At 34.7% G+C, this 70,009-nt stretch overlaps 8 protein-coding genes across 16 annotated transcripts in view; 1 reads left to right on the forward strand and 7 right to left on the reverse strand.

Annotated features, from left to right (window-relative positions):
- Positions 1–3,614: 3,614 nt before the first annotated feature.
- LOC117907022 (BTB/POZ domain-containing protein At5g41330) lies at positions 3,615–5,322 on the reverse strand. The gene has a single exon (XM_034820349.1). The coding sequence runs from the start codon at positions 5,213–5,215 to the stop codon at positions 3,821–3,823; it is 1,395 nt and encodes a 464-aa protein (XP_034676240.1). The 5' UTR covers positions 5,216–5,322; the 3' UTR covers positions 3,615–3,820.
- An 881-nt stretch (positions 5,323–6,203) lies between these two features.
- Positions 6,204–9,814, reverse strand: LOC117904179. The gene is made up of 2 exons (XM_034816693.1): positions 9,411–9,814; positions 6,204–7,928 (listed from the first exon to the last, which is right to left on the reverse strand). Exons 1-2 carry the CDS (start codon positions 9,522–9,524, stop codon positions 6,603–6,605), a joined length of 1,440 nt encoding a protein of 479 aa, XP_034672584.1. The 5' UTR covers positions 9,525–9,814; the 3' UTR covers positions 6,204–6,602.
- Positions 9,815–12,028: 2,214 nt separating this feature from the next.
- LOC117933186 (puromycin-sensitive aminopeptidase-like) lies at positions 12,029–35,666 on the reverse strand. 4 transcript variants are annotated; one of them, XM_034854586.1, is made up of 34 exons: positions 21,707–21,783; positions 21,305–21,406; positions 20,689–20,769; positions 20,521–20,565; positions 20,218–20,358; positions 20,053–20,128; positions 19,856–19,932; positions 19,300–19,413; positions 19,135–19,209; positions 18,930–19,037; positions 18,631–18,843; positions 18,461–18,522; positions 18,369–18,396; positions 18,194–18,280; positions 18,049–18,074; positions 17,709–17,772; positions 16,430–16,510; positions 16,031–16,078; positions 15,890–15,908; positions 15,735–15,739; positions 15,618–15,629; positions 15,459–15,515; positions 15,250–15,359; positions 15,089–15,169; positions 14,806–14,989; positions 14,398–14,546; positions 14,143–14,281; positions 13,893–14,039; positions 13,719–13,800; positions 13,458–13,633; positions 13,038–13,148; positions 12,826–12,942; positions 12,671–12,742; positions 12,029–12,453 (listed from the first exon to the last, which is right to left on the reverse strand). In XM_034854586.1, the coding sequence occupies exons 2-34, from the start codon at positions 21,380–21,382 to the stop codon at positions 12,373–12,375; spliced, it is 2,946 nt and encodes a 981-aa protein (XP_034710477.1). In that variant the 5' UTR covers positions 21,383–21,406; positions 21,707–21,783; the 3' UTR covers positions 12,029–12,372. The 4 variants fall into 4 exon arrangements, with proteins under 4 accessions (XP_034710477.1, XP_034710482.1, XP_034710472.1 ...); XM_034854591.1 differs by lacking the exon at positions 21,305–21,406 and having other exon boundaries at positions 21,707–21,816; XM_034854581.1 differs by lacking the exon at positions 21,707–21,783 and having other exon boundaries at positions 21,305–21,573.
- On the reverse strand, positions 24,286–26,376 carry LOC117930776 (probable aquaporin NIP5-1). The gene is given in 5 exon segments (XM_034851498.1): positions 24,286–24,800; positions 25,490–25,551; positions 25,711–25,952; positions 25,955–26,129; positions 26,365–26,376. Coding segments are annotated over 5 exon segments (675 nt in total). The 3' UTR covers positions 24,286–24,616.
- LOC117933210 (puromycin-sensitive aminopeptidase-like) lies at positions 26,041–36,522 on the reverse strand. Of its 2 annotated transcripts, XM_034854609.1 has the most exons (33): positions 36,245–36,522; positions 35,631–35,702; positions 35,459–35,503; positions 35,154–35,294; positions 34,959–35,034; positions 34,761–34,837; positions 34,204–34,317; positions 34,039–34,113; positions 33,834–33,941; positions 33,535–33,747; positions 33,365–33,426; positions 33,225–33,252; positions 33,050–33,136; positions 32,905–32,930; positions 32,566–32,629; positions 31,283–31,363; positions 31,064–31,111; positions 30,925–30,943; positions 30,770–30,774; positions 30,653–30,664; positions 30,483–30,539; positions 30,273–30,382; positions 30,112–30,192; positions 29,829–30,012; positions 29,420–29,568; positions 29,165–29,303; positions 28,913–29,059; positions 28,739–28,820; positions 28,479–28,654; positions 28,059–28,169; positions 27,847–27,963; positions 27,692–27,763; positions 27,161–27,475 (listed from the first exon to the last, which is right to left on the reverse strand). In XM_034854609.1, the coding sequence occupies exons 1-33, from the start codon at positions 36,320–36,322 to the stop codon at positions 27,395–27,397; spliced, it is 2,937 nt and encodes a 978-aa protein (XP_034710500.1). In that variant the 5' UTR covers positions 36,323–36,522; the 3' UTR covers positions 27,161–27,394. The 2 variants fall into 2 exon arrangements, with proteins under 2 accessions (XP_034710495.1, XP_034710500.1); XM_034854604.1 differs by lacking the exons at positions 35,631–35,702; positions 36,245–36,522 and adding an exon at positions 26,041–26,129 and having other exon boundaries at positions 27,393–27,475; positions 35,459–35,497.
- Positions 36,523–39,306: 2,784 nt separating this feature from the next.
- On the reverse strand, positions 39,307–42,924 carry LOC117933226 (probable aquaporin NIP5-1). The gene is made up of 4 exons (XM_034854615.1): positions 41,856–42,924; positions 40,674–41,093; positions 40,453–40,514; positions 39,307–39,834 (listed from the first exon to the last, which is right to left on the reverse strand). The coding sequence occupies exons 1-4, from the start codon at positions 42,072–42,074 to the stop codon at positions 39,639–39,641; spliced, it is 897 nt and encodes a 298-aa protein (XP_034710506.1). The 5' UTR covers positions 42,075–42,924; the 3' UTR covers positions 39,307–39,638.
- Positions 42,925–47,904: 4,980 nt separating this feature from the next.
- On the reverse strand, positions 47,905–58,728 carry LOC117930780 (probable LRR receptor-like serine/threonine-protein kinase PAM74). The gene is made up of 6 exons (XM_034851512.1): positions 57,920–58,728; positions 57,130–57,817; positions 51,013–51,341; positions 50,864–50,928; positions 48,385–48,472; positions 47,905–48,240 (listed from the first exon to the last, which is right to left on the reverse strand). The coding sequence occupies exons 1-6, from the start codon at positions 58,719–58,721 to the stop codon at positions 48,113–48,115; spliced, it is 2,100 nt and encodes a 699-aa protein (XP_034707403.1). The 5' UTR covers positions 58,722–58,728; the 3' UTR covers positions 47,905–48,112.
- Positions 58,729–64,250: 5,522 nt separating this feature from the next.
- LOC117907035 overlaps positions 64,251–70,009 on the forward strand; it is a 7,605-nt gene continuing 1,846 nt past the window's right edge. For 2 of the 5 annotated variants that reach the window (XM_034820383.1, XM_034820373.1), the window contains exons 1-4: positions 64,251–65,434; positions 65,550–66,101; positions 66,232–66,629; positions 69,474–70,009. The exon at positions 69,474–70,009 is cut by the window's right edge. In XM_034820383.1, coding sequence (XP_034676274.1) covers positions 64,487–65,434; positions 65,550–66,101; positions 66,232–66,333 — 1,602 coding nt within the window. In that variant the 5' untranslated portion in view covers positions 64,251–64,486 and the 3' untranslated portion in view covers positions 66,334–66,629; positions 69,474–70,009. The remainder of the gene's footprint in view (positions 65,435–65,549; positions 66,102–66,231; positions 66,630–69,473) is intronic. The other 3 variants (XM_034820400.1, XM_034820390.1, XM_034820408.1) reach the window with 3 other exon arrangements.

Below are 70,009 nucleotides of genomic sequence, written 5' to 3' on the forward strand. Positions count from 1 at the left end.
TTTCGGTTCAATATTTGGTCCAATTCTGAAAACATAATGTATTCTATCCACTTTTTTCTCCTTTTGTTTACTTTTTCTATAAATAATTTTTTTATTTATATAAAATAAAAACTATTTTTAGATAATCATTTTTTAATTATTTTTTTTAACTATTGTAAATGATTATAAAATTATATTAAAATTTCAATTTTTTTTTCTCTCAGAATTAGAATTGTTTCAAATTGGAAAAGTGAAAAATATAGAAATTGTAGAGCATAAAATAATTACACTTATTTAAATAAAATAATGTATTTTTGAAAAAGGAAAATCTCAATCACATCCTTTTTATTTTTATTTTTAATTAAAATAAAAAAATATTCATTATAGAGTCATAGACAAATAATAATGATGACGAAATTAATATTTACCAAATTTTAATTTTAATTTTTTAATTTAAAATATACTTATTTTCTAATTATAACTTATGTCACAACATTAAAACATATTTTTCTTTTTTATCAATATTTATAAATATCCCCACTTTCATACCTATATCAAACCATGAATAAAGGAAGATAGGAGAGAAAAACATATTTTTTTTAGTTTTATAAGAGTTATAAATTTTATTTGAATAAGATTGTAATTTTAGTTTTTAAAATTCAATAAATAATGAAATATGTTTGTTTATTAAAATAAAATAAAATAAATTAATTATAATTTATTTATTATAATTGATTAATCTAATAAAGAAATAATTAATTAATTTTATTCAATATTGAATTTTTATTAAAAATAATAAAAATATAGAAAATAAATAAAGAATTTATTAATTTATTATAAAACTTATTTCCAATTTTAATTTTAATATAAATAGTACATCATTGAATTACAATTTGAAATATTTTTTTAAAAAATAGATATAATTTAACCTATTAATATAATTATTTAATAAATATAAATGTTTTAAAATAAAAGATATTCAAATACAATCATAAAATAGATGAATATTAATTTTTTAAAACCATTAATTAAATAACTAAATTTAAATTTAAATATATAAAAAAATACGCTATTGGTGGAACAAGCCTAGTCTTTTGTAAAAGTAGCAAAATGGCTAGTCGAAGAGACTTGATTAATATTTCACAAAATGATCTTAGCCTGAACAAATTAGAAGAAAGAATAGTAGAACGATATGTCCTTATAACCACTTGTCATATCCCACTCGGCAAAAGGGAAAAGTTTTTTACACTTCATAGGTATTGGAATCTCCGTATATCTATAAACATGTTTTAAAATCGTATGAGTTAATTGACTTAAAATCGTATGAGTTAATTGACTTAGTGAGAACAATGTCTAAAGAATTGAGAGCGATTCGTTACAAATAGTATTAGAGTTGATCATGTACTTTGGTATGAGTGTTTATTTAGCTCCACAGTGGCAAAGGATGTCTGTTTTTTCAGTCTTATAATTCTGTAGGATGTAATGAGAACATTTTGCCTAAGGATAACCATGATATCTATCGTATAAGAGAAATAGTTTTTGATGTTGTATATATAAGAACTCCTTTTAATCAGGGATAACAATGAGATTGTTTTTTCGGATACCTTCCCCCTATAGGATGAGTTTGGAATTTAAATAAATAGATTATGAATGGATTTGAGATTTTTTTTTATTTTATTTAATTTTAAGATTGGTTTGGTTTGCACCTTGCCACAATTATATAAAATTAATTTTAAATTTTAATTTAATTTAATTTTTATTTACCTATATTTTAATATATAATAATAATAATAATACTTTTCAATAATTAAAATGATAAAAAAATAATAATATTTTAATTATTTATACAATATATCTATTTTAATATAATTAAAAATATATTTTTTTTAAATTAAATTTTTTAAAAAGAAGTTAAAACAGGATGAGAATGGGAATTATTAAGCAAATGAGACGAGGTGACCTGTTTGAACCTACCCTATTGGCATCCCTACTTTTTTAATCACATATACGTGTGGTACAGTCGTGAGAATTCATTGAATCCAGAAAATGTACACAATTGGGAATGGGTTGTTATCACCAATTAAGTATTCCAAAGTCTGTTTGCATACAATAAAGAACTTCAAAAAGATCACAATCTCCTCATCAAAGTCTGCCAATACCTGTTGAATATTTATCCTTATTGCTCTCCTTTATATCATAGTTCTAAGCTCTATTAACACTGACGTCCACCCCAATGGAGGTGGAGTTGATCCAGACTCCAGATTCCAGCTTCCAGCTTCCAGCAATCATTCCTGTCATAAACAAGTTACTTCCTCCAATACCAAAATAGGATATCCTGCTAACTCTTGTACCTCATGTTCAATGTTTATTGAGGAACCCATTAGACATTCTGAACAAGCAGTGCTCCACAAGAAGTGAAAAACCAAAAAAAATTAAAATTAAAACATTTTCCATGGCTTTCAATTCATTACCTCCTATTGGAATCCGTGCAACGATTAATGGTGAAAAATAGAAAAAAATGAGAAAGAAAAACACAAAGATTTAACGTGGTTCGGCTAATCGCCTACGTCCACGGCAACAAGGAAAAGAGGATTTTCACTATGTATCAAATTAGGGTTATATAAAAGGTATTTATATTAACCCTTAAGAATGAAAATCCCAAAAATACTCTTGAACCATACCACAGGGGCAACCACCAACCTATCGTTCGCCCCACAACAAAAGAAGTACAAGCCTGAATGGCAAATGTCGTCACTCCGCTTCGCTCAAATATGAGCCACATACTACAACACCTCCCATGGAGAAACTGTGTTTGATGTACCCCTAACAAAGATGAGGAGAAGCACAAAATTGTTTATGTAGGCTAGACTCCAACTAACATACTATAATTTCGCAGTTGCAATATGAATGTGTAAAATTTCAGCTTGATAATAAAACAAGATTGTCCTGTTATCTAGCAATTTAGTTTGGAAATTTTTTTGGCCCTGAAACAACTCCTCTGTTTAAATGCATCACATGTATTAATCAATAATAATCATGCTTGTGTATCATGCCTTGAGTAGAAATCTTGTGATAATCAGACCCTAATGAAAAAGATTTTAATTTGGGTTTTCAATTCATGCATGAAGTCATTGATAAAGTCAGAGAACCCAGGTATAAAACCCTCAGTGAATATCCATAGGCATCATATTAACATCAGACACTTCACAGCTGAAAACCTACAAAAATGGTCCTGTGGACTGAGAACTTACAAAAGCAAGGTGAAATATATTCTTTCCACATGTTCAAAACTCCAAAAAAGCAAGCAAATTATGAAAAGGAACCTACTAAAGCATGGAAAGGAATATAGAACCCTACACGAGAAAAGGCAACCAACTGAGTAAGGACACAAACAGAAACAGGATATCTTTTCCATATGGTCTTTGAAAGCACAAGTGCTTGCTCTTATGGTAAGTAACCCGAAGAAACAATGGACGCGAATCAAATTATAGTATCAGATAGATTACAACAAGTAGTCATTCTTCCAAATGCTATGCAAAGGATGACACATTCATCTCTTTTCAACAGACAATAACAAATTATAAGGAAGTTAGGAACAAATCAGTGATATCTCCTCACTAATGATTTCACAAGAATTAACCTCAAATAATTGCCTTTCGATTTCATGAAACCCAATTCTTATAAATTGATAACAATTGATAATTGTCTATAAATCTCATAGAACCCCATATGAACAATTAAGGGCTTGACAGAATACCAATATAATTTACAAATGAATCAAACTAACAGCTAGTTTTCAATATTAATAAATCCCAAGATTTCAAGTGTACTTGTTTCAAGATCAAAATCCCCTTACTGAACTCTGCCAAACCTCGACAGACTGCTGGTCTTTCCTTGTCACAAACATTTTGTTCCCCCCAAAGCTCAAGTGGGTTATCCTTGATCCTCCCATGTCCTTTGCTCTACCCATCAAGTTCCTCCTATATACCCTCTCCTGCAACCCATCTTCACTCTTTATCGTAGAACCCATGAAAACCTCAGACCATAACTCCAAATTCCCTCCCTTACTACAAAAAACTTGATTCCCATGGCTTTCAATCTTACACCCGACACCTTCTTTTTTCCCATTAACCGCCCTTCTCGTCTCCCCGGTGGGAACCCATGTATTCATAGCACCGAGATTTCTTAAATCCATGAGGAACACCTCCCCTGAATTCACACCAACTTTGAAAATTGCAGACAAGTTTTCTGAAACCGTGACATCTGAAAAGCAATCTACTTTCTCCTTCAATTCCCATACTAAATTTCCAGACCTCACATCCCATAATTTGATGTTGCCGCATACTCCTGAAGGCCCACTATGAGATCCAGATGCCATTAACAGATTATAATCCGAAATCCAACTCAATTTCGTTGCGGGAATGCCTGAATCGAGATCAGCACCATAAATTTCATTCGTACCAATTTCAGAAATCGGCTTCAAGTTTTCGATGTCAAAAACAACGATCGAATTTGAATTTCGCCTGCCCGATTCAAAACTAGTGAACAAGAATTTAGAGGAGGACCCAATTGCTTGAACTGTTGAACTAGACCTGGTCACGTTTTCCCAATTCAAGGTCTCTTTCACATACCCGTTTTCGAGATCGAGAATCTGCAAACCCGAAAAGTCCGTGGCCCCGGCAGCCACCACTGACGGCGATAAAGCGAGGAGAGAGTCGACGGCGGAGAACCGCGTCAAAATTGTGGATTTCCTCTGCAGAGACCAATCAAAAGACGTGATCTTAGAGCCATGGGCGACATGCACTGACCCGAACATCGTGGTCGATATCGCCGACGGCGAATCCCTGCCGTTCAACGGCAAAATCAGCGATTTCTCAAGATTGAAGGCGTCGAACTGAGATGGGTTAGATAGAGAAGAGACGAGAAGGCTCTCAATACCATAGAATTTGGCTTCCGAAAAGAGGTCTTGGAGATCAACAGCTTTGGCCTTTGACGGAAGATTACCAGTACGAAGCAAAGACAGAAGGATTGAAAACAAGTCCGGGTCTCGGTCGATGAAGGGAAATCCGATCTGGGCCGACTTCGGCAAGTCTAAAATCTTGGAGAACAGAGATTTGGGGCCGGCTAGGGTTAGGGTTTGTTTGGTAGTCTGAAAAATCTGGCCGCCAACGTCGATGGTGACGATGTTGGATTCCTTTCTGCCGCTTGGAGGCATCATCGGTGCATAAGGTGGCATTATTCGAAATTCCCAATATGCACTTCAAGTCCCAGAACCGGAAAAAGCTTCAAAAAATGGTGGTAGTGGTGGTGGTAGCGGTGGTTGGGCTGGCGATAGTGGCTGCGGTGGTGCAGGAGGAGGGATATATAAGGATAGAGGAAAGGAAAACATTGGAGGGTCTCTAGAAGGTCAAAGGATTCGATGGTCAACAATAGGGGTCGCTGAATTTCCGTTTTTTTTTTTTTCATTAATTCAAGGACACCCTTGCTTTCAAGCATTCCAGTTTGGACTAGAGATTTGGTGGGTTTCACCCTTGCTTCCTGGAATGGAATGGGGATTATTTTTTTAATTTTTGTCTTTAAATTTAATTTTTCTTCCTCGTGTCATTTGAAATTATTTATAATTTTAATTTTTAATGGGTTGAATTGGGTCTTCGAAAGTATCAACAAATTTTACTTCTAGAAAATATTAAAATTAAGTAAGTTCGATTAACATGTTTTTTTGTTTATAATAATGATTTTTTTTTTCTGGAAGAATCGCCAATAAATGGTATTTTAGGAATCATTTTAAATGTTTTTTAAATTTGTAAAAATTTGTCAAGTATTAAGTTCTTTCTAGAAGGGCTCTACGGTGCCTTATGAAGAAACGAGTCAACCAAAATAGAAATGCAGCACCAGTGTCGAGAGATGCATGCATGCGAAAAATGAACAACAGCAAATGACAAATGTGAATGTGGAAAAGAAAAAGAAAAGAAAATTTTCAGCTATCAGACCCTATTCATTGAAACGAGATAATCAATCAAACACGTGTATTCTATTCACAAACAAGTTTAAAGTTGGGAAAGTGTTGGGAAAGTGGGAGATGCCTGCTTGGTCGCTGACAGCTGAATTGCCTGTTTTCTCCTCCATGGGGCAGCAGCCACTCCATATGGGCGGCGGTTCGAGCTGGCGTGGACAGTTAAGACACAATAATAGCATCAATGCATTGAAAGAAATTTTGGTCTAACGAGTTAAAAAGTATCAGTATAATCATTAATCATGATCAACATCACTGTTACAACTGTTCTGTCATATTATTTATATTACATTACAAATGCGAAGGAAAACGACTAAACATACAAAATGTCTGAAGAGTGCTGTTAGTTTGTGTTTCTGCGTGAGAGGAAAATATTGCACTATTCATACTAAGCCCTAACAAAACATTTCCATCTGCTACCCATTTTTCAGGTCAAGAAGTCCTTCAAAAACAGCCTTCGTTTATGGGTCAGTCCTGCTATGCGTTCTTGCTTCCAATTCAAAACCCAAAATTTTTCTACAATTTGATTTATCAATTATTCTGTTTAGTACACAACCCCCACTAGCGATGCCTCCAGGAGAATGGGAGGTGCCTCGGGGATAAGCTGTAGTTAGCTCACACTTGGCTGCATCATATGGAAGATGGACCAATTCTTACTGGCGCCAACCTCCTTCCCTACAACCTTCTCATTGGCCCACCAGTCGGAGCTAATATTGGGCTTATCTGAATGTCCTCCATCAGCATTGTCAAAATTGAATTCTTTAGCAGACCCAAGAGTGATGGAGCGTTGCTTATGATGAGGTTGTCCCTCCTCCCCATTTGCATCTTCTGGAGCTTTCTCTGGTGGGTTATTGGCTGTTTCCCCAACACGACCTTCAGAATCAACAACCACTTCCCTTGAATTTTCATCTATTTCAGCTCTTGCTGGATTTTGCAGAGAAGCCGATACAGCTTTAACTAGAGCTGCTGAGTCCTTTTCAACACATCTGACGACGTCTTCTGCAGTCAACTCAAATGAGACTCTATGATCAACCATAATTTCATTGTTGGGGCATCCACCGTCTGAAAGTGAATGCGAAGCAACATCAGAAATCTGGCGATCCAGAACAGAATCATCACGAGATGGTGGATGTATCACATCAGAAACCTGACGATCCAGAACAGAACCATCACGAGATGGTGGACCCAGCGCATCCGGGGTGATTGAACCAGAACCTATCCGTGATCCCCACTCATGGTTGGACAGTTTATCAAGGGTCAGGAGCTTGGGAGGTCCACCTGCTCGGAATTCAAGGAATTGGGAACTACCGCTACAAACAAACTCACGGTCAGGAAAGGGAGAGGAGGTGCCAGAACCTGAGATCCCTGAGCTCGGTGAGATAAGGTGGCCAACTGGGCTTCCAGGGTAAAGTTGATAGGACTGAAATTCATATTGAGATAATAGAAATCTATGGCCAGCCTCACCATTGCGGTTGTTTGGATCAAAGAGTTGAGCAAATGGCACTTCAGGGGAAGAGGGTGTGGTCAAGTGGACTGACTCAGGGGGAGGAGTGAAGGGAGCAGTTGATGGTTCAGTGGTGAAGGTTGAGAACACAGGGGGTGAGACTAGCTGGGTCTCGTGGGCATAAGGTCCAATGGCAAAAATGGAGGCAGGCCCACCTGGAGAATATATATTGGCATTAATGGAGGTGAGGGACAATAACCCAGATGGTGATTGAGTTGCAGAAGGAGGTTCCGATTGAAGGAAAGATGCCGGAGATGAGGGAGGAGCAACAAAGGGTAGCACTATGGTGGGTGCCTGTGTCAGATTTTCAGCTGCAGGGACATCACTTCCAGGAGCTCTCGATTCAGGAGCAAGGACTGCATGCCCAATACGTTTGTCTTTAGGAGATCTAAAACACCAATATTCACCCCAGCAGCTCCCCCATCTTCTTTTCTGCATGTGATAAAAAATGATAACAGATTATTAGCTTTTTTAACAGGAGATGGTAATCTTCATCAGCTATCAAGAAAAGAACCAAATAACTAAAGAAAATGACAGTTCAATTCCCATCCATGGAGAATATACACTAAACTCCTGAATAAAACCTGTAATTCTAGACTTCCCATAAAGAATGATGCTAGATTATAGCAAATGGCTGATAAAAAGGGGCTCCTTTTCAACTATTGAACTATGCAACTCAAGGTTATCAGATCAAGAAATGCCATGTTAGTTGTTTTACCTGCCTGAGAGCCATCACAAGCATTGAAAAGAGCTAACTAGGTTATAAAATGATGGCAACAAATGCAATCAGAATACAAATTTTCTCCCCTAGCATCAAAGGGTTTGAAAGACATCACCACTTGTTTAAATGCCTAGCTTAACAGAGAACAGGTCCAACTCAATGATCATCAAACATGCATGAAGTGCCAAACTTAAATATTCTATACTCTTCCTTCTGTTCCATGCCCAAGAAGGCAAACCTTTTGAAATTATAAAGAGATGCAAGCTCCTACAACCAGAGTTATATCTTACATCATCTAAGATCATCTGACATGACAGAGGCCTAGGAATTGATGAAATGGAATTTAATTAAAAACAAAAAAGGAGAAAAAGAAAGGAGAGAACTAGGAATGGAGTAACGGCAATAAAAAAAATTGTAAAAAATGGTGCAGGAAGCATATGACAGCCTGAGGAGGATGTTGCCTGATCATATTTGCCTGGGACAAAAGTAAAAACAGTACTGGAAACATGACAGCCTGGAATCTGCCTTAACCGATCTATATGATATAGAATAGATCAGACAGCTTATCTTAAAAATTTGGTCATCCAACCTTCAACCACCAGTAAACCAAATGACAGAAAACAATTATTACATCAATAAGTTCTGAATTTCAAGCAAATTTCTCATCTAACTCACACTTCAAAAATTAAATTATACAACAGAGATGCTCTGCCTAATTGTGATCCACTGCCTTCTAATGCTTAAACATAGTAAAAAACAATCAGAAAACTAGGATACAAACTCGTCGACAGAGTGATTCAAGACCACCTTCACTCCCTAATTCACGATGGTGGAAAGCGTCCTACATATGACAGCTCTTAACCAATCTTGAAGTAAACAAGCACGGTGCTTTGCAAATTTGACACCTCCATATGTCGGTGTTGCAAAAATCTCCAATCAATTTTTTCACGAACCAAAATTTCTAAGACTACAACAAAATTATTAATTTTCCAGGAGCTCAAGAAAACATTCAAGACAATAGATAACAATCCAAGCACAGTCAAACAACAAATCAACGCCACCAAATAACCAAAGAAAAAGAAACCGATATCGATCAACAGATCTTGAATCACACAATCGGATCTTAGACAACCTACCATCCTAAACTCAATCAATCCAATTAACAACACCAAAGAACAAATCAGATGAATTACCTGAACGGTAGGTTGAGGCACACGATTCTCAGCTGAGGCGATCGCAGTTGCAGCAGCGTTTATAGTCTCCAAAGCGCTGTTCATACTTCTCGTATCTCCATTCACGCTTCTCATCTCCGCTCCTCGAACTTAATTCTCCCGAGAAACGTCTCGTTTCATCCGCGAATCCGGCCTTCCTCAAATTTTCTCGCGAAAATGCGAAATTTTCCCGAGAAAATTCAATACGGAATCCGAATTCGATTGAGAAACAGAAAATGAAAAGAAAAAATTCAGAGGAACCAAACAGAGATTTTGGAGAAGAAACCAAGAATTCAGATTTATGAAGCCACCTTCAAATCTCTCCCTCTCCCTCTCTCTCTCTCTCTCTCTCAAATTTTGTTTGTTAATAACAATCGCTTTTAAGGTCAAACACGGCAATGACTTCATTTCTATGTGATAATTGAAGACCCGAACTACATCCTGAGATGGATCCCTGGTGTTAAGTGGTGACATGAAATTTACTCTTTTACCCCTGATATTAGCCTTGAATTTCTCCTCTACCATATTTATGGGTGCACCTGATATCTACTTGCACATTAAATGTGGCATATCCTCTTCATTTCAAACGTGTGCACCATTTTACTCTCAATTAAAAAAATTCACTTTCGAGATAAAAATTCACTTTATGTACACGTCGCATACAAAGTAAAAATCTAAAAATTTAATAATTTATGATGATATTAGGGTCTAATCGAGGGTAAATAAATCGACTCTTTCTTTGTTTCAAATTGATATTAACGATGTTTTTTTTTTTCTTGCTAAACGGTTTTATTATCGAAAATGGTAGGTAACTTATGAGATGGTGCTAGCTCAATTAGCTCTAAAATTAGTAGAGTTGAAGTTGGTGAATGCACCCAAGCTTCATAAAGGCTTTTTATAGACTTGAAAAATAGGTGCAATTTCATGGGGTTGCAAAGGGTAAATGTGTAACATAAAGGGGACCATTAAAATTATGCCAAAATTAAACTATAGTTTCTTGTTAGTTTAGTTACACTTTTGATTAATATAGTTCTGCTTGGCTTTTGTCAAAGTGTGCACGTGTGCCCATCCACTTCTTGATGTCCTTGGTGAGTAAGCCCCGGGTCCCACCCCTAAAGCTCTCTACCTTTAGTCGCCGCCTAAAGGTTAAAACCAACTTCACCACTCAATTGCCCCACTTTTTAATCTCTCTGAAATTGATGCCCTATCTTTTTGGGGCACCCTCCTAAGATTTTTACCTTTTCTCACTTCATGGGTACTCCTCAACTTTATGGTTCACCTACATATAGGAAAAGGCTAAATTTCTAAGGTTTGGGTCTTGGGTCCACCACAAGGGGCCTATGGGACTTATGGGTTGGTGGGTTTGGTTTGGTTTGGCCATGGTCCCACCCACCAAGATTCATGGTCTTCTATTTGGGTTTTGTGTTGCTCCATTTTGTTCATAATGAACTCCTTTATAATTTGATCTTGCAAATAATTCCTACAACAATGTACTTAGCACTTTTCTTCCTATTTTTTGGTCACATTTTTAATTTTTATTTTTTAATAAATGTGGCATATGATCATTTAAAATATAATATAGGAAAAATTCAATATAATAATATTTTTCTTTGTCCTTAAACCCTAATTACTTATATTGGATTTTGATTGATTTTGGCCACCAAGTGGGGTCTTTGCTTGAGGTGGGGTTAGGAATACTCATTATTTTTGACTTCACAAGCTCATGATGGAATTCCCATTCTCATTCCTAATTAAACTTTACTTTGGTATCTTAATATCAAAAGTAGTAAGAAAAAAAAAATAAAAATAAAATCAAAATCTCATGTTTCATTTATCATGAAAATATTAAAAAATAAAATAAAATAGAAATTAATTAAAAGTTAATGAATTTTCAAATTCTTCATCTTTTATGTAGGTGAGAAATTAATATAATAGATAAAAGAACAAGTACAAAAATAATTTATTAATTTTAAATATAATTTTTTTTATTACTTTTTATTTTTATTTTTATTTTTTTCATTTTTTCTTTATATTTTCTTCCTTCCCATTTATCCCCTCATATTTATAATACCCAAATTGATCCCTATCCCCTAATCCTCTCTTTTTATTTTTTCATTCATGATTGAATATTCTTCTCCTTCTCGGATATAAATCCATCAAACAATCAAATTTAGGGACAAAAGTCTCACCATCAACTTATATTTTGAGACCTTGTTTTCATGGCAAAACAAAAAAGGGTTGAATGGTAGTCGAAGAAATATTTAAGAAGCATCCCACATTGGTGAGGAAGATAGGCACTTAAACCTAATTTTAGGCAAGAGATAAAGACTTAAGTCAATTTAATTCATTTAGAAAAATTAAATTTCAACATGGCCTACATGGTGGTGCGATTCAATCATGATTAGTGGGGAACCCCACTTTTTGTTTAAGACATATCCATTGTGCACATTAAGATCACAACATCCCCTTGGAAAGCCCCCCATTATTTTTCACCATTAATTAAAGCCAAGGTGTGAATCAGTCAAATATGTATGGCCATGGGATGATTTTTCTTCCCTCATCTAATATTAAACAGAGAAACATATCCTTATGATGAGATATTTTTTTCCTCAACTTGTAATGAATATTTATATTATCGAAGGTAGGTTCGTTCCCTTGACAAAACAAACCACTATGAACCAAGAACAGTTCTGAAACAGGGCCAAAGTAATTGAAGTCCAAAACACAAAAAGATCTCCATGATGAAAATAGTTTCTATAACACAAGGCACTTCCACCAGCATGTGAAGTGTGAGGGGGATATCATATTTTATTAAAGATCCCACCAACCACAACACATCCTGGTCATATTATTTATATTTTCTATATGGGAAACCAGCTTTCCACAACACAGTTTGACCGATTCATAGCCTGATAAAAAAGAGTGGAGGTAAAATAATAGATTCTTAAGCAGCTAAGGATTTGGAGGCAATTTCATACACATTTTCAGACAGTCCATTGCAGGCTACTATCATCTCCAACTGTGCCTGTAAAACACCAGAATTTAAACATCACTATGATAATCAGGTGGGCTCTTTTTTAAAAAATAAAATAAGAAATTGTATGTATCTGTGTATATATATCAGTGTTTGTATGTTGATGTGAGGTCAGATAATAGTTATATGTATGGTGTGACGAACAAATTTAAAAAGAACATGAACTGGATCGCACATATGAGGCGATGATGGGAAGGGCTTTTCTTACCTTCGCAAGGCTTTTCCGAGTATCATCATAACGCTTCCATCTTGAGAAGGCAGACACCATGCGAGAGGCCACCTGCAGATGGCGAACGGGAAAAAGTATGTAATACAAAAACATTAAATAATGAGAAGCCATGATGGGAAATACTCCCAACAAACCTGGGGGTTGATCTTATCCAGTTGCACCACCATTTCTCCCAAGAACTTATAGCCTGACCCGTCCTTTGCATGGAAATTCACAGGAGATCCACAGAATCCTCCAATCAGCGAGTATACCTGTTTTATGGGGATATCCCAAGTTCAATAATCTGATGTGCACTTGTCTGTACGTGCATGGAGGTGCGCATATACAAGAGAGGGAGGTCACTCACCTTGTTTGGATTACGTAAGTCAAAAGCTGGATGGTTTAAGAGGTTACGAACATTCTCAACATTCTGAGGAATGTCTGCCATGGCTTGAAGGGCAAACCATTTATTGACAACCTGGAAGAAAATGAAACCAATTTAAAAACTTTACTAGGAGATCAGTAGACCAAATTTGCAAGCCTGGGTGATGACTAGTCACTACTGTGGATTGTGTCTTCTTATGATTTAAAAAAAAAATGATAGGACGTCAATGAACTGAATCAGAAAAACTAGTTGTCCAGGACATAAAGCAAATTAATTACATATTCTTGCTATAATAAAGAATTTTTTTACATATCTTGTAAGCTACTGAGCATTTCAACTACAAATTTTTACAGATTATTTAGCTATACAGGTCAACCAAGAGTTACTGAGCTAGAGGCTTACCAAAAAGTCTTGCTGCCACTTGCTGTAGAAGTCAGCCAATACATCATCACGGGTCTTACCAGGGATCTGGGCTATGGCAGCCAGAGCTGCAAACTGTTCAGTCATATTTGCAGCAGTTCTATATTCGTGCAATGCAAGCTCGGTGAGTTCTGGATCATCCAATAATGCAAGATATCCTATATAAATGCAAAAGAAAGATACAATTAGTACTGAAGTTTGATTAAATCTCTCTTATGAAAAATCATTCTGAATAACACAGACCAAGGGCAACATTCTTCAGTGCACGTCTAGCCATATTAGGATGGTTAAACACATAATCCTCCGAGCTCCTATTCTTTTCAACCTGTTTAATATATAAAGGCAAAGTTAATTTCTAGACAAAGGTTAATATAGAAGTGGAAATAAAAAATAGTTACTCCTTGGAAGATAGCATACTGTGCTAAGGAGCTCTGCTCTCAGTTCAGACGCCAGCTGCTTCCTGATGAAAGATCGAACAGCATGCACTGCATCAGGATCGGCAACTTCCATAATGTCCATGATCTCCCCTTCACCCGGCAGTGTTATTGCCTTTGCAATGAATTCCTGGATATAGAACAATTCAAGTTGGTGTAGTGCATATAAACCAAAAAGAGGGAAAAAAAGTCCAAAATTCTATTTAAGAAAAGAAACACTGCTTCATAAATACTTTATCCAAGCTTGAGTCAAGAAGTATGCTTTTGAGCCCATGCACGAACTTTGGATTCAGAACCAATGGTCTATTTTGTTGGAAATCAGCCACTAAACCGAGCATCAGCTTCCTTGCCAACACCTGCCCAGCCTCCCAACTAGAGAGACACAAGGAACAAGAGAAGAAAAAGGAAAAGAAGAAACCGATAAGAAACTTACATTAATTGCTTAACCATACTGTAAAAATAAGGAATAAGACATGGCAAAGATGTACCGGTTGAACTCATCTGAATCATGAGCAAGAAGGAAAAACAAATCGCTGTCCGTGAGATCAGTGTCCAGACGAATAGGAGCACTGTAGCCCCGCAAAAGAGATGCAATTGGCTTCTCAGATATATCAGAGAACAAAAATTCTTCTTCTTTCTGCATAATACCAATATAAAAGTTGTTATAGGAAAAACAATTGATACACACAAATTCTTCTTCTGTTCACTGGTTTTCTTTTTCAGGCTTAATTCCTAATCTTCCATGTTCCTGAAGGTTGCCCTTCAGATTCAAGGATTAAGAAAGACATCAAAAGTCATGCCTGCACCTGATGTGGGCAACAGTCACATCCAGACGTGACAACATAAAGAGATGCAGATCTTGCAACCATAGTCTTACATGTGATTTCAGAACTGACCTTTGTTACTCGAAGAACTGTAGTGTAAGTTGGCTGATCATTGCTCACAACAGACTGCAAAGTCCCATCATGATACACAGATGAGAGAGGCATCTCCTTGCCAGTTGAGTCCAGGAAACCTACTGCAACAGGAATGAACATTGGTTCTTTCACTGGCTGTCCTGGAGTTGGTGGAACCTCTTGACTGAGAGGATGCCCCATCAAAAACAAGTTATCAATGATGTAATAACTCAAAAAACAGGAAAGTTGATACTCTTGTAAGAAGATTCCTAGGCATCCATACCTAAACTTCAAAGAGTAACTACGGGCTTCAGCATTGTAGGAAGAAGTAACCTTCACGAGAGGCGTACCAGCTTGGGAGTACCTGCAGTTTTATCCCATTCCAAAGCGTAAGCATCAATGCAATTTGATGAATATTAACAACAGAAGAGGACAAGCTCATACCACAACAAGAAATTAGCAAAATCTGCATCATTTGCATCTCTCATGGCAGCAAAGAAATCTTCGCAGGTTACAGCTTGCCCATCATGCCTCTTAAAATAAAGATCCATGCCCTGAAATGTGGAGAAAGTAAAGATTAACTTTCCAAAGATGAGGCAACATTGTTATTTAAAGTAAATAATCATCATATGTGAATTAGATCATGTTCTTACTTTTCGGAATCCTTGACTCCCTAGCAAGGTTTTGTACATCCTGACAACTTCAGCACCCTAATAAGTTGGACAATAAAAAGACATCAATAACACGTTCACAGCAGTTTTTTTTTTTTTTTTGTCATTCCTGGGCCCCAGGAGGAGGGAGAAAACTCACACCTTTTCATAAACCTGTAATAAAAAAGATAAAAGAAGAAAAAGTTACTATATTTCCAAGAATAAACAAACAAGAAATGTTGAATTTTAAAAAATTGCAAACAGATTGGTAAAATGTACCGTGACTGCAAGTTGAAGTCAGCAAATGCCCCAAATCAATGATGATCATATCCAACATAGAAAAAACCATCAAATGGCCAAACGTTCAAACAAGTTGACATGAAAAGAAAAATATTTGCATGACCCACATCAAATCACAGAAAACACAAACTTACCTGTGTAGAAGTTGTCCATCTGTCAAGGGGAAAAAAAGCAATATTATAAACACAGTTTACAAGCAAATAGTAAGGAATGTTTTAGGGTGATGTAATATCTTTACAAGAAAAAGTTATTAGATAAAGAACACAATTGCCGACCTTGATGTAAGAATGTGGCCGTACAGGATGTGCCATCGGACCAGCATCCTGGAAAATTATTAAATGACTAATAGAAATTAAAACTGAACATTGTTGCACCATATTGAAAATCAAAACATTGTGATATTATAGATTTTATAGGGTAATAGTCACACAATTGGTCTCAATGGCATATTAAGATTAAGGTCATATTCTAAAAGTGGCCCAAAATAATGAACCTGTGGGCATCCTGGAAAATTATTAAATGACTAATAGAAATTAAAACTGAACATTGTTGCACCATATTGAAAATCAAAACATTGTGATATTATAGATTTTATAGGGTAATAGTCACACAATTGGTCTCAATGGCATATTAAGATTAAGGTCATATTCTGAAAGTGGCCCAAAATAATGAACCTGTGGAAATTGATAATTTCGAAGCCTTGAAACATCAGCAATTCGCTTTACTGTGCGGCTTCCCATGTCAGATGAAAATTCCTGCCAGTTAAATAAAGAAGTTTAAATTCGTTAATTTCAGTAAACTAAATAAATAAAAGATAGTGTTTCATGTTATATCAAAGTTCTATGTTGCAAGTCACAGTCCAGGAAAGTGCCACAAAGTTATGCATGATGGTGATGTCAGATTATGGATCCGTACTGATCTGTGGTTCACCTTTACTTGAAAGCTTAGGTTGAATAACCAGGAGGCAGGAAGCTGATACACTGCCCAAGAAAGGAGCATACGCCTTTGGCTTCCACCCGACCTCCTGAGTTTCTTCACCGTCTAGGTTCTGGTTGAATGTCATTTCTTATACTTGTAGTTCTTTCTTCTAGCACTTCTACCTGCAAGGATATACCTCATCCTTGTACTTGCCCCTTTCCTAGCTTATACTAATATCATTGTAGTTTTGTATTTTGAAAAAGGTTGCAAAACATTTAGGCCGTGTTTGGCTGTCAATGAGATGAGATAAGTCATCCCATCAGTTATCGTATCTCATGTTCAACCAAACATGCAATAAGATAAATGCTGAACAACCCCTTTTTTATATCCGCTCCTAAGTTTAGTCATGAAATATGAATATCCTAGGGATTGTAAATTTATTCCTCTTATTCGTTTTCTTATCTTTTGTTCAATTTTTTATATTACTCTTTTGCCAAAAAAAAGTTCTAAAAAGTAAAGAATTAAAAAATGTGTACAATAAAACCTAAAATAATATTACTGTATAGTCTTATTAATATCATATTTAATATATAAGAAATGCTTTTATATATTTAACAACATAATATAATATTTTCTTTTCTTATAAATTTAAAATATTTTTATCATAAATATTATTAACAAAGAAATAAAAAATTATTTAATCAATTGTAAATTGTAAATAATTTACAATTCACTGAACATGAGAGAGAATTCATATTTTTTTAATAACAAGCATTAGGACAAAATATAACTTTTATTTTTAAAACATTGACTATTGAAATGCAATATGCTTTTTATTTCATTGTTTATTCTTTCTACACATTAAACATGAGCATCACATAAGGTATCCCATTGGATATAACATCTAAGAATATTAGTTTCATTGAATATAATATCTAAAGATATCATATCCTATTAGAAATGATATCCTAGAATATGTATCTTATCTAATTCTATCCAGCCAACCACACATAACCTTAGTAACTAAGTACAGACCTGATCACGGAAAACTGTAAGACCTTCCTTTAAGCTGAGCTGGAACCAGTCACGACATGTCACCCTGCAATGGTTTTTAGATACATAGTCAACACAAGTTGCAATGCAACCCAAAACTTCAGATTCTAGATGAAAAAAGAAATACAAAAGTAACTACCATTACAAGTGAATAGCAAGTCCGTATTAAGAGACAGCATCAAGTTCCAGTTCACAGTTTCAATCTCAAACAAGTGTGATGGTCATATTAAAAGTGCAAAAGGATGAGATTAAAAGGTTTTAAAAACATTCGAAAACTAGGGAGTTTCATTACATAGAGAGAGATTAGGGGTTATAAGCCAACCTGTTACCAGTCCAGTTGTGGAAATACTGCATGAAAGTCAAGGAAGCCCAAATCATTATGAATTCAATTCATCAAATTCAAGAATACTGACATAGTGATGGACAACTCATACAACTACATATTTTTTATGCAGCATATAACCTACCTCATGACCAATAACTCCCAAAATTGCTGCATAATCTGCATCCGTAGCAGTTTCTGGAGATGCCAAGACAAGCTTGGAATTGAAAATCTGTTGAAAAGGATTCCCATCATAAATCTAAGAAGATCAAATGGAAGAAATTAAATATAATGACCTATAAAATGGTCAGAGAACATACATTCAAACTTTTGTTTTCCATGGCTCCCCTGGCAATCAATTACAAAATAAACAGTATCAGTGTGCAATAAATAAAATAAAAAATGCAAATACATGTTAAAATCTGGAACCGCCACAATATTGAACAGATCCAGGTCATACTCAAGACCAAAAACCTGTTTCAAGGACCAAAAACAGAGTAGACAATTCTTTAGAATCAAAATCAATGAGCTAGCTTTAAGGCTATATATGTGGTGCAAAAGAGCTCAAAAGAAGTAACTGACATCCTCATCCCATTTCATGGCTGCTTTAAGGGAATACATGGCATGGACAGTCCTGGGTACATCTTGTGCTGGGGTCCAGATCCTCAAGGATACAGTTCGGCCTGAACGGGTAACAAAAGTGTCATCTCTGCTTTCCAACTGTCCAGCAACTAAAGCAAATAAGTAACAAGGTTTCTTGAAGGGGTCCTCCCAAATGGCATAGTGTTTGCCACCCTGCAGCAGAACAAGAAAAAGACATCAATAATAAACAACTAATAGTTCAAATCAAAATCCTTTTCTCAACAATAAGTAAAATTCACCTCAAGGTCTCCATGCTCTATGAGATTTCCATTAGACAACAATACCGGGTATAATGACTTATCGCCTTCAATGCGGCATGTGTATTTTGCCATAATATCAGGGCGATCCTAATAGTACAAATCAAATGCATCAATTAAGAGTAACACATATTAAAAGGTCAAGAAACAAGACACTATGATCAATAAATCCTCCAAAAATATCAACCTGATAGAATGTAATTTTTCGGAAACCCTCTGCTTCACATTGTGTACAGAAATTCCCGGATGACTTGTAAAGGCCCTGCAATGAGAAATATTGACAATGTGATGATGGAGACAAACCAGATGTAGTACAAGAAGAACATCATGATGCATAGAAAACATGTTTCACCTCTAATGATGTGTTCTTTTGTGGACATATCTCAGTAACAATTTCCAGAGTAAATTCACCACTTGGAAGTGATGGAAGTGTCAGATGGCGGGGGCTCAGGACGTAATCTTCTTCCTGAAACACATTAATAACCAAGTTGCAAGCAGGAAGTGCTAACTCATACAAATAACATTGAGAAATGGAAATTCAGAAATTACACACATCTAAGAATGTTTCAACGATGCATTAAATAGTTATATAGAAGTGCCTAGAATTTTTAGGAAAATATCAAAAATGGGAAAATTGAATATTTCACATAGTATTTTTATTTTTAATCTAATTCATTTCATAGCTTTTATTCCATGAAAAAAATGAACATAAATTTATAGGTCACAAGAAAAAAAAAAGGTAAAATTAATATTTCTACATATAAAAAGCTCTGTGGTAAGAAGTGGGGAAAACCCATTTACAACCATTGTGCTATAATCTGGAGGAACTTTGATAAACGAATGCATTGTGTTGCGCAATAGAGGCACTACAACAAAAAGCATAGCAAGGCCACCTAAAAATTACATACCTTAAGTTCCTTGCTGTTGACCTTTACTGAAACAAGCTTCAGATCTACCCCATCCAATACCAGTGGGAAAGGGGAACCTGCACCACGAGATAAAGTCATTATTATTTCAATCTTAAAAGATGAGATTCAGAGCCAAGCAAGAAACTTAGAGAAAACATAAAAAAGTAGAGGTTGGATCTTGGCTGTTAAATTACTACCTTCAACTCTGGGTAAGACAGTTATTTTTGAATAGACAGTTGTTTTCTCCTCACCCAACAAAAAATTCAAATCCATCTGAAGTGGCATTTCAAGAAGTGCATAAGAACACAAGCCAATTCAAAGACCTAACAAATATATGTGTTCTATTTTAAACAATTTTATACCGTATCAAAGTAGTAATCAGGAAGCTTGTAATCCTTCAGGAAGATTTCTTTTGGCATATCCATTTTGGATTCTTCAACTTGCTTTGGTGAGCTTTCTGTTGCAACTGAGCAGACAAACCTCCTGCTGACTTGCTTAGCCCTCTGAAACAAGGTGAAGGAATCAAACACAAGAAGCAAAATACTACATGAATCCATGCAGGCAAAAAAAGTCTGATGATACTCAGTACAATACTGAGGCACAATGATTCAAGGAAAACCCAAGTTAGAGAACAGGGAGAGGCTTAATGCAACACATCAACTTACATATAATGATGGATGAGGAAACCGGTAATTTCTCCGAAGTGAAACCTAGAAAAAATAGATGGATGATCAGAATTCAGCCATCTTCCTCACCAATTCAAAGGTATTAAATGCAGAAAAGCAACACATGGCAAAAATTCAAACTTCCCTATACCATATAAAAACACAAACCTCTAAGTTAAGAGATTGCCTATATCTAGAGATATTCTTTGCTGAATGTTTAAGGGAACTAACACAACACGGGGCTTGGAGCTGCAAAAAGACAAGTGGAAAGAGTCAAGATACTTATAAGGAAAAAGCTCAACGCATTTTGTAAGGCCACAAGGATTCAGTTACAGAGCAAGCATAAGATAAAGAAATGAGAAGCATGCCAAATTTAAAAAAATTTAAACCAATATACCAATATGCTATTCTCTAAGAAACAAATAAGAAAAAAGAAACAGCTTTAACAAGAAAACTAAATATCACCACCACAGAGGGCAAAATATATTACTATTGCCACAACAGAGACGGAAAAAAGAAACAGCTTTAACAAGAAAACTAAACACCATTACTAGCACTTTAAACCCGGTTCAAAATAACCAGGCAAAAGATATTACTATTGCCACAACAAAGATGGCAACCTCAATGAACCCTCGTGCTCCTCTTAGAATATTGCAACAGACACTTCAACCCAATCAACTAACCCCAGGATTTTCATTTCTACATTTTTCTTTGCAATCAAACCAGCAGTGTACTAGATTAATAAAAAAAAATGATAAAAATGGAAATGAGATTGAGGAATCACAGGAGCAGAAGAGATCAAACCCAAAAGACCCGTCCTTGCCAAACCCGAACCTTTACACGGAAGAATCAACCGAGCCATTCAGTTCAAAATCCCCACACAATACTACTGTCAAAAACCGAACTATTACAAACCCATAAAAATAAAAGTAGAGTAGACCCAGATGATTAAAGCCCACAGGCAACCGCAAAACCCCACAAGAGGGACCCAAAAACCCAGATCAGAAAGACCCACAGGAAAACACAGAGGAAATAGAGTAGAAACAGTCTCACTCTGTTTTTATAAGGATATGGATAATTCAAATTATGGACAAGAAAATTCAAAAAAAAAAAAAAAGGAGATGAAAAAACACTGACTTCAGTGGAAGATTCAAACAAATAAAAATAAATATGAAAAAATAAAGACCTTCTGAGAAAAATGGATTGCCGAGATCACCCCGATCAGATGAAGAAGAAAGAGAAACACGGGATTTCGCGAAAACCTAAGATGATGAAATGATATGCGACCCCCCAAAAACGAAAGATATTTCTATATTTTATCTATTTAAAGAAAAATTATAATCAAAATCTTAGTATGTGCCAATCATGGGACAGATCATTTTGGGTTGGGCCAAGCTAGGGCTAAATTCAGGTTTAATATTGGGCAGGTCTAAGCAAGTAATAGGCCTGTTTGTCTAACCCTTTGCCGAGTCCATTTTTGTTCATCCTTAGCCCAGCCCATTTTTTGTGGGACATGGATGGGTTTGAATATACAGCCCATTTAGAACCGGGTTGGGTTTTGGTTGAAGAGAGCTGAGGGCTTATTAATAAAAAATCTTGATAGAAAGACATTTTATTATCTGCCTTTTACTAATTACTAGGAGTTAAAGTGTAGTCCAATTCTAATTTTTTTAAATATATATATATATATTAGTATTAAAAATGTTTTGTTAAATGGTTATTTTATGTATCAAAATTGTGCTAATGAATTTTTGTGAAAGAAAAATTTAAGGTTAAACGATAATTTTACTGATTAAAATAATGATGTGAGTGTAATTCCTGTTATGTCCTCTAATTCTTCCTTTCAATCATTGGTAGAGGACTCAAAGAAATTTGATCTTCAATGAAAAGTTTGTTAAATTTTGATGTTATAGAACTTCAACTTGGACCTTAACTTGATGTGATTTGAGTTTTGAGTTGACTTGAGTTTTTACTTGAGTAGTGTTGACAAAAGGTTTGGCAAATTCAAATGGAAGACTTTTTTTTTAGATTTGAATCTTGAAGTTTGAAACTTATAAGTTTGAAAATTGCGACGATTTAAAGATTTTCAAAGAAATTGAAGATTCTTTGATAATTGGGAAAAGATTTGACGATGCTTTGAATTTCTCTTAAAGGTTTTTTTTTTTTTTTGAATTATCTTGTTATTGCATACTAATTTATCTTTTAAATTATGTCTTAAACCTTTGAAATGTTATTTTTTTAAATACCATTTAAAAAATTTTGAAATGTTACATTTGATAGTTTTCAATTTATTTCTTAAGGAGAGATAATTACTTTTTCAATTAATCTAATTTAAGTACGTGGTAAATTGTAAAAAGTTAAATTTTGCCATTTTACAAATGTTATGTCGGAAGGTTTTTTATGGATACAAGTTGAATGCAAAGAGAATGGTTTGAACTTAAAATAGTATTAATATTCTATTTTGTTTGAAACATTGACTGGATTAAAATAATTTTCTAAGTTTCCAAATGTACCTAAAAATGATCAAGTCATAACTTAGTTCAAAGTTTTTTTTTTTTTTGGCTTTAACTTTTGTCAAATTTATAAAGGCAAAGCCAATGTAATCTCTTCCACTAGCCTTTCCCTACATAATTTTACCAACAGTACAATGTCGTGAGTGAAAATAAGGTATGACAAACCAATTAAGTTATTTGCATTAGCCATTCATAAGTTGATTGCATTGCTAAGGGAGGATAGAACAATAAGGTTGGTGTAGTAGAGTGCATTGGCTAATCTCCTTATACCAACACACTTCACTATGCATGCTACTAATATAACAAATTAGTAAAGTTGTCACTTAATGAAGTTGCACAACTTTACAAGTCGAATTGATATGAAAAATGACAAGAGGTGACACTTGGTTTAGGACAACTATTATAAGTCCATTGACCATATTGACTATCTCCTTTTTTAGGGTCATATAATATCATACCATTGATATTAATCACTTGACTAGGAATGACAATCGGGTGCAGCTCCAGATGAGTTACCCTCCATCCCAACTTCATCCCATTCATTTAAAATAACTCAGGACTTCTATAACATTATACAATTAGGGAAAAAAAAAAAAGACAAAAAGATTTCAAAAATGGGGGGTGGGGTGAGAGGAAACACAAGTATAACGCTCATCCTAAGCTAAAAATGATGGAGAAATATAACAATTCAAGTCATCTACACATGAGGCAGCTTTTATGAAAGAACCATCGTTACACGTATGCAACCCTTTTCTCCCAAATTTCTTCTCAGCCCCTTTCCTTTCAAAACAGAAATAAAAGACCCTTTTCAATGGACCCCAAGGCCTTAGCAGGAGCTGCCCATCTTTGGCCCACCAGTTGACAACAAAACCAGCCAAAGCATCTTCAGCCCCACGGACGGGATTGAGACACATGAGCCTCAACAAAAAGCATAAAAGGGTCGAAAGGTCAAGAATTTGGTCTATTTTTTCGAGCCATGCCTATGGTTAGGGCAAAACTATATCATGAGAACATAGGCCTCGCTCTTTGGTCTATATATTATACAAATAATTTTTCTAAAAGTTTAAATCGGTAAGATTTGAATCCACGGTACATATCATACATTCCAATTTTGAACCCTACACAATGACAATGGTACATCTACTTTGAATTGAGTGAATGAGGAGGAAGAAACAAGGGTTATGAATAATATATCTAAAAAGGAATGAAGCCGGTAATAAGGGCCAAAATAAAAAATAAAAATGAGACATAATAGTACCAAAACACGATCAGTACTTTATTAACATTATCATCACGAGAATCACACACAGAAACATACGTTGTCTTTTTCCAAGGGGGGTTGAACTATAGAGATTAGAGAGAAGCACCGCCCCGGCGTCCCACATCACAATGATGTGGCCGCTAAGACAAAGAAGACAAGCAACATTATTTGACAAGCCAAGCTAAACTGCTGGGACGTGGACTTTGCGTCACTTCCACTTTTATTGTTAAGCTTTTATGGAGAAAGCTATCGTCTACTATAACACACTCACCACCAATAACTGATACAATACGTAGGTAGTAGGAGGAGGAGGGGCCTAGCCCTAGCGACGGAAGCTCCTGACCTGGCGAGGTTGCTCACCCTCATCCGCTCGGAGTTTGACAGCTGTCCCCGCCACCGCCCCTAGCGTAGGAGCCACCAGATATATCCATATAGCCCTGTAATTCCCTGCTGCCACGGCCGGCCCCAGAGTCCTCACTGGATTCATCGAACCACCACTCGACGGCCTGCCACATCAAATTCAGTTCCCAATTATTATTATTATTATTTTACACCTCCCATACCATACTATGCATCTAGAAAGAGAATTTCTCTATCATATTTTTATACAGTATAAACCATAAAAATTATTTTTTTATATTTAAGTTTTTAAATATTTTAACTTTATTCATATTTCGTTAAAAAAAATTAAACGAGAAAATTTAAATCTCATTCTAAGTGATGAACAATAAACCAATTTAATAACTTAAATAATTTAATAATTGAATTTAAGTCATTAAATCAACTATATTTGATAAAACAATTTAGTGGATTTAAAATAAAAAATAATTTTAAACAATAAGTAAAAGTAATTAATTTATTATTAAGTTTACATCTTCATTTTATTTTTTTATTCAAACTTATTATAATTATCTTTATAATATCTTTGATATTTCACTATCTTCTTCATTGTTATTTGATCACGTTTACCTTAATTATAATTTATAAAAATAAATATATCGATTTGATGATTTAAAATAAATTTTATCAAATAATTTTAATATTTAAAAAAAATTAAATAATAAATTTTAAGTTAATAATTTAATTTAAAATATTTTTAAGTCATTAAATAGTAAGTATTAAGTTTTATCCGATAAAACCTAAGTTTTCTCAATTAAAAAAAAGCTAAAAATGGCAAGAAAAAAAAAATACTGACCCTGCCACAAGAATGTTCAGCATAACAGTAGCTCCAACCGCTATACCAGCCAACTCCCCCACCTGTTACGTTATCAATTAATTTAAGACCTTGGGTTTGTTAACTTGCTAGGTATTAAAAACAATACTATATATTAAGTCAACTTGAACTTAAAAACTAAAAGAATTAAGACGGTGGAGAAGCAATTCGGAAAACCTTAAATCAGGATTATATATACTTACAGCTCGAGTATCCGTGGCGACGGCGGTGACAACGAACAAGAGATTGAAAGTGATAAGGAACTCAAGGGCGAAGGCCTGCCCAATGCTGACCGAAGGGACGGTGACACCACCGGACATGAAAGGGTGGAAAACAGCCTTGAGAGCGAAGGAAGCGCAGATGGATGCTGAAACTTGTGCTGCGATATAGGCCGGAACTTGCACCCACGGGAAGTGACGAAGCGCGGCGAAGGCAATCGTGAGGAGGGGTTGAGGTGAGCTCCTGAGATATGGCCTGTGGAAAGAATCACTATCATCACCGCAAGCCCAGCGCATGCCGCATTCCCTATCAGAGTCTCCACCCCACTGTGCTTCTGGTTCACGATGGGTCCCGCCGTCGCTGCAAATATCAAGATGAAGGTTCCCACAAACTCTGCTCCAAGCTGCCCAATTAATTAACCCCACAACACACATATTGTGTATTATTTAGGACCCACCACCATATAGAATGAAAAGGAGTATGGGTAACTAAAACTTTATCCAAAAAATGAGACACATCAAAAGAAATATGAACCGATGATACCTAGTTAAATTAATATTCCTGGGAAAAATATGGGTTCGGTAGGAACTAGGAATAAGTCAAAACCTCCCTTAGATCATGATATGATATTTTAGTACATGGGGACCCATTTTTTCGACTACCCATCTTGTCTATACCTAATGAGAAGGGTTTGGGAGAAGTATAAATGTCTATACCTAATAAGAAGGGCTTGAAAGAAGATAGGAGTGACCTATCATGATTCATAGAAAGCTTTTACTCACATCTATTTAGAAAACCTACGCCTATCCCCTAATCCTCTCTTTTTATTTTTTCATTCATGATTGAATATTCTTCTCCTTCTTGGATATAAATCCATCAAACAATCAAATTTAGGGACAAAAGTCTCACCATCAACTTATATTTTGAGACCTTGTTTTCATGGCAAAACAAAAAAGGGTTGAATGGTAGTTGAAGAAACATTTAAGAAGTATCATGGACATTGGTGAGGAAGATAGGCACTTAAACCTAATTTTAGGCAAGAGATTAAGACTTAAGTCAATTTAATTCATCTAGAAAAATTAAATTTCACATGGCCTACCTGGTGGTGTGATTCAATCGTGATTAGTGGGTTGACCCCCACTTTTTGTTTAAGGCATATATCCACTGTGCACATTAAGATCACAACATCCCCTTGGAAAGCCCCCCATTATTTTTCACCATTAATTAAAGCCAAGGTGTGTATCAGTCAAATATGTATGGCCATGGGATGATTTTTCTTCCCTCATCTAATATTAAACAGAGAAACATATCCTTATGATGAGATATTTTTTTCCTCAACTTGTAATGAATTTTATATTATCAAAGGTAGGTTCGTTCCCTTGACAAAACAAACCACTATGAACCAAGAACAGTTCTGAAACAGGGCCAAAGTAATTGAAGTCCAAAACACAAAAAGATCTCCATGATGAAAATAGTTTCTATAACACAAGGCACTTCCACCAGTATGTGAAGTGTGAGGGGGATATCATATTTTATTAAAGATCCCACCAACCACAACACATCCTGGTCATAATATTTATATTTTCTATATGGGAAACCAGATTTCCACAACACAGTTTGACCGATTCATAGCCTGATAAAAAAGAGTGGAGGTAAAATAATATACTCTTAAGCAGCTAAGCTTTTGGAGGCAATTTCATACACATTCTCAGACAGTCCATTGCAGGCTACTATCATCTCCAACTGTGCCTGTAAAACACCAGAATTTAAACATCACTATGATAATCAGGTGGGCTCTTTTTAAAAAAATAAAATAAGAAATTGTATGTATCTGTGTATATATATCAGTGTTTGTATGTTGATGTGAGGTCAGATAATAGTTATATGTGTGGTGTGACGAACAAATTTAAAAAGAACATGAACTGGATCGCACATATGAGGCGATGGTGGGAAGGCCTTTCTTACCTTCGCAAGGCTTTTCCGAGTATCATCATAACGCTTCCATCCTGAGAAGGCAGACACCCTGCGAGAGGCCACCTGCAGATGGCGAACGGGAAAAAGTATGTAATACAAAAACATTAAATAATGAGAAGCCATGATGGGAAATACTCCCAGCAAACCTGAGGGTTGATCTTATCCAGTTGCACCACCATTTCTCCCAAGAACTTATAGCCTGACCCGTCCTTTGCATGGAAATTCACAGGAGATCCACAGAATCCTCCAATCAGCGAGTATACCTGTTTTATGGGGATATCCCAAGTTCAATAATCTGATGTGCACTTGTCTGTACGTGCATGGAGGTGTGCATATACAAGAGAGGGAGGTCACTCACCTTGTTTGGATTACGTAAGTCAAAAGCTGGATGGTTTAAGAGGTTACGAACATTCTCAACATTCTGAGGAATGTCTGCCATGGCTTGAAGGGCAAACCATTTATTGACAACCTGAAAGAAAATGAAACCAATTTGAAAACTTTACTAGGAAATCAGTAGACCAAATTTGCAAGCCTGGGTGATGACTAGTCCCTACTGTGGATTGTGTCTTCTCATGATTTAAAAAAAAAATGATAGGACCTCAATGAACTGAATCAGAAAAACTAGTTGTCCAGGACATAAAGCAAATTAATTACATATTCTTGCTATAATAAAGAATTTTTTTAAATATCTTGTAAGCTACTGAGCATTTCAACTACAAATTTTTACAGATTATTTAGCTATACAGGTCAACCAAGAGTTACTGAGCTAGAGGCTTACCAAAAAGTCTTGCTGCCACTTGCTGTAGAAGTCAGCCAATACATCATCACGGGTCTTACCAGGAATCTGGGCTATGGCAGCCAGAGCTGCAAACTGTTCAGTCATATTTGCAGCAGTTCTATATTCGTGCAATGCAAGCTCGGTGAGTTCTGGATCATCCAATAATGCAAGATATCCTATATAATGCAAAAGAAAGATACAATTAGTACTGAAGTTTGATTAAATCTCTCTTATGAAAAATCATTCTGAATAACACAGACCAAGGGCAACATTCTTCAGTGCACGTCTAGCCATATTAGGATGGTTAAACACATAATCCTCCGAGCTCGTATTCTTTTCAACCTGTTTAATATATAAAGGCAAAGTTAATTTCTAGACAAAGGTTAATATAGAAGTGGAAATAAAAAATAGTTACTCCTTGGAAGATAGCATACTGTGCTAAGGAGCTCTGCTCTCAGTTCAGACGCCAGCTGCTTCCTGATGAAAGATCGAACAGCATGCACTGCATCAGGATCGGCAACTTCCATAATGTCCATGATCTCCCCTTCACCAGGCAGTGTTATTGCCTTTGCAATGAATTCCTGGACATAGAAAAATTCAAGTTGGTGTAGTGCATATAAACCAAACAGAGGGAAAAAAAAAGTCCAAAATTCTATTTAAGAAAAGAAACACTACTTCATAAATACTTTATCCAAGCTTGAGTCAAGAAGTATGCTTTTGAGCCCATGCACAAACTTTGGATTCAGAACCAATGGTTTATTTTGTTGGAAATCAGCCACTAAACCGAGCATCAGCTTCCTTGCCAACACCTGCCCAGCCTCCCAACTAGAGAGACACAAGGAACAAGAGAAGAAAAAGGAAAAGAAGAAACCAGTAAGAAACTTATATTAATTGCTTAACCATACTGTAAAAATAAGGAATAAGACATGGCAAAGATGTACCGGTTGAACTCATCTGAATCATGAGCAAGAAGGAAAAACAAATCGCTGTCCGTGAGATCAGTGTCCAGACGAATAGGAGCACTGTAGCCCCGCAAAAGAGATGGAATTGGCTTCTCAGATATATCAGAGAACAAAAATTCTTCTTCTTTCTGCATAATACCAATATAAAAGTTGTTATAGGAAAAACAATTGATACACACAAATTCTTCTTCTATTCACTGGTTTTCTTTTTCAGGCTTAATTCCTAATCTTCCATGTTCCTGAAGGTTGCCCTTCAGATTTAAGGATTAAGCAAGACATCAAAAGTCATGCCTGCACCTGATGCGAGCAACAGTCACATCCAGAGGTGACAACATAAAGAGATGCAGATCTTGCAACCATAGTCTTACATGGTGATTTCAGAACTGACCTTTGTTACTCGAAGAACTGTAGTGTAAGTTGGCTGATCATTGCTCACAACAGACTGCAAAGTCCCATCATGATACACAGATGAGAGAGGCATCTCCTTGCCAGTTGAGTCCAGGAAACCTACTGCAACAGGAATGAACATTAGTTCTTTCACTGGCAGTCCTGGAGTTGGTGGAACCTCTTGACTGAGAGGATGCCCCATCAAAAACAAGTTATCAAAGATGTAATAACTCAAAAAACAGGAAAGTTGATACTCTTGTAAGAAGATTCCTAGGCATCCATACCTAAACTTCAAAGAGTAAGTACTGGCTTCAGCATTGTAGGAAGAAGTGACCTTCACGAGAGGCGTACCAGCTTGGGAGTACCTGCAGTTTTATCCCATTCCAAAGCGTAAGCATCAATGCAATTTGATGAATATTAACAACAGAAGAGGACAAGCTCATACCACAACAAGAAATTAGCAAAATCTGCATCATTTGCATCTCTCATGGCAGCAAAGAAATCTTCGCAGGTTACAGCTTGCCCATCATGCCTCTTAAAATAAAGATCCATGCCCTGAAATGTGGAGAAAGTAAAGATTAACTTTCCAAAGATGAGGCAACATCGTTATTTAAAGTAAATAATCAATCATATGTGAATTAGATCATGTTCTTACTTTTCGGAACCCTTGACTCCCTAGCAAGGTTTTGTACATCCTGACAACTTCAGCACCCTAATAAGTTGGACAATAAAAAGACATCAATAACACATTCACAGCAGTTTTTCTTTCTTTTTTTCTTTTTTTTTCTCCTTCCTGGGCCCCAGGAGGAGGGAGAAAAGTCACACCTTTTTATACACCTGTAATCAAAAAGATAAAAGAAGAAAAAGTTACTATATTTCCAAGAATAAACAAACAAGAAATATTGAATTTTAAAAAATTGCAAACAGATTGGTAAAATGTACCGTGACTGCAAGTTGAAGTCAGCAAATGCCCCAAATCAATGATGATCATATCCAACATAGAAAAAACCGTCAAATGGCCAAACGTTCAAACAAGTTGACATGAAAAGAAAAATATTTGCATGACGCACATCAAATCGCAGAAAACACAAACTTACCTGTGTAGAAGTTGTCCATCTGTCAAGGGGAAAAAAGCAATATTATAAACACAGTTTACAAGCAAATAGTAAGGAATGTTTTAGGGTGAGGTAATATCTTTACAAGAAAAAGTTATTAGATAAAGAACACAATTCCGACCTTGATGTAAGAATGTGGCCGTACAGGATGTGCCATCGGACCAGCATCCTGGAAAATTATTAAATGACTAATAGAAATTAAAAGTGAACATTGATGCACCATATTGAAAATCAAAACATTGTGATATTATAGATTTTATAGGGTAATAGTCACACAATTGGTCTAAATGGCATATTTAGATTAAGGGCATATTTTAAAAGTTGGCCCAAAATAATGAACCTGTGGAAATTGATAATTTCGAAGCCTTGAAACATCAGCAATTCGCTTTACTGTGCGGCTTCCCATGTCAGATGAAAATTCCTGCCAGTTAAATAAATAAGTTTAAATTCGTTAATTTCAGTAAACTAAATAAATAAAAGATAGAGTTTCATGTTATATCAAAGTTCTATCTTGAAAGTCACAGGGAGGGAAAGTGCCACAAAGTTATGGATGATGGTGATGTCAGGTAATGGATCCGTACTGATCTGTGGGTTACACCTTTACTTGAAAGCTTAGGTTGACTAACCAGGAGGCAGGAAGCTGATACACTGTCCAAGAAAGGAGCATATTTTGGCTTCCACCCGACCTCCTGAGTTTCTTCACCATCTAGGTTCTGGTTGAATGTCATTTCTTATACTTATAGTTCTTTCTTCTTGCACTTCTACCTGCAAGGATGTACCTCATCCTTGTACTTGCCCCTTTCCTAGCTTATACTAATATCATTGTAGTTTTGTATTTTGGAAAAGGTTGCAAAACATTTAGGCCGTGTTTGGTTGTCAATGAGATAAGATAAGTCATCCCATCAGTTATCATATCTCGTGTTCAACCAAACATGCAATAAGATAAATGTTGACCAACCCCTTTTTTATATCCGCTCCTAAGTTTAGTCATGAAATATGAATATCCTAGGGATTGTAAATTTATTCCTCTTATTCGTTTTCTTATCTTTTGTTCAATTTTTTATATTACTCTTTTGCCAAAAAAAAGTTCTAAAAAGTAAAGAATTAAAAAATGTGTACAATAAAACCTAAAATAATATTACTGTATAGTCTTATTTAATATCATATTTAATATATAAGAAATGCTTTTATATATTTAACAACATAATATAATATTTTTTCTTTTCTTTATAAATTTAAAATATTTTTATCATAAATATTATTAACAAAGAAATAAAAAAATTATTTAATCAATTGTAAATTGTAGATAATTTACAATTCCCTGAACATGAGAGAGAATTCATATTTTTTTAATAACAAGCATTAGGACAAAATATAACTTTTATTTTTAAAACATTGAATATTGAAATGCAATATGCTTTTTATTTCATTTTTTATTCTTTCTACACATTAAACATGAGCATCACATAAGGTATCCCATTGGATATAACATCTAAGAATATCAGTTTCATTGAATATAATATCTAAAGATATCATATCCTATTAGAAATGATATCCTAGAACATGTATCTTATCTAATTCTATCCAGTCAACCACACATAACCTTAGTAACTAAGTACAGACCTGATCACGGAAAACTGTAAGACCTTCCTTTAAGCTGAGCTGGAACCAGTCACGACATGTCACTCTGCAATGGTTTTTAGATACATAGTCAACACAAGTTGCAATGCAACCCAAAACTTCAGATTCTAGATGAAAAAAGAAATACAAAAATAACTACCATTACAAGTGAATAGCAAGTCCATATTAAGAGACAGCATCAAGTTCCAGTTCACAGTTTCAATCTCAAACAAGTGTGATGGTCATATTAAAAGTCCAAAGGATGAGATAAAAAAGTTTTAAAAACATTCGAAAACTAGGGAGTTTCAATACATAGAGAGAGATTAGGGGTTATAAGCCAACCTGTTACCAGTCCAGTTGTGGAAATACTGCATGAAAGTCAAGGAAGCCAAAATCATTATGAATTCAATTCATCGAATTCAAGAATACTGACATAGTGATGGACAACTTATACAACTACATATTTTTGATGCAGCATATAACCTACCTCATGACCAATAACGCCCAAAATTTCTGCATAATCTGCATCCGTAGCAGTTTCTGGAGATGCCAGGACACGCTCGGAATTGAAAATCTGTTGAAAAGGACTCCCATCATAAATCTAAGAAGATCAAATGGAAGAAATTAAATATAATGACCCATAAAATGGTCAGAGAACATACATTCAAACTTTTGTTTTCCATGGCTCCCCTGGCAATCAATTACAAAATAAACAGTATCAGTGTGCAATAAATAAAATAAAAATGTAATAATCTAACATAATCATATACATGAAAGATTATTGAAAGGAGAATGCAAATACATGTCAAAATCTGGAACCGCCACAATATTGAACAGATCCAGGTCATACTCAAGACCAAAAACCTGTTTCAGGGACAAAAAACAGAGTAGACAATTCTTTAGAATCAAAATCAATGAGCTAGCTTTAAGGCTATATATGTGGTGCAAAAGAGCTCAAAAGAAGTAACTGACATCCTCATCCCATTTCATGGCTGCTTTAAGGGAATACATGGCATGGACAGTCCTGGGTACATCTTGTGCTGGGGTCCAGATCCTCAAGGATACAGTTCGGCCTGAACGGGTAACAAAAGTGTCATCTCTGCTTTCCAACTGTCCAGCAACTAAAGCAAATAAGTAACAAGGTTTCTTGAAGGGGTCCTCCCAAATGGCATAGTGTTTGCCACCCTGCAGCAGAACAAGAAAAAGACATCAATAATAAACAACTAATAGTTCAAATCAAAATCCTTTTCTCAACAATAAGTAAAATTCACCTCAAGGTCTCCATGCTCTATGAGATTTCCATTAGACAACAATACTGGGTATAATGACTTATTGCCTTCAATGCGGCATGTGTATTTTGCCATAATATCAGGGCGATCCTAATAGTACAAATCAAATGCATCAATTAAGAGTAACACATATTAAAAGGTCAAGAAACAAGACACTATGATCAATAAATCCTCCAAAAATATCAACCTGGTAGAATGTAATTTTTCGGAAACCCTCTGCTTCACATTGTGTACAGAAATTCCCGGATGACTTGTAAAGGCCCTGCAATGAGAAATATTGACAATGTGAAGATGGAGACAAACCAGATGTAGTACAAGAAGAACATCATGATGCATAGAAAACATGTTTCACCTCTAATGATGTGTTCTTTTGTGGACATATCTCAGTAACAATTTCCAGAGTAAATTCACCACTTGGAAGTGATGGGAGTGTCAGATGGCGGGGGCTCAGGACATAATCTTCTTCCTGAAACACATTAACAACCAAGTTGCAAGCAGGAAGTGCTAACTCATACAAATAACATTGAGAAATGGAAATTCAGAAATTACACACATCTAAGAATGTTTCAACAATGCATTAAATAGTTATATAGAAGTGCCTAGAATTTTTAGGAAAATATCAAAAATGGGAAAATTGAATATTTCACATGGTATTTTTATTTTTAATCCAATTCATTTCATACCTTTTATTCCATGAAAAAAATGAACATAAATTTATAAGGTCACAAGAAAAAAAAAGGTAAAATTAATATTTCTACATATAAAAAAGCTCTGTGGTAAGAAGTGAGGAAAACCCATTTACAAGCATTGTGCTATAATCTGGAGGAACTTTGATAAACAAATGCATTGTGTTGCGCAATAGAGGCACTAAGACAAAAAGCATAGAAAGGCCACCTAAAAATTACATACCTTAAGTTCCTTGCTGTTGACCTTTACTGAAACAAGCTTCAGATCTACCCCATCCAATACCAGTGGGAAAGGAGAACCTGCACCACGAGATAAAGTCATTATTATTTCAATCTAAAAAAATGAGATTCAAAGCCAAGCAAGAAACTTAGAGAAAACATAAAAAGAGTAGAGGTTGGATCTTGGCTGTTAAATTACTACCTTCAACTCTGGGTAAGACAGTTATTTTTGAATAGACAGTTGTTTTCTCCTCACCCAACAAAAAATTCAAATCCATCTGAAGTGGCAGTTCAAGAAGTGCATAAGAACACAAGCCAATTCAAAGACCTAACAAATATATGTGTTCTATTTTTCCAATCAAAAAAAATATGTGTTCTATTTTAAACAATTTTATACCGTATCAAAGTAGTAATCAGGAAGCTTGTAATCCTTCAGCAAGATTTCTTTTGGCATATCCATTTTGGATTCTTCAACTTGCTTTGGTAAGCTTTCTGTTGCAACTGAGCAGACAAACCTCCTGCTGATTTGCTTAGCCCTCTGAAACAAGGCGAAGGAATCATAAACACAAGAAGCAAAATACTACATGAATCCATGCAGGCAAAAAAAGTCTGATGATACTCAATACAATACTGAGGCACAATGATTTAAGGAAAACCCAAGTTAGAGAACAGGGAGAGGCTTAATGCAACACATCAACTTACATATAATGATGGATGAGGAAACCGGTAATTTCTCCGATGTGAAACCTAGAAAAAATTGATGGATGATCAGAATTCAGCCATCTTCCTCACCAATTCAAAGGTATTAAATGCAGAAAAGCAACACATGGCAAAAATTCAAACTTCCCTATACCAAAAAAAAAAAAAAACAAACCTCTAAGTTAAGAGATTGCCTATATCTAGAGATATTCTTTGCTGAATGTTTAAGGGAACTAACAACACAGGGCTTGGAGCTGCAAAAAGACAAGTGGAAAGAGTCAAGATACTTATAAGGAAAAAGCTCGATGCATTTTGTAAGGCCACGAGGATTCAGTTACAGAGCAAACATAAGATAAACAAATGAGAAGCATGCCAAATTTAAAAAATTTTAAACCAATATACCAATATGCTATTCTCTAAGAAACAAATAAGAAAAAAGAAACAGCTTTAACAAGAAAACTAAATATCACCACCACAGAGGGCAAAAGATATTACTATTGCCACAACAGAGACGGAAAAAAGAAACAGCTTTAACAAGAAAACTAAACACCATTACTAGCACTTTAAACCCGGTTCAAAATAACCAGGCAAAAGATATTACTATTGCCACAACAAAGATGGCAACCTCAATGAACCCTCGTGCTCCTCTTGGAATATTGCAACAGACACTTCAACCCAATCAGTTACTAACCCCAGGATTTTCGTTTCTACATTTTTCTTTGCAATCAAACCAACAGTATACTAGATTAATAAAAAATGATAAAAATGGAAATGAGATTGAGGAATCACAGGCGCAGAGGAGATCAAACCCAAAAGACCCGTCCTTGCCAAACCTGAACCTTTACACGGAAGAATCAACCGAGCCATTCAGTTCAAAATCCCCACACAATACTACTGTCAAAAACCGAACTATTACAAACCCATAAAAATAAAAGTAGAGTAGACCCAGATGATTAAAGCCCACAGGCAACCGCAAAACCCCACAAGAGGGACCCAAAAACCCAGATCAGAAAGACCCACAGGAAAACACAGAGGAAATAGAGTAGAAACAGTCTCACTCTGTTTTTATAAGGATATGGATAATTCAAAGTATGGACACGAAAATTCAAAAAAAAAAAAGAGGAAATGAAAAAACACTGACTTCAGTGGAAGATTCAAACAAATAAAAATAAATATGAAAAAATAAAGACCTTCTGAGAAAAATGGATTGCCGAGATCACCCCGATCAGATGAAGAAGAAAGAGAAACACGGGATTTCGCGAAAACCTAAGATGATGAAATGATATGCGACCCCCCAAAAACGAAAGATACTTCTATATTTTATCTATTTAAAGAAAAATTATAATCAAAATCTTCGTATGTGCCAATCATGGGCCAGATCATTTTGGGTTGGGCCAAGCTAGGGCTAAATTCAGGTTTAATATTGGGCAGGTCTAAGCAAGTAATAGGCCTGTTTGTCTAACCCTTTGCCGAGTCCATTTTTGTTCATCCTTAACCCAGCCCATTTTTTGTGGGACATGGATGGGTTTGAATATACAGCCCATTTAGAACCGGGTTGGGTTTTGGTTGAAGAGAGCTGAGGGCTTATTAATAAAAAAATCTTGATAGAAAAACATTTTATTATTGCCTTTTACTACTTACTAGAAGTTAAAGTGTAGTCCAATTCTAATTTAAAATATATATATATTAGTATTAAAAATGTTTTGTTAAATGGTTATTTTATGTATCAAAACTGTGCTAATGAATTTTTGTGAAAGAAAAATTTAAGGTGAAACGGTAATTTTACTGATTAAAAGAATGATGTGAGTGTAATTCCTGTTATGTCCTCTAATTCTTCCTTTCAATCATTGGTAGAGGACTCGAAGAAATTTGATCTTCAATGAAAAGTTTGTTAAATTTTGATGTTATAGAACTTCAACTTGGACCTTAACTTGATGTGATTTGAGTTTTGAGTTGACTTGAGTTTTTACTTGAGTAGTGTTGACAAAGGGTTTGGCAATTCAAATGGAAGACGTTTCTTTTTAGATTTGAATCTTGAAATTTGAAACTTATAAGTTTGAAAATTGTGACAATTTAAAGATTTTCGAAGAAATTGAAGATTCTTTGATGATTGGGAAAAGATTTGAGGATGCTTTGAATTTCTCTTAAAGGAATTTTTTTTTTTTTTTTTTTTTTGAACTATCTTGTTATTGCATACTAATTTATCTTTTAAATTATGTCTTAAGATCATATTTGGCACACGAGAATGAGGAATGAAAATGAATATTTTATTTTTATGTTTATTTGACTTGTCTTAAACCTTTGAAATATTATTTTTTTAAATACCATTTAAAAAAAATTGAAATGTTACATTTGATAGTTTTCAATTTATTTCTTAAGGAGTGATAATTACTTTTGCAATTAATCTAATTTAAGTACATAGTAAATTGTAAAAGGTTAAATTTTGCCATTTTACAAATGCTACCTCAAAAGGTTTTTTATGGATACAAGTTGAATGTAAAGAGAACAATTTTTTGAACTTAAAATAGTATTAATATTCTATTTTGTTTGAAACATTGAGTGGATTAAAATAATTTTCTAAGTTTCCAAATGTACCTAAAAATGATTGAGTCATAAGACTTATAACTTAGTTCAAAGTTTTTTTTTTTTTTTGGCTTTAACTTTTGTCAAATCTATAAAGGCAAAGCCAATGTAATCTCTTCCACTAGCCTTTCCCTACATAATTTTGGCAATGGTAAAATGTTGTGAGTGAAAATAAGGCATGACAAACCAATTAAGTTATTTGCATTAGCCATTCATAAGTTGATTGCATTGCTAAGGGAGGATAGAACAATAAGGTTGGTGTAGTAGAGTGCATTGGCTAATCTCCTTATACCAACACACTTCACTATGCATGCTAATGATACAACAAATTAGTAAAGTTGTCATTTCCAATACATCCCTTTTAGAAAATCTCTTAATGAAGTTGCACAACTCTACAAGTCCAATTGATATGAAAAATGACAAGAGGTGACACCTGGCTTGGGACAACTATTATAAGTCCATTGACCACCTCATATTGACTATCTCATTTTCTAAGGTCATATAATATCATACCATTGACATTAATCACCTTACTAGGAATGGCAATGGGGTGCAGCTCGAAATGAGTTACCCTTCATCCCAACTTCATCCCGTTCATTTAAAATAGTTCGGGACTTCTATAACATTATACAATTAGGGGGAAAAAAAGACAGAGATTTCAAATTTGGGGGGGGGGGGGACACAAGTATAACGCTCATCCTAAAAAATGATGGAGAAATATAACAATCCAAGTCATCTACACATGATGCAGCTTTTATGAAAGAACCATCGTTACACGTATGCAACCCTTTTCTCCCAAATTTCTTCTCAGCCCCCTTCCTTTCAAAACAGAAATAAAAGACCCTTTTCAATGGACCCCAAGGCCTTAGCAGGAGCTGCCCATCTTTGGCCCACCAGTTGACAACAAAACCAGCCAAAGCATCTTCAGCCCCACGGGCGGGATTGAGACACATGAGCCTCAACAAAAAGCATAAAAGGGTGGAAAGGTCAAGAATTTGGTCTATTTTTTCGAGCCATGCCCATGGTTAGGGCAAAACTATATGGCCTCGCTTTTTGGTCTATATATTATACAAATAATTTTTCTAAAAGTTTAAATCGGTAAGATTTGAATCCACAGATTCCAATTTTGAACCCTACACAATGACAATGGTACATCTACTTTGAATTGAGCAAATGAGGAGGAAGAAGCCAAGGGTTATTAATAATATATCTAAAAAGGAATGAAGTCGGTAATAAGGGCCAAAATAAAAAATAAAAATGAGACATAATAGTACCAAAACACAATCAGTACTTTATTAACATTATCATAACGAGAATCACACACAGAAACACACGTTGTCTTTTTCCCAGGGGGGTTGAACTATAGAGATTAGAGAGAAGCACCGTCCCGGCGTCCGCCATCACAATGATGTGGCCGCTAAGACAATAAGACAAGCAACATTATTTGACAAGCCAAGCTAAACTGATGGGGCGTGGACTTTGCGTCACTTCCACTTTTATTGTTAAGCTTTTATAGGAAAGCTATCGTCTACTATAACACACTCACCACCAATAATTGATACAATACGTAGGTAGTAGTAGGAGGACGAGGGGCCTAGCCCTAGCGACGGAAGCTCCTGACCTGGCGAGGTTGCTCACCCTCATCCGCTCGGAGTTTGACAGCTGTGTAGATAGCTGCCCCCGCCACAGCCCCTAGCGTTGGAGCCACCAGATATATCCATATCGCCCTGTAATTCCCTGCTGCCACGGCCGGCCCCAGAGTCCTCACTGGATTCATCGAACCACCACTCGACGGCCTGCCACATCAAATTCAGTTCCCTACTATTATTATTATTATTATTTTACACCTCCTTAACTATACTATGCATTTAGAAAGAGAATTTCTCTATCATATTTTTATACGGAATAAACCATAAAATTTATTTTTTTATATTTAAGTTTTTAAATATTTTAACTTTTATTCATATTTCCCTTAAAAAAAAATAAATAAGAAAATTTAATATGATCAGTGAATCAATTTAATAATTTAATAATTGAATTCAAGCCATTAAATAAGATATGTTTGATAAAATGATTTAAAATAAAAAAATTTAAATAACAAATAAAAATAATTAATTTACTTTTAATTTTATATTTTTATCCCAATTTGTCATAATTATTTTTATCATATCTTTTACTATTTCATTATCTATTACTCGATCTTTTTTATTTTAGTTATAATTTATAATAATAAATATGTTAATTTGATGATTTAAAATAAATTTTATTAAACAATTTTAATACTTAAAGTAAATAATAAGTTTGAAACAAATAATTTAAGTATAATTTAACTTAAAATTAACTTAAACATACATTAGTTTTCTCAATTAAAAAGAAGCTAAAAATGGCAAGAGAAAAAGTAAAACAATACTGACCCTGCCACAAGAATGTTCAGCATAACAGTGGCTCCAACCGCTATACCAGCCAACTCCCCCACCTGTTACGTTATCAATTAATTTAAGACCTTGGGTTTGTTAACTTGCTAGGTATTAAAAACAATACTATATATTAAGTCAACTTGAACTTAAAAACTAAAAGAATTAAGACGGTGGAGAAGCAATTCGGAAAACCTTAAATCAGGATTATATATACTTACAGCTCGAGTATCCGTGGCGACGGCGGTGACAACGAACAAGAGATTGAAAGTGATAAGGAACTCAAGGGCGAAGGCCTGCCCAATGCTGACCGAAGGGACGGTGACACCACCGGACATGAAAGGGTGGAAAACAGCCTTGAGAGCGAAGGAAGCGCAGATGGATGCTGAAACTTGTGCTGCGATATAGGCCGGAACTTGCACCCACGGGAAGTGACGAAGCGCGGCGAAGGCAATCGTGAGGGAGGGGTTGAGGTGAGCTCCTGAGATATGGCCTGTGGAAAGAATCACTATCATCACCGCAAGCCCGGCGCATGCCGCATTCCCTATCAGAGTCTCCGCCCCACTGTACTTCTGGTTCACGATGGGTCCCGCCGTCGCTGCAAATATCAAGATGAAGGTTCCCACAAACTCTGCTCCAAGCTGCCCAATTAATTAACCCCACAACACACATATTGTGTATTATTTAGGACCCACCACCATATAGAATGAAAAGGAGTATGGGTAACTAAAACTTTATCCAAAAAAATGAGACACGTCAAAAGAAATATGAACCGATACCTAGTTAAATTAATATTCCTGGGAAAAATATGGGTTCGGTAGGAACTAGGAATAAGTCAAAACCTCCCTTAGATCATGATATGATATTTTAGTACATTAGGTGATGCATGCACCGATAATTTTGCATATAAAATATGAGGAGAGAACGATTATGAGGAGCAATCATGGTTTGGATGGAGGAAACATCCAAAATTTTTGTAGACGCTTCCTTCTCCAAGAGGTTTTAGTCTTTTGTTTAACTAATCCCTAGAGAATAATTGAAAAGAGCAAATTATTTCTAACCATTCGTTGTTATGCCATTGACAGTGAAGTTCAATTTTAAACCAGTTCATGGATATTGTTAAAAAATGCGAGACTTAATATAATGCTAAAATATTTGGAATCGCTCGTGGCATCATGCACAGTAGTCATGGAATAAATTCTTAAAGCCTATCTCTTCGACTGTGCATGTACACGTCTATGTATATAAAAAAATGTAACTTTTTTTCTTTTTCTTTTTCTTTTTCCTTTTTAGATATAAGAAATAATAATATCAACGGCCATAAATAATTGGCATTTTTCCTTTCTGATTCCGTTTAATTTTACTTGTATCAGAGAAAATGAAATGAATACCAAACCACGTACCTTCCGGGTGAGAGAGACGTCGGGCGTAGGAAAATCTGTGAAACAGGTAGGAGATGGAGCCCACGAGGCGGCCCCAACCGGCAGGCACTTGCATCGCGGCATTGACTTACGATCGTAGGACAGCGAGTCGACTCGGAGCGACGAAAACAATGGGCCCCCGGGTGTTCCAGGCGTCGCCGGCGCCGACGCTGTCGGCGTACCAGTTTCTGCTTCCGCCATTGAGAAGCAAAAGTGATAATTTTTTTTTTTTTTTTTTTTTTTTTTTTTTTTGGTTTTTCTTGGGTAGGGGTGGGGGAGGGGGGGTGAGGGGAGAGATTGAGTGATGGGATTTGAAGGGAAGTTACATGATTTGACGGTCTTTATAAAGGTGTCGCTACACAATCGTCCTAATCTTGGCCAGAGTGAGTGACACTAACCCAGATAAGAAACCCTCAGAAAAACATATGGGTAGATAAAACTACGTTTTTTTTTTTTTTTTTTCAAATTTTGATTTCTGGGAAGAAAACTTGGGAGAAAGTTACATGCTGTGCAGGATTTTATGAATGTGTTGCTAAGGAAGAAGAGAACTGAAACGAGCCAGCTTATATAAAAGAAGTGCTTACACTCAAATGAAAAGCACCTTCATCAGAATTGAGAAAACTTGAAAAGGAGATAAAATGGAGCAGAGAAAAGAAAGAACCTGGAGATTGAAAACAGAGAGAGAGAGAGAGAGGACGAGAGGTTGAAGAAGGGTCTGTTTGGTGCATTGAGTGCTTGCATAAATGCATTCTTATATACACACAAAAAGAGGGAGGAGCAAAGTCAATGCTCGTTCCCATCACCTTCACAGCTATTCACTCAAAAGGTGGTGCTAGAGTCACAGCCTTGAGGCAGAACTGTTTCATTGTGGCGAAAATGTGCAGCGCATGAAGGCATCGGTGACGACAAAACACCTCACTTACCTGTGACGCCCAAATTTTCCTTGATATAAATAATAATTCCACTACACCACCCCTTCCAATAATGTATTAAACAAGCACACATTTTTATAAAAAACGAAAAAAATAAATTATTTAAATGGACTTTTTCCCTTTCTTTTGGTGTGCTTCCTCGTTGAATACTTTTGTTTTATAACATTATACAATGAATTATATTTTTCTTTTTATTTTTTTATAATGTAACCATCCACAAAAATAACTCTTAACAATCCGCTTTTTTGTATGTCTTATTTTTATTTTTTAATAATAAAAACTAATACTTTCAAATAACGTATAATTTTTTAGAACTGTTTTCGAAAATAATTACCCAAATCTTTATTTTTCGTGTTATACTACTTTTACTTAAATGGAGACCCGACATGAAAAATATATATCACGTAATTCTGAAATGTCATTTTTCATTAAAAAGAATGTGTAATCGTTTCATTGCTGCATCTAATCGGGCACTGAATTAGCCTGCTTTCATTTTCATTCATGTAAGTCAACTTAGAAGTTTTGTCAATGTTCTTGAACTAGTGCAACTACTTCAATCAACTTGCATTTTTAAAAATTTTGAAGTCTAGGGACATGGCATGGGGACCCATTTTTTCGACTACCCATCTTGTCTATACCTAATAAGAATGGTTTGGGAGAAGTATAAATGTCTATACCTAACACTCTGGATCATAATTCATAGAAAGCTTTTACTCACATCTATTTAGAAAACCTACGCGGGATATTAAGCCCTATGATTAGTATTGATTAGTGTAAAGGGAAAGCTTTGTCATGGGGATAATTTGATGACAATGATGGTGCCTTCTTTAATCATCAATCAAGCACTCCTTGAATGTAGGCCATGATCAAGCTAATGCTACCTAGCTTTAATCAAAAACCTATAATCATGTTAAGATTCCTTAACCCATTCCAGAATGCGCTTTGTAAAAAATATTCTGTGCTACGTTGCTACCTTTATGAGCTAGCATTATTCCAGAATACTTGACCAGCAAGTTCATCAGCACTTGATGTCTTGATTGCTGTGTTGGATTTTATCAGAGAGAATCAAATAGAATAGGGCATCTAGGGATCAGTAATGTGATTGGATTTTCTTTTAACAGGAGTTTGATTTCTCTCTTCTACAAGATGATATTATAATTCTCTTTCATTCTTATCCTATTTTTAATTTTTTTTTCCTTCGTACCAAACATGCCCGTCTTCATAGTTGAGGGAAGAAGATCATGAATGTCATATCTACTCGAAAACAAGGACATGGAAATGCAGCAAGAAATAGACACATGCTTGATAGGCACTTGCTGAGGACAAGTATCTATTGCTGGTCCTTTTCAATAGGATTAATGATGAAAGTTGAAATTCAGTCATCTTTCTAATGAATTGAATTTCCTCCACTATGTCCAGGAACAAAGCCCTTCTCAATGCATTCTGCTATTTTATGCTACAAACAAACAAACAAACAAAACTTCTCAGACAGGAATTCCTCCAAACCCAAAAGTGAAAAAGCCCCCACTCACTGTGGAAGCCACCATCTCTTCCTTATACTATAAAAAATTGAAAAGAAACTGGCTTCCGCATGTATGATTCTGTCCACAAATGACATTGGAGAGCTCTGTGCAATGCAATGTCCCTTTGAAATTACAATACCTAATCATTCCATGTGGGAAAGGGGAAGTGGGTTGACCATCAATATTCATTCCCTCAAAGGAGAGCTCTTATAGGATTTGTGGCACAAAACTTTGAGATTGGGATGTGTTTGTTGAGTAGAAGATACTCCACATGATTCCCATGAAGCTCCTTTCTGCTCTCTCTCTTTTCTTTTCCTCCACTCTTTTTCTAGGCGGTGGAGGGCCCTCTCTACTTTTTTAACACAATGCCAAACCACAATCATGAGCCCAGCAACACACTAAGCAGTATGCCATTAGCTAGAACCTTCTGCTCGCTTTAAATGGGTAGTTGGATGGTCGATGCTCTTCTATTTCAAGCTTTTTGGAACTCAAAATGTCAAAATTATATCAAACTCCACGCCAGTGGGTATCAATGTGAAAGTAATTGTGACTTAGTGAGCTACAAATACATTACATCTAGGAACTAGATAATAACAAATATTGGTATGTCTGAATGTTAGTCAGCTTGATATACATTTGCTTGTCAATTACTCAAGGTATACATCGCTGGTGAATCAGCCAACAACTCAAGGAGGCAGGTATGTTCTCTCACATGGGCTCAATAAATTGGGAACAAAGAAATAGGTTTGACACAGAACTTCAATAAACTAAACCAAACTCTCATTCTAAGTTAAACTACCTGTAAACCCAAAACTTAAGCTACAGAGAATGAGGGGACAATAAAAATGAGGTTAACAAGATGGCAGCTCTAGAACCTTGCAGCTGCATGTGGCAACACCGACAAATTGAAGAAGAACCCTTTCTTCTATTCAATTGAGGCGCCTCAGTTCACACGAGGCGAGAAAGAGATACAGAGCTGAGCCCACATAATCTCTAAAGGCTGAATCATCATTAACAATGATTATCCACATACTAAACCATCTACAAAATGGAATTGCCTGGCACATTTCAAAAGATTGACCCAAGTAAGATGGAACCAAATGGTGCCAGTTAGTGAGTAGATGGGAATGGATCTCTGAGATCTAAAAGAAAGAAAGAAATAAGTTTGCACACTTTTAGTTTTTTAAAATACTCGATCAATAAGTAGTTAGTATTTGAGTCCTTTAAAATGCATAATTAATAAGTAGTTGACATTTGAGTCTTAATTAGAATTTAGGAAGTTTTCTTATTGGAACTTTTCCTTAAAATAAGTTTCTATGTTCCTAAACTTTCTATTTTGTAGATAGTCTCTGTTCCTAAAATCCCTATTTGAATCATTTTATGATAAGTTATTTGTGACAGATTCTCCATCTAATAAAGGAAATTCAACCATCTAAGCAACTCCAAGAGAAATCAGCATCCTTGAAACCAAAAGAACCATCAAATACTCTTGATAAGAACCAATTCAAAGTTGAGAGCAAGAAGGAAAAACCTACAACATGGCATCTATTGCTCAATTTTTCTTTCCCTAGTTTATCCACCTACCATACACATCTTCTGGAACAAGGAGGCCCTAAAAGACAAGTTGATGAATTGTCTATTACAAACATTGTCCAAGGAATTTATGAAGTTTCTTATTAACTCCTAATAAGGATGAGTTATAACTTATAAGAATGGTTAGTCAAGGAATAAGTACTCAAGGGGCACTGGTTTGAAAGAGTCATGACACAGGTTTTAATTGCCAACACTGGAGAGTGCATATCCATAGTTTATACTCACATTTATGGCTCTCAAGTGTTTGTGAGAGCACAATGAAAGTTAATGCTTGAATGTCCAAAGCAAAAGACTGTTGTGGCTAGTTTAAGAGCTGTAGAATCTTATAGGGTTGTTGAGAGGAATATTAGGAAGTTTGCAACTACAGTTTCTTTGTTTTGTCAAAGACTTGGTTGGTATGTTTTGGAAGGTTTGATTGCCAAACTCAAAAATTATGTTTGTTCGAAGAAAGAATAAAGATTGTAGAGTTTATTTCCATTACATATGTTAAATGTTCTCAACCTGAAGCATTTTCTAAGGGCTAATTTCCCCCCACCTCTAGGAATTGATTCTCAAGGTTGTCAAAATTCACTGGTTTTTTTTTTTTTTTTTCATGGGTTGCATGAGAAAATTCTGCACAGCAAAGTGTACACTTTGAAGAAATTAATATCAAAGGAAAATTGCGTTCTTTTTGCAAGCTTGGACGATCATCATTGTGTCATGCCTCTGAAATATATGAAGATCAAATTTTTGCATTCATCATAGCAGATACCAAAAAAATTTCATGAAATGATGAGAGAAAACCAATGTTCTCTTTGATCATGACCTCTTATTGATGAAGCAACACAATCCACAAGAATGAAAGCAGCTCACCACTAATTTATTGATTACAAAAAAAAAAAAAAAAAAATCATTTAAGGACTTATCAATTTGTTTCACTCTGATAAAAAATTCCTAAAAGCTTGCCACTTGCATTATATGAAATTGAACAAGTCAAAAAGATCTTAAGATCCTCTCTTATATCGGCAATGAATAAACTTGATGAAGACTTAGAAGATCTAAATTGGCGGTTGCATTTAGTAACAAGTTTATAGGGTTCTAGTGAAGAGTTCTATGTTATGCATTATAAATTCATCTATGTGGGCCGAAGATGAAAGAAAGGGTGGAGGGGATTGTTGGGATTTCAATAGACTCAGAAAATCCCCTGAAATCGAGATCAAGTTTCCTCCAAAGTAGGAAGAATTAATGGGATGAATCTCTAATGTCTATTCAATAAAAGGAAAAAAAAAATAAAGGAGAAAAAGGGAACTTATGAAATTTTTTAGTTTCTTTAAGCTCATGATTAGATTTTTTTTTTTCATGGTTTTATTAAGTTTTTTAAGGGTTTTTAAAGCTTATAAATAATGTTAATTGTTCTAAAGCAAAATTGATGGTAAAGAATACCAATTTTTCTGCACGTTTTGCAATTTCTGATGATAAGACTGCATTGTTTGTTTTCTAGGTAAGATTTCTACAAGGTCTTAACGAGACTCTAGGATTTTCTCTCACTTTTTTTTACTACTTTTTATTTATTTTTCCCCTCTCTCACATGCTTTAATCACAGTTGCTCTCCTTTAATACTGAAAGAATCAAGCCCTTGACCCACCTATTTGATTGTAGATAACCATCCCAAGGTTGTCATACATCAAAGTAATAAATCTAAGAATTGTTATATCATATAATACTTCAACAGGAAAAAAAAAATCAAATCAAAACTAAAACAAAAATGTAAAACAAACTTCTCAATATGTACAGGGACAAAGATATGTCAGACCAAGAAGTACTCCTAGAACATGCTATATTGGCTTTACATATTCTTCAAGAGAATTATTAATTCATTTATATAATTTTTATATGCATTTACAAGGTGGTATAACATGGATTCTTGTGAATATATATATATTTTTTTTCATAAGCAAATATCCATGTTCATGAGTTCTGCCTTGGTCAGACGGCAAACAAACATGCAGTCCCAACTGAGAAATAGACCTTCATTAGCAAAACAATACTTACTGAAAAACTACAATCAGACGCACAGACAGATCAGTACCAAAAACATTAGCTTCCATTTCACCTTAGGATATTAATAATAACAGAAACAACAACAACAAACAGCTACCTTACAACTTTTTCAAATTCACAGGAATGAGGATGATTTCCTAGCAATATGAATTTAGGAGACACGTAGTGGATCAGAGATATCTTGTAGATAGGCAGAGATAAACACAGTCAATGCAAAGATGGAAAGTCCTAACAACAGGCCTGAAGGGACTAGTTTACGAGTGGCCGCTAATCGTATACCTGAAACAATAAAAATGTAAAACCAAAAAGGAAAAACATCTTTAACTGTAGGGTATATAAGGACTAACATGAGAACTCTTTAAGCTATGTGTAAGCATCATAACCAATAGTAAGAAACAATGACACAAATATGAGAAGGCATACCAAATACAGAAGAGAAAAGGAAAGCTGATCCAAACCCAAGGGCGTCACCTATGTCTTTTGTCTTGGGGACTTGCATAAGAAGGTAAGCCTATAAGGGAACACCAAATATTTTGCATGAGAACACAGAACTTCTAGTATATCAGTCTCTTTTCACGAGATTGCCAAAATATTGTCTATGTTATATTCTTTTTTATCCTTTATGTTAGATATGCATTGAGAGGCACAATGGTTCTCAAAATTGAAGAGCATGTGTGTGTGTGTGTGTGTGTGTGTGTGTGTGTGTGTGAGAGAGAGAGAGAGAGAGAGAGGGAATTTGCTATGAAAACACAGAAATTCCAGTATAACAGCCTCCTTCCACAATATAAAAGATTGCCAAAATATTATCTAGATTATTAATTTCCTTTTAAGCTTGCTCTCCATTCAAAGGCACACTTCACAAAATTTTAAATGTGTGAGAAAGAATATAGCACCAAGGTCTAGGTTTGCCTCAATTTTATAGTCAGATAGGTATTCTAAGACGTCATGCCAGGGGTCACCTAGGAAACTGCCCCAATCATGCATGCTTGCTAAGTCACACTGAAATCTTTGCCAAGCCTAACATGTCCTCCACCTCTCCAACTGGTATGACTCACTGTCATCTGCAGTAACCTTTAAGCTCTTCTCAAACTTACATTCTCATGTAAGTAATCCAACATACTCAGAGCATCTGCCTGATGATATCCCCAGTAAGGCCACATAAATGCTATGGCTGCCCAATATGAGCCAGTTACTCTATTTCTTGAAAGCTGTTAACACTTTCTCTTCCTCAAATTGCTTCTCCATCCAATCCCCTATTTAATGAATAAATAGCATCAAATACCACACCACCCCATCCACCCTTAGTCCCCTCCATATAGAGCCTCAGGAAGAACTGGACCACCCCTATTTTAGCTTTCTTCTTCCCTAACCTTCCTTTCCCAGCAGACCAACTTCCCAACATGATTCACCAGATGTATTTTCGTGCCCCTAATCAACCAATAAGGTTTGCCCATCTTTAAATCAACATAAAAATCATCTCCAGAGTTTGAATTTGGCCCAGGATATGGATTAAAGAGCATAGACTCAAAATCAGGGATCCTTTCTTGTTCCCTTATTACACTAGCAATCATGCCACTTGGAACTGTTACTGAACCGCCACATTCATTGCCCTGAAATTGGCCTACATTAAACTTTAGAGTTGCATTGCAGGGTAGATCTAATTGCACTTTTTATTCATGAGAATGAAAGCCTTCATGAATAGGTTAGCTTTGAACCAAACATTGAAAAAGAAGCAACTCCTCTCTACATCTACTAGCTACCCTTACTCCTAACTCAGGCATGAAGCTGACCAATTCATGAATCAGAAAGCAGTCATAAATAGTTGGCCGTGAACCAATAAAAAGAAATAATGAAAAGGAAGGAAAAGAAAGAAGAAAAAATACACTGCCCTTTTTAAGGGAAAATCTTCACAATCCTAGACATTATCTCAAGCTTGGTTTCCATGGTCACCATCATTGAAGAGTATTTTGCCACTTTTTCTACTTAGCAACCAAACTGAGATATGACAAGTTTCTAATGATAATTGATAAAATGGTCGTTGCAAATAATAAAGGATGAGCTCATGTTTTAGAACTAAGATAAAGCCTAAATCCATTAAGGGTCCTTGGATCCACATGAAATGATAAAAAAGAAAACTCTTTGATGATCAGAATGAACTCAAGGAGGAAAAACCTAAATCTATTAAAACTTTCTAAAGGTTACCTAAACACTATAGTAACAAGGAGGAATTCAGTGTTGGCTATTGCAATTATTAAAGCTGCTAAAAAAATATAAGAAAAAAGAAAATGCTGTAAAATAATTTTTGAAAACACAAAAAATTACAAAAGTGAAATGGGAAAAAAAATTCTGATCTCCAGCCCTGAAATCTAGTCAACCAAAAAAAAAAAAAAAAACGAATATGAACTAGAAGTCATACTGAAATCCTAATTCACCAGGGATCACAAAAGGCCCGACAAAATTCAGTAAAACATTAGAAACCCAGTAAATGGAAACTTAAATCTAGACCATCTGGAAGTAGGTATCTCAACCAAAAACCCCAGATAAGCTAGAAGTCATACTGAAATCCTAATTCACCAGGCATCACAACAGGCCTGATAAAATTCAGTAAACATTAGAGACCCAGTAAGTGGAAAATCAAATCTATACGATCTGGAAGTAAGTATCTCAACCAAAAACCCCAATGTCTTCCCCTCTATATTTCCACGTTGTGGAAAACGTTATAACTATTAACCATCGTTGCCATGAACCAGGGCATACAACTCATTTGGGTTTCTGAGGTTAAATTTGCCTAATGACTTCCTGGACTTGGAACCTACGCCATGTACTACCCACGGGTTTTTCTTTTGCAAGTGTGACGGAATAGTGTATAATAGTTAAGGAAGAGTGCAGCTATTACACTTACTGTTGCCATTAGTGCTGCTCCTGTAAATCCTCCAAAAAGTGAGCCCTTGCTCCCAGATCTTGTATCTGCTCGCAGAATGCAACCCATTCGCATTTCTTAAACACACAAAATACGGTATATTTCATGAAAGAAAAAGGGAAAGAAATTACAGGCAAAGACGCCGCCGCCGAGGAGCAGAGCACCGTAGGCTGCAGAGGTGGCAGGGGCAAGATCGGAAAGTAGAGAGTTGCAGCAAAAATGGGTGGAAACAGACACCCGTCGGCGGTTTCTTATCCTTGAACTCGCAGCAAACGTAGAAGAAATGCTACTGAAGGTTTTATCTTTCCATTCAAGATAGAATTTTGGATGCTGAATCAAACTGGCTCTGGTTGCTGTCGGAATCAGAAATAAACCGGAAGCTGCCGTCATTTTGCTTACCTCACGCCGCACAGCCTCCACCCTCTCCAAGTTCCAACTGAACTCAAATCCCAAATCGATTCAAACAGGCCATTTTGTCACTTAAAATATACATTTCATCATCTATTGAAACAATTGTTTAAAAATTGTACCTTTTTCCATGTACCCACATTTTAATTTTTTCTTCTTAAATTAGTTTAAACTTTAAAGTTATTATTTAGGAATTGTGATTTTAATATAAATTTAAAAACCATATCTTAAAATCACGGTCTGATAATAATACACACTAAAGAGAAAGAAAGAAAAAAAAAACCTCCTCCTCTTGAAAGAAGGTTCCTAACTAAACTTCAATTAAACTAACAAGGGCATATTTGCCAATTAAAATAATATAGTACTAACTATGAATTCACCATAAGAGAGACGTCAATTTTACATAAAAATCTCTTCAGAGAAAAACCTCTAGAATTATAATTATATAATATTAAATATATCATATTTAATTATACAATTTTACATGAACTAATAGACAAATTTGTCAATTAAAATAATATAGTACTAAATATGAATCTTTTACTTACAAGTTTCAAGTTTATCCTTAAGTAAAGGTTATACTAATATATCAGATTCATTCTTACTTGTATATATTTTCTCCAAGTGTAGTCGTTTTATAAGTAGAGCACATCACAAATCCAATGATATTATATCAATATGCTTGAACCTTGAGTGATGTTTTAAGAGGTGGATAGCACTCTGACTATCACCGTATATCACACACTTCTCTTATGACACTTTCAAGAATTAACATCACTCGTCATGTATGTGTTTATGTATCCATCTAGCATAGGTTTACCATTGTGATAACATTAGCATATTTTGAATTCACCTTTAAGATTAAAAAGAAAACAATTAGCAAGTGCAACTCAAGCAATATTTAGCTTTGTGTATACTATAAAACACATCAAGTTATCAATGGCCAACACATGGAATTTTGTTTATTTCTTCTTTTCCTTTTCACTTATAGGATATGGCTTTGAGGTGAGCTTGAAATGACCAATAGGTAGAGAACAAATTAATACCTTGGCATTACTCATAATGAATCTTTCAAAAACCTTTTCAATGTAGTTTTTTTAATATAGCCAAAGATTCCCGTTCCTCCCATCATAGGATATCTTCATGCCAAGTATTTGTTTTGTTGGTCTCAAATATTTCATTCACAGAGACTTGCTTATCCTTGTTTTAGTCAAGGAATGGGATGACTTTCATACCCGCACTACTCCACCCAGGGGTCTCCAACGGGCGGGCCGGGCCGGGCCGTAAATAAGAGGCCCGCGGCCCAGCTCGGGCCGACGGGCTTTTTTATTTAAGCCAAAATGAAACCAAGGGAAGGGAGAGGGGGGGATTCAAACCCCTCCCCTCATGCTTAAACCTAAAGGCTCTAACCAACTAAACTATATTCTTTTTATGTTTATTAATTGAGTTAGTTATATGTATATAAAAATAAAGTATATTATTTAAAAAAAAAAAAAATTAAAGGCTCCAACGGTCATGTAACCATTGGAGCCTAGCTCCATCCCATTTGACCGTTGGAGCTAAGCCTCCAACGGCCATATGGTCAATTATTTTGATTTTTTTTTTTTTAACCTTCCTATAAATACATCTTCTTCCTTTTCATTTTTTCATCAAATTCTCTCACATTCTACAATATTTCAAATTCTTTTATTTTTCCATCAAATTATACAATATTGTTGGTGGTGTAAAACAAGCATTGGTGGCTCCAAGAGTTCAAATTTGCTAGAAATTTCTGCATCGGTTCTCTAATTGAGTAACATACTTCACCCCTACTACTTTATTTTTTTGTTACATTTTTTTTTATATTTATTACTTTATTATTTTTGGCATAATATTTTATCAATAATTATAATATGACAAGTGCTTCTTCATCTAGTCCATGTCATGAAATATCATCAAACAAAAAATTTACTTCAAATATATGGAATTTTTTTTTATAGAATAGAAATAGTTTTAGAAAATAATAAAAAAAGAAATAAAAGCAAAATGTAAAATTTGTAATAAATTTCTTACTGGTGGCTCAAATGCAGGCACAAGTCATTTAAAAAGATATCATGAAAATTGTAAAACTAAAAATAATGTAGATATTAGAAATTATATGCAATTAGGTAAAAATGAAAGTGGAAATTTAAAAACATTTTCTTATGATGAATCTAACTGTCGTGAAGAAATGATTGATTATATAATAAGAGCAGAACAACCTTTCAACATGATGGAAATTCATGATTTTGTAGGAACAATTCAACGAGGTATTAATCCTCAATTTAAAGGTTGGTCTGGAAATACAGTTAAAAGAGATATTATGAAAAAAATTTATACACAAAAAGAAATTTAAAATTTTTTTTTTGCAAATTTTGAAGGAAATATTTGTTTAACATCTGATATTTGGACATCTTTAACTCACACTGGTTTTTTATGTATAACTACTCACTACATTGATAATGAATGGAAATTAAATAAAATAATAATTTCATTTAAATTAATAAATGCTCCACATAGTGGTAAAAATATAACATCTTTAATAAATGATGAAATTATAGATTTAGGCATTGGTGATAAAATATTGACAATAACATTAGATAATGCTGCTAATAATGATGCAGCAATACATAGACTAAAACTATATTGGCAAGTAAAAGAAGATCATGCTAAAATATTTCATGTGCGTTGTTGTGCACATATTTTAAATTTAATTGTAAAGGATGGATTAAAAAATGTTGATAGTACATTGGAAAAAATTAGAGGCATTGCATATAGTATTAATAGTTCTCAAGCAAAACATGAATTATTTTTTCATTGTTGCAAAATGTTAAATATGAAAAGAAAAAATATAAATTTGGATATGGCCATTAGATGGAATTCCACATATAAACTTTTACAAAATATTACAAAATATAGAAAAGTAGTCGAATTATATGAAATACAATTAATTAACAATGATTGTGAAGCAGATATTTATGCATTAAATGATTATGATTGGCATATTGCTGATCTTTTAAGAGATCTTTTTGAAATTTTTGATACTTCAACAAACATTTTTTGTGGTGTATATTATCCAACTTTAAATCGAGTTATTACGCAAATAACTAATATTTTTCTTGTACTTCAAAAATATTTAAGTTTTGAAATATTTAATGATACAATATTTGCAATGATAGAAAATTTTAGAAAATATTGGGGAGAAATACCTTTAATTTTTTATATTGCTTTAATTGTGGACCCTAGATTGAAATTTGAAGCTTTGGATGAATGGTTAATAGTTATTTATTTTAATGACCAAATAAAAATTGAAGAAATTAAAAATGAAATAAATTCATTATTATATAATTTATATAACTATTATAAAGAAAAATATGATAATGATATTAATACTATTAAATTACCACCTATATCTACAAACTCCTCATCTTTTTATAAAGGAGCTCTAGAAATGTTGAAAAGTCAAAAAAAGACAACAAATAGTTCTCCAAATAATACATCTGATTTAGATAAATATCTTAATACTGATACAATTTCATTTGAAGATCAAGAAGATTTTGATATTTTAATATGGTAGAAATCACATCAACACAAATATCATGTGCTTTCTATAATTGCTCGTGATGTACTAACAGTTCCTATGAGTACAGTTGCATCAGAAGTTGCTTTTAGTGCAGGTGGAAGAGTAGTTAGTAAAAAACGATGCAACTTAGCGCCACCTGTTATTGAAGCAGAGATATGTGTGAAAGATTGGGAAATAGCAGATAAAAGGATATACGATTCCATTCGAGAAACAGAGATGCTTGCCGATATGGAATCTTTAAAATTATCAAGATCTTCATGGATGCATGATAGTTCGCCATCACCGCCAGAAAATAATAACTAAATGTATATTATATTTTTATTTTTATTTTTTGTGGTTGAAAAATACAGATGATTGACAAATAAATAGGTGCCAACCTAGTTGGGATGTATTTATTTTGTAGTGATGTAAACTTTTCCCACATTTTCAAATGTAATTATACATTCAATGAATAAAAGTTTGAAATGAATATTTTTTTTAATAATTTTTATTTTTGTAGTTTTTTTTTAAAGGGGCGGGCCTACGGGCAGGCCGGGCCAGGCCTAAAATTAGGCTCGTGGCCCGGCCCGCCCAAAAATGGGCTCGGGCCGGGCTTTAGCCCGTCGGGTCGGGCCGCGGGCTTTTTGGAGACCATTAACTCCATCCTTCCCCTCCTTGTTTATTTCCTTAAAATTTAATCACATTAAAAATAAATGTAAATATATATATATATATATGTGAATGGGACAAGATAATGCAATAAACTTGCCCTGAACCTAATCTGTTTTTTTTTTCTTTTTTTTTTTTTACAAAAAAAAACCTTAATCTTTTAATTTTTATCTCAAACTCGTCTTATTAAAAGTAATGTGAGATGAATACTCGAAAAAACTCATCATATTATGATTCTCATAAAGGTAAAAAATCATAAGATAAAAGATGAATTTGTGAAGGATATGCATAATAAATAAATATATAAAACAGAAAGAGACACCGAAAAGAGAACTCGTGATTTCAAAGTAAAAACATAAAAAAAAAAAAAAAAAAAAAAAACCTAAGGAAATATAGAATTTTTTAGTATTCAATATAACAATATCTATTTTTTTGGTCCTTTGCGACCTTTTCTGTTAGCGTAGTAAAACGATATTGCATATCTGTATATATAGTCATGATTAATCAAATCATATCAAGACCTTGTACACCTTTACATTTGAATTATTTTATCTATGTTTTTAAATTGAAGCTTTCACACGTATAACTAATGGATTTCTCAACAAAGCACCAAAGAAAACTTATGTCTCACCGTGGTATCTTGAAGAAGCACAATGATCGGATTGAGAATCAAGCCCAATGGAGTCATGTTGCTAGGATTTATGATGTAAAATTAGAACCAAAATGAATAACATTTGCCTTTAATCTTCTTACAAAAATCTCTGGAAGAACCACAATTTTTCTCCTCCTCACTTTTCAGTTTACCCTTCTAATTTGCTTCTCCAAAAAAGCCCCAAAACAGACCCTACTGCCTTTTTCTCCTTTGTCCAATCATGTGTGGCTTCTCAAAAAAACCCACCGTCATTTTATTTCCAAGCTACTTTCTCTTTAATGCCCATTACTTTTTCAAGGCCAATAAATGAGATGGACCTAATATTTTGAAACTATAGCTCAAATTAATTGACTGCTTTCAACAATAATTTGACAAAATTGTTGGCCTAAACCACCGATTTGATTCCAATTTCTTTCCTCAACACTCGTCTTTCCCCGCAGTTACATGAATCATTTAAAACTGTGTCCTCATGGTGCTCCAGCAAGATCCATCAACTCCTAGATCAAACACAAACCTAACACCGACGACCATGGACCAAATTGAAACATTAATGTTAAGATTTTAATAAATACTAGGAAACAATTTTTTATATTTGATTTAGAATGTATATGTGTTTTTTTTTTTATTTTGCACAGCATGGCAAGCCAGCGTGGCGTGGGGTGGCCATTAAAAAAAAAAAAAAAAAAACAGAAGGAAGTAGAAGCGTAGCTGGAAATGGCATCTCTAGTTTATTATTATGATAAGGTGTGAATGCAGATTTGAACATGGCTTGAAAAGGGATTTACAATGAGTAAGCACAACAAAGGTGGGCACTGGGCAGCCACTAGAGAGGGTAAAGAATTCAAATCATAGTAAGAAGATAGAAATTTCTTACAACTTTATACAAAATTACACCTCCATGTCACTGGAGAAGCAAACCTGAAGTGATTTCCCATTTACAATTTCAAATGGTGAGGTGAGAATAGGAAGGAGATGGAAGAGATTTTGTGTTTCATTGTTTGAAGGATGTCAGAGGCGGAGGGCCTTAGGGTAGGTGAAGGACCCAGACAGAGTCCTGCCATGGAAGCCATGACCTTGGCTTCTTCCAAGTCAAAGTAGCCGCCAAGTCCTGGATCTACCACTTTGCCCACCTGGCTGGCATCCCTGAGAATGGGCCCGGCAATAGATGTCAGCGGCTGCTCCCGCTCTGAACAGAAGGCATCCATCCCAGTGAGCAGTTCCAGAAGGATGACTCCAAAGCTGTAAATATCGTTCTTTTTTGAGGGGATTCCGGTTCTCAGGTAGTGAGGATCAACGTAGCCAGGAGACCCCATCATCATGACTTGGTTCATCCGAGAAGAAGAGGGCGGCAGCACCGTGGAAGAAAATCCCATCTTGGCAGACCCGAAATCGCAGAGCTTGCAGTTGAGGTGCTCATCCAGGAGGATGTTTGAGGCTTTGATGTCGCCGTGAACGATTGGGAGAGCACATTTTTCATGTAGATATTCAATAGCTTCGGCAAGCTGGAAGGCTATGGCCATTCGGTTTTTCCATGATAGCGGCGAGTTCTCCTTTGCTCCGGTACTGTCATGGAGTATCTCTTGCAAGCTCCCCTTTGGAACATGCTCAAATACCAGGACCCCTTCTTCTGAAATTAAAATTAAAAAAAGACTCTTAAGTTATATTTTCCAAAAGAAGAGAGAAAAAATCAAGGAAAGGGACTAATTTATATTATATATCATCACCCCACCTCGATCATCGCCGTAACCCAGAAGCTTGACAATGTTGTCATGGTCAAGCTGGAGCAGGATCTCCAGTTCCTGCTTGAATACTCTGTTGAGACGCTCTCCGCCATTGTGGATCTTGACTGCGGCCATGGTCGAACCTGGGAAGTGAGCCAGATAGACGGTGCTAAACCCTCCGGATCCGATTACCCGTGTCTGTGAGAAATTCATGGTCACCCTCTCTATCTCCTCCCTACTGAATCTCTTCACGGAACCATTCTTCTTGTCAGGCTCATTCGGAACGACGGAGATCCCTGACTCACATCCACCCATATGGTCTTCGATGACAACTCGATTCCGCCTGCGTCTCAGTTTGAATCTGAGGAACTTGAGGAAACCCATGACGAAGAGCAAGATGAGAAAGGCAGCTGACACGCAGAGAGCTGCTACGATTCTGGGGTCAGCGAGGGTGTCGGTGTTCTGGGTGTCTCCTCCCCCTCTGGTTTTAAAAAGTGGCGTCGGTGGAGCGGCACGGGTGGGTGGGGAGTCGGAAGCCACGCAGAAGGCGAGCTGATAAGGGAAAGTTAATAAGATAATAGAAAGGATGCGCCAACAGGACCAACAACCACAGACAAACAGACCACTAGCGGTTCCAGGATCGTGTGGGTTTGAAACCCTTCTCTCTGATTTGTTAAAGGTGAAATTGGAGGGTGCCATGAAGATGGAGGGAGGCAGAATCTGACACCTCCCTTGATTCCGATCCGAGAGGGAGCAGACAGAGAGAGAGAGAGAGAGAGAGATGAGATGTAAGGGAGTGAGAGAACTCATAGAAACTAACATAGGAAGTCTACCTTTCTTTCCGTAGACTTTTCTTATCTTTTTTTAATAATGAAGAATGCGAAATGATTGATAGGAAGGTGACATTTCCCCTAACCACAAGGATGCCGTCTCCATTTCTTTATGTGGAAAATGGTAGGCACTCGCCATGGGAGTGTTTTCCTGGGTCAGTCTCATGGTTGTTCATTGAATACAAATCCATCCAATTCCAGGACTTTATCATTTAGATTCACAAATGTTTATACTTGTTTGAATTAGCTACCAAGCAAAATACCTTTTTTTTTTTTTTTCTTTCTCTATCTCTCTCTTTAATTTCATCAAATTTACGTCATCTTCTAATCATATAGTTTGATTCCATTTGCCTTAAAATCCCACTCCTTTAAAATTATTAAGTTTATATTTAATTTTATTAACTAATATAATAAATCACACTTACTTGTAGAAGGACCCTTTCTTAAGTTCTTAACTCCTACAATAAATCACACTTGCTTATAGATTTTTTTTTAGGATTGGATAGTGTTTTTATTTGAATTATTTTTAGTGAATCTATTTTTTTAAAATGTTTTAAAGAAAATCTCCTATAAAATGTTTATTAAAAAATTATTATAAATGTTTTTAAATTTTTTTAAAAATACATCTTAGACTCTTAAAATTACAAAGGTTTTGTTTAGAATTTAAAATATTTTAAACTTATTATTTGTATTTTTAAATATTTTTAGAAATAACTTTTATATCTTGTATTTTATTTTTAACCATTCTCCATATTTATATAATTATTATTTAAAAACAAATTAAAACAATTGAAAATAATTAAAAAATATATATTCTCTAAAAATATCACGTTTTCTATTTTCTCTAATATTTTTGTTTTCAATAATAATCATTTTATATTTTCTAATTGTAATAAAGTTAAAAATAATAATAAGTCAACTTCATATTATATTAATTATACAATGAATTTAGTTAAAAAAATAATTTTTAATTTTAAAAAAATTTGAATAAAAATAAAGAATGTGAGCAAAATAATACTAAACACTCCTCTTTAGTGGTATAAGTTATGATTTATATGTATTCATGGCTACTAAAAGTTATTAAGCTAGTCATCCCCCGAATGTAGTTCACGAAAGTTAGAATGCAAAAACAACATGTGACAAGTTTGAAAGAAAACAACATTTGAAGAATTTGAAAAAATGGAAACTTTAATTATTCAACGATACTTAGAAGCTTTCAAATGTTGAACATTTTTTGTCAAATTAGATTACTACCTAAACTAAAAGAAAACTCCTTCAAACCTTTGAAGGATTCTTACAAATCTAGAATATTTAAGGTTGACAATAGTCCAAGTTTTCCACTAGAGAAAATTAAAAGTACATTATGTATAGAGTTGGGTTTTTTAAAACTTGTACCACAATTTTAAAAATAGCGGTTGGAAAAAATTGATAGATTTATAACACTTTTTACCACGTGAAAGGTGTATTTTGAACAGACATCTTATAAAATTTTCAAATATCTGATATTCACCTAAAAGAATTAAATTTAAATTCAAAGAGACATTTTCTACAATTCTAAAAAATTGGATTTATACTAAAAGTATTTATTGAAAAGACACTTTTTATAACTCTACAAAATTCAATATATACTAAAGGTGTCCTTTCAAGAGACACATTCTACAATTTCATAAATTTTAATTTATATTGTCTCTTGAATTTGATTTTATATTGAAAAATTTTGAATTTATACTAAAAATGTATTTTCAAGAGACATTTTCCACAATTCCATAAAATTCAATATATATTAAAGGTGTTTTTTTCAAGAAACACATTTCACAATTTCACGAATTTTAATTTATATTACAAGTGTTTATTGGATTTGATTTTATATCGAAGGAGACACATTTTGCAACTCCAAAAAAATTGGATTTATATTAAAAGTATTTTTTAAATAAACATTTTTCATAATTCTACAAATTCCAATATATACTAAAGGTGTATTGAATTTTAATTTTCACCTTCATCAATTTCACAAATTTTAATTTATACTACAAGTGTTTCTTTGATTTGATTTTATATAGGTGTCTTTTGAAGAAATACCTTTAATATATATTAGATTTTGTGGAATGGTAAAAGGTGCCTCTTTAAAAGATACATTTAGTATAAATCCAATTTTTTTTTTGAATTGTAGAAAGTATTTACTTTCAATATAAAATCAAAATCAAGAAACACTTGTAATATAAATTAAAATTTGTGAAATTGTGGAAGGTGTAGAGACACCTTTAATATATATTGGATTTTTTTGGAATTGTGAAACATGTCTCTTTAAGAGACACCTTCTATATAAAATCAAATTCAAGAGACACCTATAGTATAAATTAAAATATATGAAATTATGAAAGATGTCTCTTGAAGTATGTATTGGATTTTATGAAATTGTGAAAATTGTCTTTTTAAGATACACTTTTTACTATCAATTCAATTTTTTGATATTGTAGAAAGTGTCTATTAAAAAAAATGCATTTAATTTAAATTCAATTCTTTTAAGAGTATATGGTAGATTTTAAAATTGTGAAATGTGTTTTTTGAAGAGACATTTTCTATATAAAATCAAATTCAATAGATATGTAAATAAGTTGTGTAAGAAAAGTTAAAATATAATATTTTTTTCCCACCTCTCTCCTACATGTCCAAAAGTGCCGTAAAATTGGAATTATTTTCCAATCTAGGCATTTTAGAAAATAATTTTTAAAAACTTTGTACATGTATCAAAAAACCTATAGAGTTGTGTGGATATTTACGAGTTGTGACACCAAAGGAAATTAAAAGTACATTATCACAAGGGTTGATTAGTTGACCTTAAAGGCTTAATTGAGCCACATTGAGCCATTTACAACACAATTTAATCTTACATATGCACATTGACAAACGACCTATCATTTGAGTGGTATATAATTTTCAATTTTTTTTTCATTCTTCCTCTTAATTTGAGGTCATTTTTTTAGTTAGTCATGATTTTCAAATTTAGATTCACCTATAAATACCTTTAAATTATCTAATTTGGTTTATTAAGCAAACTACATAGGAGACTATCTCGAAAAAGCATCCTTGAGAAAATCTTGAAAGGCATCCCCAAGGTTTGAGAAAATTTTATCGGAAATATATTAGATTGATGCTTAATTGTTAATTTTAAATAAATTCAAGGGTAACTATGTCTCCAAAACTTGGAGAGACTTCAAAGGAGATCCTTAAGATAATGTTTATTAGGAATGACAATAGGATGATTTTTTGGGATATCCATCATTCCGCCCCTAATAAGATAGATTTGGGATAAAGATCAAGAATTTGAGAAATTTTTAGAAATCCAAAAGTGGGTTCAGGTGTGACTTTGTTTTGCCCTACCTTGTCCCAGATAACAAACTATTTTATTGATTTTTTTTCTTTTTTCAACTTTTTTAACATGTATAAAAAATTATTTTTCATAAAAATAAATTATAAATATTTATTTATAAATTATATATATTTTAAAATAAATTTAAAGTTTTAAAATAAAAAATAAAAAATAAATTAAACAAAAAAACAGGGTAGGATGGGACAGGTATGAGAATACCCTATACTGACATCGCCCCATTTGATTTTTTCTTTTGAGTATAATAAGAATAAATATAAATAAGTAGAACAGAATTGAGATGAGGTGATCCATCCCAAACCCACCCACGTGGTTATCATCCTTAGGGTTCAAGATTGAAGGACACAAACTAACACCAGCACAAAATTGTAAATCTCAAGTGTTATATAGTTGACTCAATAGTTTTTTTCATAACGGAGAATATGATCTTTTGAGAAATGTAAATCTCACGTCTAATAAAACTTGTATAGTTGATTCAATAATTTTGTCATAATGTAGCATATGGGAAATCAATAACAGCTTGTTTTTTTTTTAGCACATGTGTTTCTACACAACTTAATTGTCTTGTGTGATTGATTTGACTTTCTTTGAATTATGATCGGTATGACTATTGTAGTAGATTAAATCATGAATTTCAAAGAAGGTTATCATTGAAGCTCAACAATAATTATGATAATTTTTAATAGAACAAAAAAACATTTAGAAAATTTTAGAACAGAGTTGGGATTATTTGTTTGTAAAGATGTTCCGATGCTCGATCGTAAATATTCAAATATTTAATAGGATTTTCCAATATCCTTCAAGAAATGTTAAAACTTTATCCTAATATTCAAATGCTCGTTTATAGAACGTGCAAATCTTGGTTATCATTTTATTTTTATTTTACTTCTTTGAGGGTAATTTGATAATATTAAAAGTTTGATTATTTTTCAAAACTAGCCTTATTTTTTCTTAGAAAGAAAAGATTTATTTTATTAGAATATTGAACCCTAAAGAAAAAATAGCAATTTCATAAGTTTGTGCTTCAATCTCTCAAAACTTTCAAACTTATTTTTGAAAATTTTTATTGACTACAATAAAAGTGAGAGTCTCACATAGCTTAAACTTCAGTGAGGATTTTAAAAGGTTTTCTAAGGAGCATAAGAGTGTTGTATCCAAAATATGAAAAAAATAAAAAAATGTTAATGGTATAAAACCCTATGAAACAAGTGCATCCAATAAAGTAAAATCGTATATCATTTTCTCATATTTAATGAATTATTTAACCATTAAGAGACTATAGTTGTTTTTTACATATTAGGATTTTATGTGTGTTTTTTTCATGTTATATCGGATATTTGATTATGCAATTGAATTTTCTTTTATTTGAAATTCATTAGCTTTTACTTACAATTGATATAATTGATAATGAAAATTTAAAACTACGCGATAATTGTTTGAACTACTTACTTATCCACCTTTACATCAAATTTTTGAAAAAAATAAAATTTTCATCGAATTCTTCTTGAAAATGTGATGAGAAAAAAACTTTAAAATGCTTTCACTTATTTTTTATACTATTTTACCCCCAAACATGTAATAATAGAAGGTTTAATTTCATTGACTTCCGATGATATTTTAGCTTAAAAAAAAGCAAAATTAACACTATAATATATCTCAATGAGTAAAGGTAGTTGTGTGTGCTTTTGAATGAAATCTTTTGATTAAGCATGGTCGGATCATGATAACAACTTTTTTATTCATTATTATTAAAAAATTAAAAGAAAGAATTTAAAAAATTATTTAATTCTTATATTAGTTTTATTTTAACTTATATGATAAATTATTTGATGTTTAATAAAAATAAAAATTTTAGTATTTTTCTTTAAAAATTATGAGTGGAATAAACCTTCCCGTTAAACCGACATTTCAAACCGGGGGATGACGAATGCATGCACGTGGATGGTATTTTTCATGACATTAATTCTGTAATTTAAAATTGTTTAGGAAAGTAATTGGAAAAAAAAGGAAAGGCAAATTAAATAAACTTTAGGCGATGGAATCATGGAATGGGCCCGTATTTCATGATACGCGGCGGCACCGAAGGGACCACCGGTTAAAACTTTTGAATGAGTGTGTTCCAACTTCCATGATCTATTCGATTTGAAATTGAAATCAAAACCAGACTGGAGACTGGAGAACTGGAGAACTGGAACTGGAAGTTGCCTTGGAAAAAATTAGATTTGCAGAAATCAAATTGGAATCCCTAATTTTTATCGGTCTTACACTTTACTTAAGACTTAAAGAGTTAGGGGGTGGGGGTCCGTCGTAGTTGCATTCACGGTGGTTGTTCGCCGTGGAAATGAACGTTGGGAGTGATGAAGACGACGAAGATGATGCCTTACCAGGACAAGAGCTCAAACATGTCACCCCGTCGAGTTCGAAGCCGCCATTGGCGTCATAGCCGCACAGGCACGGCCGTGGTCGCCGTCTTGGCACTACTCCTATCCACCGCCGCTTGGTTGTCGCTGGTGTTCTCCGGCACCACGACTCGTTGCTGGCACCGGTTTAAGGATTGGGAAAGGAGACCCCAAGCTTTCCCGTGGGGCAGGCGTCGCCAGGATCGTTCTTCATCTATCTTGCGGCCGCCGACCTCGTCACCCCCTCCCCCCTCCGTTTCCCTCCTCCCATTTCCCAGAAATGCCAGCCTTCCTTCTGCAGGGGAGGAATTGTCTCTGAGGCACATCGTCTTCGGCATAGCTGGTTCATCGCATCTCTGGAAAAGGCGGAAGGAGTTAGTGAGGCTGTGGTGGCGTCCAAAAGACATGCGCGGGCACGTTTGGTTAGAAGAGCGAGTGAGTCCCGAGGAAGGAGATGATTCTTTGCCTGCCATCATGGTTTCCGAGGACATCTCTCGTTTCCGATACACCAATCCCACTGGCCACCCTTCGGGACTGCGGATCTCTCGGATTCTCTCGGAGTCCTTCCGCCTTGGACTGCCCGATGTGCGCTGGTTTGTCCTGGGCGATGATGATACCATTTTCAATGCCGATAACCTTGTTACTGTTCTCAACAAGTACGATCCATCTGAGATGGTTTACATCGGTGGCCCATCTGAGAGTCATTCTGCCAATTCCTATTTCAGTTATTCTATGGCCTTTGGCGGTGGAGGAATTGCTATAAGTCACCCACTGGCCGAGGCACTCTCCAAGATTCAAGATGGGTGTCTAGACAGATATCCAAAGCTTTATGGAAGCGATGATCGACTCCATGCCTGCATTACAGAATTGGGCGTTCCTCTGACCAGAGAGCATGGCTTTCACCAGGTGATTCTTGCTTTCTCAGCCCCTTTCTCCTTGAAAAAAAAGGCAAAAAAAAAAATCATTTATTTGCATTGTAATGATAACTAAGAGTTGCAGGCCTTTGGTTTGTTTATGACAGTGGGATATTAGGGGTAACGCACATGGTCTTTTATCCTCTCATCCGATTGCACCATTTGTCTCAATTCACCATGTTGAAGCGGTTGACCCTTTTTACCCCGGCTTGAGCTCTCTGGAGAGTCTCAAACGTTTTACCAGAGCCATGAAGGTTGATCCAGGGAGCTTCTTGCAGAGATCCATTTGTTATGATCACACTCGACATTTAACTTTTTCTGTCTCACTTGGTTATGTTGTTCAAGTTTTCCCACACATTGTTCTCCCCCGTGAATTGGAGCGGTCAGAGCAAACTTATTCTGCTTGGAATAGAATTAATCATAGAAATGAATTTGACTTCGACACCAGAGACCCATACAGATCTGTTTGTAAAAAGCCAATCCTCTTTTTCTTGAAAGATGTAGGAAGAGAAGGTAATGCTACTTTGGGTTCATATGAACGGGCCAGAGGAAAAGATGATTTGAAAAGGAAAGTTTTCTGTTTTCCGCAAATGCGTCCACTGCGCTATGTGCAACATATCCAGGTGTTGGGGTATCCACTGAGCAAGAATTGGCATTTGGTGTGTTTCTTTCTGTCAATTTGTTTGCAAATATTTTAATGTAGTGTGTACTATTGGGTTATCTGTTGAAATTTTCAGAGATCTTTTGGGCCCTGTTTTAGCTTTTAAAACATTGAATGTTCTTGAACAGGTTCCACGTAGGCTATGTTGCAGACTAAATCAGACAAGCAGTGAACTCCTTAAATTAACTGTTGGGCAGTGTGAGAAAGGATCCTTCAGTTCTTTTAATTGATTCTGTCTGAATGTTGGATGGGGTGGAGGCACATGGCCTACTTGCCCTCATGTTGGTTATGAAGCCGAATTTAGAAGAAGGGCCATTCTATCATGTGCTTTATTTTGTTCAATTGGTTTGACTTCATCCTCCATTCTGTGTCGGTTGTTAATCAACTCTAGTTTGGCCTTTTGAAGACCCATATTCACAGACTATGGATATTTGGTGGTGCTGAATTCACACAGTTGAGTTGAAGACTGTCACAGAGATTTTACACTTGGGGGATCATATTCTTTGCCTTTGCATTGCATCAGAAGGTAATTTACCAAAAACCGATAACTGATATTTTGAATTGCTAATGAAGTGAGAGAAAGTTATAACTGTACTACTAGTTTGAAATGATAAAGTTAGCTATGCTTACTTCTCTCTTTGTATCTTTTTTGATCAAATAGGAAAAATCACAATTAATTAGAACACTTACCTAAGTTTACATTTCCAGTATTTGACATGATAGTTGAAATAATGGTGAGTGATATAGTTTTCAGCGAGCAGATCATCGTTTTTAGGATAAATAAGAGTTCCTTTGGATAAGTAGCAGCTAAAATACACTTGTGGAAAGATGATGCTTCAAACAAAACCAAATTCCTCCTTGATGGAAATTCATCATCATGATTAATTTTATTATCAAATTAAAAGCAACTTTAAAGTGATGATTTAGGTTCATGATTTTGATATTTCCTGAAATTAAAAATGAAATGAAAGAGGGAAGGAGTTCAAGGAGGGAGATGGGAAACTTAATTATTTTGTTAAAAGGGAACCTTGATAGATAGCTTAACTTAATAAAGGCAAATCTCAACTACCTAAGGTTTGGTTGCCTGCATGAATCCTTTTTACCATATAGCTCTAAGCCATTGAAGAGAGAGAAAAGAAAACCTTGGTCAGGTTTTCGCTGGGAAATAAACTTGGTTATCTGCTGATAGACCTTGTCAGTCACTTAAATACCACAAAATGATAACACTTACTAGCCATAAAAGTTCTTATTCTAGGAGTAATTCTAAAGATCTGATGGAAAAATATTTCATAAAGGCACAAGTAAATGTTAAAATGCTTGAATCTAAACTGGAAACTCTAAAAACTAAGCACCTGCTTGCTAGCATTTTGTACATTTTGCAATTATGAGACTTTTGTCCTAATTTTTAGGGCTATTATATACTTGTAAAGCAGTTAAAGATAAGCTTGAATGTGGTATAAGCCTATTCAATCAAGTTGGTTTTAGAGCTACCCCTAGGATGTAGCTCAGTGGCAGTGCCCTCTGTCAATGAACCAGAGGTCCCAATTAGAGCTATACAATCAAGTGAAGTTGGTTTTAGAGCTCTACAATCAAGTCATCTCTTTCTATCCTCTTTCACTCTCTTTTACCCAATTTTATTTGCTGTCTTACAAGCCTGAAAATAAAATAAAAAATAAAGTCGTCACTCTTCCTCCACTCTCTCTTATACGATTTTATCCCTTTTCATCCTCCTTCACTCTCTTTTATCCAATTTTATTTCCATCTGTTACAAACAAAACAAAAAAAGAGAATTTGGTTTTAGAGCTCCAATCAAGTTGTAGCTTTTCATTCTCCACTCTCTTTTACCCAATTTTAGGATGCCTTACAAGCCCCAATGCTGTCTCAGCTCTCTAAAAGTCATTCCTACTCCATGTGTCACAATCATTGCGACTCCAAACAACCTTTTGTGCTTGTGGAGTGTGGACTCATTTTCTGCTTCTCAACTGTTTTTCAGCCAGTGACTTGGATCATGGAACTTTATAGCTAGTTTGCCTTACTGAAAAAAAAAAATAAAGAGTGCAATTTTGAATAAAATGTTGTGCACTCACTTTTGGCCTTTCAAGCTTTTTCAACTGTTTTTCACCAGTGGCTTGGATCATGGAACACTAAAGTTAATTTCTCTTACTGCAAAATTATGTTTTTTAAGGTATTTAGATCTAATATCAAATACTATAAAGTGTGATACATCAAACAAGGAGGCTGAGAACTGTGGAAAATTACTTGTAGTCTTTCATCACAAGTAAACAAAAAAACTATGGCCTCCAATAAATATCAGTTTTGTATCAGTGTATAATACAATGGAAAGGCTCCAAATAGATTTTCTAATGGGGAATGGGAGGAAGGCCGAAGGCAAGAAGACCATTTGGTGAAAAGGTCTACAAAGTGTGCTAGTAAGAATTTAAGGGCATAGTTGTTAAACTCATAAAACATATTGTCTATCGTTTTTCTATTTTTCTGTTTTGTCTATCTTTTTCCATTTTTCTATTATTGTAAGTGTTTTGATCGTAGGATTTAAAGAGTGAAACTACATCTAACCATATGGAAATATTGAACACTTGAGTTTTGAAAAATTCAATTTAACAAAGTATGAGTTTCAGTTATAGGTTCATTACAAAATCCCCAAAAATATACTTTTTAAATTTTTATATTTAAATTCCAAAATCTAACCATGCTTATGTACTTATATGTAATGTTGATATATATATATATATATATGTGTGTGTGTGTGTTTATATGTCATTTTCAAAGTTCCAACTTTTTATGATCATCTTCATTCATTCCCTACTAAAAAAAATCCCAAAAAAAAAGAAAAAAAGAAAAAGAAAAAAAGAAAACCAAAAACCAAAAACCAAAAACCAAAAGCCAATCACTATCATTTTCAATACAACATTCAAACCATCCAAATGAAAATTCTGAACTATTCATTGTAAGAATAAATTTACTTAACTTCCAATATGATTTTTGACAACAAGAATGTAGCATTTTATGTTAAATTATTTTATCTCTACTTCCTTTTTATGATCAATTTCTAACCTTTCTATATATTTATGCAATTAATATAATATTTTTTTTAATACAAAATTTTGGATTTGATTTTTCTTAAAAATTATGAAAAATAGTTGAAGATGTATGTATCATTATATTGTTGTATCACATATTGTATTGTGTATCATAAGATATGTGCAAGAAAGGTTGCATATTGTCATATGTATCGATTTCCATTAAAATATATTGTATCGTTGTAACATATCATATATGGTGAATTTTTAACAACTATGGTTAAGGGGTTTAGGGATCAATATTTTGCTTATTCTGAGTTGTGTTTTGTTAGGAACGTGGGTTTGGAGGTTCGCTTATGGAAAAAAGATCATGGAGGAGAGTGATGGTGGCTAACTTCAGGGTTATAGAAGAGGGATTAGGGTATTAAGGAATAAGCACTCTCTTGGTTGTGAGTTTTGGAGGCTGTTAAGAGAGGTTGGGATGCTTATTCATGGTTTCAATGGCATCTCAGTTGGGAATGAACAAAGGACTAAGTTTTGGTTTGACATTAGGTGTGGGGGAAGGGTGCTCGAAGACCAGTTCCTGGAATTTTTTTGTCTTGGCATCCTGGAGGGAGGCATTAGTAGTAGATGTTAATGTTTGTAAGGTGGGAAATGCTATTGGAATCGAAGTTCTCATTGATCTTCCATCATTGGGAACTAAGAGTCTCTGGCTTCCTTTTGTGGCTCGCATTTGCAGGTGTTGTCTCAAGGAGGAGACTGAGGATTACATGTTGCAGGAGGCCTCTAGAAGTTGGTGTTCTTGGTTAAATCTTCTTCAAAGGTGCTTTTGCTGCATTCTTCCTCTCACTCATACATATATCCTTGA

This window comes from Vitis riparia, chromosome 2, assembly GCF_004353265.1.
Source record: "Vitis riparia cultivar Riparia Gloire de Montpellier isolate 1030 chromosome 2, EGFV_Vit.rip_1.0, whole genome shotgun sequence".
Lineage (NCBI taxonomy): Eukaryota > Viridiplantae > Streptophyta > Magnoliopsida > Vitales > Vitaceae > Vitis > Vitis riparia.

Bases quoted from the DNA above. Each gene is read 5' to 3' on its own strand.
- LOC117907022 (XM_034820349.1), bottom strand. From the start codon at position 5,215: ATGCCACCTTATGCACCGATGATGCCTCCAAGCGGCAGAAAGGAATCC.
- LOC117933186 (XM_034854586.1), bottom strand. From the start codon at position 21,382: ATGGCTCGGTTGATTCTTCCGTGTAAAGGTTCGGGTTTGGCAAGGACG. The intron at 19,933-20,052 runs GTAGTAATTTAA...CTCGTGGTGCAG, and splicing joins TGTCTTACCCAGAGTTGAAG to GTTCCCCTTTCCCACTGGTA. The intron at 18,397-18,460 runs GTATTTGCATTT...ATTGATTGCCAG, and splicing joins GCGGTTCCAGATTTTAACAT to GGGAGCCATGGAAAACAAAA.
- LOC117904179 (XM_034816693.1), bottom strand. From the start codon at position 9,524: ATGAGAAGCGTGAATGGAGATACGAGAAGTATGAACAGCGCTTTGGAG. The intron at 7,929-9,410 runs GTAATTCATCTG...TATCACATGCAG, and splicing joins TGCCTCAACCTACCGTTCAG to AAAAGAAGATGGGGGAGCTG.
- LOC117930780 (XM_034851512.1), bottom strand. From the start codon at position 58,721: ATGAGTTCTCTCACTCCCTTACATCTCATCTCTCTCTCTCTCTCTCTC. The intron at 57,818-57,919 runs GTGGGGTGATGA...TTTTAATTTCAG, and splicing joins GGGTTACGGCGATGATCGAG to AAGAAGGGGTCCTGGTATTT. The intron at 48,241-48,384 runs GTATGCCTTCTC...TTATTGTTTCAG, and splicing joins CCTTTTCTCTTCTGTATTTG to GTATACGATTAGCGGCCACT.
- LOC117933226 (XM_034854615.1), bottom strand. From the start codon at position 42,074: ATGGCGGAAGCAGAAACTGGTACGCCGACAGCGTCGGCGCCGGCGACG. The intron at 41,094-41,855 runs GTACGTGGTTTG...TTAATTGGGCAG, and splicing joins ACGTCTCTCTCACCCGGAAG to CTTGGAGCAGAGTTTGTGGG. The intron at 39,835-40,452 runs GTCAGTATTGTT...TTGATGTGGCAG, and splicing joins CTGAACATTCTTGTGGCAGG to GCCGTCGAGTGGTGGTTCGA.
- LOC117933210 (XM_034854609.1), bottom strand. From the start codon at position 36,322: ATGGCTCGGTTGATTCTTCCGTGTAAAGGTTCAGGTTTGGCAAGGACG. The intron at 30,013-30,111 runs GTATGGATGCCT...GCATCCTCTCAG, and splicing joins ACTTACTCTTTGAAGTTTAG to TCAAGAGGTTCCACCAACTC. The intron at 27,964-28,058 runs GTGAGTGACCTC...CCCATAAAACAG, and splicing joins ACTTACGTAATCCAAACAAG to GTATACTCGCTGATTGGAGG.